Here is a 72,089-nt window from a genome sequence, read left to right on the forward strand (position 1 = left end):
GGCGTACTGCAGCGAGAGATGCGCGTCAAGCCACGGGTACCGGCGCTCGATCCACCGTGCCGCTGTGCTACAACTGTATATACGTGCAGAAACACTCGCGGTGCGCATTCTCACTGGTATATTATAGTTTGCCCACTTACAAGAATATTGCGATGAAAGTTTATGGGAGCGTTTTTACTACGCCGCAGAGCACAGGCATCGAACGAAAGCACACGTCCCAGTGAATCCGTGATGTTACTTCGTCTCCGCAAGCACGCCGTTGGTAATTTCCACTGCCGCTACACCGCTGCCGTAGAGGAAATATTCCTTTGGCCCTGACTATGAGGCACACTCTTAAATGTTTGAGAGAAAACAGGTTACGTTCGTGTTTACTAAGCTTGAGTGCGCAAAACACGGAGTCCGCTGCGCACGTCCCGGTTGCGCGACACCTGCCGCCTTCGCTTGCATGGAGGTTGCCAGCAAGCGACGGAACGAGCGTCGCCGTTCATCCTTGTCGCGTCGCTCGCTCTTTCGCGCATATGGAGCCCATGCTTAAGAGCTTCAGCGGGCAGGCTGTTCCAGTCTCTAGCGGTCTGGGTGAAGAAAGATTTCAGATGCATAGGAGCGGATACTCGACGCGTATGAACAGCTTTCGGATGACTGATGCGATGTGATAGGCGGTGTGCAGGGGTGATAAGGCAATGACTCAAAGGGGATTGATAAAAATATTCGTTGGAGGCACTTATATATCTCTTTACTGCGGGAAGGTGAAAACCATTTGCGACTCAATGCACTGATTTGAATTTAAGCGGGTACGTCACACTGCGCTTGCGCAGTTTCTGCTTGGCGGCGGTTCACACTCTGCGCCACAGTAGGCAGTTTGCTCACAGTTCAGTTCGCACGTCGTGTTTACGTGACAAGGTCACCTGACGTAGGATGCAACAGGCAAGGTCACGTGGCCTTAAAATGACACGGACGAAGGTGAGTATCAGCCATTAAAGGCTATGGCCTTAAAACCTGTGGAAAAGGCACTGGATTTGAGGCTGAGCAGGTTAGCTTTTGTTTTCAATGCTGTTACGCACTTATACCATGAATAATCGGAATATACAAATCTTACCTCGTGACTCTGGACGGACTCAAGAGCTTTGGTAAGGTTGATTTGAAGGGGGTCCCAGATTGAGCATGAATACTCAACTTTAGGCGGACAAGAGTTAAATGTGCGGACAGTTTTACGGAAGAAGGTGGTAAACGAATTTTACGCTTCATATAACCAAGAACATAGCTTCGTTGGTGATGTTCATTTTGTAGGTGGTCCAAGAGAAATCCTGTGTTAGGGTCAATCGTATCCATTTATATGAAGATGTGTGGGATATCGTGGAACCACGAAGGGTGTAGTTAGGAAGAGAATACGATTGACGACGATAAAAAGATATTATATTTGTTTTATTAACGTTTAAGAACATTACCCAATTGGCGCACCACTTACAAGCTCTATGTCGCATTGCAGATGGTAAGCGCATCTCTTACTAGTTATTACTGATGGTACGGTAAATGACGCAGTCATAGGCGAAGAAACGAACGGTGATGAGACAGATTGCTTGGGAGGTCGTTAATGTAAAATAAGAATACTTGAAGCCCTAAAACCGTGCCTTGCGCCACGCCTGAGGTAACAAGGGAGAGGAAAGATGTATGATTGTTAGCCCATACAAACAGTGGCACTTAGTCAAAATATTTCGGAGCCATTCACTTACAACTGGGTTCAGGTTTAGGTTTGAAAGTTTAATTAGGAAACGTTGACGGGAAAATTTGTCGAATGCTTTTTCAAAGTCTAAAGAAGAACGCCCGCGGTTGTGTTTATGCTTATACTCGAACTGATGTCATGAGTAAAGACAGCCAGTTGGGTAGAGCAGGGTGGGGATTTTAGAAAACCGTGTTGAGAAGGGTGAAAGAAGTTGACAGCCAGTAAGAAGGTCATTATGTGTGAGTAGATTCCGTGCTGCATTAATATAGAGAGATTGCTAGTGAGGGAGATGGTCCAATAGCTCTTTATAGACGATGGAGGGCCTTTCTTGTGCACAGGAATATTATTCTCCAATTTCCATAAAGGAAAAAAGTGAATGCAAAATGCTCCTTTCTTCACTTCACAAAATTATTTGATTCAGCACCTTATTGTCCCCTAATATATAAGCCCCTAATTATATGCTCAAATTCCACTCTAACTTTGTCATAGCTACTTCATTTTCTTTCGAATGGGCTGCACTTCACAGTTGTTAATAATCCGAATCTTTCCGAATCTACGCCAGGTGTGCCGCAAGGCAGCGTCCTCGGGTTCTTACACTTTTTAATTTACATTAATGATTTTCCAAGTAACATTTCATCCTGCATGCGAATATTTGCTGATGATTGCATCATCTAGAGGCCAATGAAGAGTACTATATAGCGACTAAATTTCACTGCCAAATGACCTGGACAATATTAATGAATGGTGCAAAACATGGTTGATAACCCACAATGCTTACAAGAGGAAAATAACGTCTTTTAATCAAAAATATTCAAACTCGTTCTTCCGTTACCACTTTAATAGCAACTTATTGGGCCGGGCCACTCAATATCAGTGCTTAGGCGTTTACCTAACTCCAAATCTCTCATGGTCTGATTACAATACCATTTCTCATAATTATTCAAGGTCATTTCTTTACTGTGCCGTATTTTACAAAGTTCTACAGCAAACATGTGTAAAAAAGAGTATTTAACTTTTGTTGGATCCACGCTTGACTACGCTTCTTCCATTTAGCCTCCTCATGAGAAACATTACAGCTTATCCAAGGCAATGCTAGGAGCTTTATTTTACCGAATTGCAGTTATCACTAGAGTGTAGATCAAATGAAGCTGGGCCTTTCTTTCCGTTCGCTAAGTATTTGTCAATACTTTTATCTCTGTTCCGCAAAGTAGTCACCGCCGCCTGGTTGCCATTATCGAACCTACAACGTCCCTAATCAACCAGACTGCGAAATAATTTGGCCTACACACGCATTTACGGCGGCACTGATGCCTTCAACTTTTCGCAGCTCCCTCGTGTTATAAACTTGTGGAATGATCTTCAAAACTGCATTGCCTCGCATCGCAACCACGATTCATTTCTCTTTGAGCTAGTCAAATGCTTTATAAAAAAAAATTGGCATGTTTAAGTCTGTGCCTATGGATCATGGTTTTTTCCTCTTGTATCTCCCATTTTTTTTTATCAGCTTCTTTGCCAGTCTTTCGAGCCGGGTTACTTAATCTTGTTTTCGTTCCGGTTAGCTTTGTGTTTGATTTTTTTAATGATTTTCTTTCATTAACTTTTTTTTTCTCCCTACCATTTGAGTAAATCGTGATGATCATATTCTGGTATTGATTTTAAGAAGTGCTATATAAAAGTTTTTTTTACCCTCTTGCTCAATGCCTTCCCAGAGGCATGCAAGAAATTTCTAGAGAAACAAATTGGCCGCTGCTTGCATACACAGTTGAGTGCACTGGATAGTAGCCTAAAAGAAATCACGTATCCAGCGAGAAAGTTTGTCGCCAAACTTTTGAAAAAGCAGCCAATTTGTGCGCTGTCAAGCCACCAACGGCAATCTTCGCCGAAACATGAGCAGTGACACGATACAGAGGCAGAAATATGAGTGAAACAAAAATGAAAGGAAGAAGAGGAAGGGACAGGCAAAATAAGGGCCAGACCATTATCAACCGGAGTGGGGCATAGCTAACATATCCTACGTAATTAAACACGGAGGTAAAACGCCAGTAAGCAGCTTGAAATCAAGGTGTGCAAAATGTAAAATAATGTGCGCTTTCAGAGACATGTGCGTCATTGTCCTTAAATAAAGGCCGCTCACTCAGGGGTATAGTTCAGATGGGGGCATACGATGATCTCGAGGCCTAGATCATGTAGGCGTGGGCTCGCCGATTAAGAATTGTTGAAGAACTGAGGATTGGGCAAGTAGGTGGTGATCCATCGTATTAAAAACCAACGCTAAAAAACACAGAGGACGAGACGAGACAGACGGAAGGCGCTTCCGTGTGTCTCGTCTCGTCTTCTGTCTGTGTTTTTTAGCGCTGGTTTTTATACGATCGATTAAGAATGGAGGTTTTCGGCAGAGCGAAACATTTACAGGTAAAATGATTTTTTTTTCAAAGTGCTATTACGAGTAGCGTACTTAAGAAAGAACAAAGCTAGAAATGCTCAGCTTTTTTATGGCCGCCAGACACTATTTGGTTCCTCGAAGAATGCATGGTGCCTGCTAGAAACATGCAGACTCTCAGTTTCTTCCTAAAGTAAGCCTTCTATACGTGGCAGCCGTGGCGGACGATGCCGTGACCTAGCCGGCACAAAATGCGGACTTCCGGAAAAATATTTCGTCATGACCATGTGGTGGTGGCGAGACATAAAAAGTTGTCTTAAAATAGCGCAGAGGTAACCTCCCTAACGGTAAAGGTGAATCTTGAGGAATGTTATCTTGGCCGGTTGGGCTATCATTGCAAGCAGCAAACGTTGGGGCGAATATACATCAGGGAGAAGATGCGACAGCTCGCCTTCTCCCTCTCCTATCGTCCTGACGTCCTCCTCTTTCCTGAAAAGGGGTACGGTTTTTTCCATGCGGTGCCTAACGGCAGGAGGACGCTTCAATTTCCTCAAGCGTCACTCAAATGGTGAGCATTGTAAAATAAAGCAAAAAGTGCTTCTCATGCAGTGCATGTGCTGTGCCTCTCTATAGCGCTTTGCAACTGTAGTCGCGGTTTGACAGTAAGTAGAACAACATGAGAAGAAAAAAGCAAAGCGAACAAATTCTTAGAAATCTGTTCTAGGCATGGAAAGCAGTCTCCGCGGCGAACGTTCCTCAGCACGGTCTCAGTGGTTTATGAAAGATTACAGATACATTTCTCAACAATGTGAAAGAAAAGTGAAATTCATAAACATTAATTTCAGATAGACACAATAGATGCTACAAAGCAGAGGAATATTTAAAGTAAAAAAATTTTTCTCTTGAAATAGAGCAGTGAAACCAGAAGACTAGGATAATATAACCGAAGAGCTGTTTCTATGAATCCGATTGCAGCCTGTACGCGGGAAAATGTCGAAAAGACATCCGTAACATTAACGGCGCAGATATATTTTGAAATGTGCTGCTTAACTTTAAATTAAGAAAAGAAAGACGTCGCAACTGCTTTTTAAGGAGCCTGGAGCCATCTGGTCGTTCCTTTTAAAGTGGCGTGCAAAAATTCCAGCTTTCATTTCACTGTCGCAGGTCACTGCAGTGCAGCTTGGAGCTGGGCAAGCAGGAAGAACGACGAATAAATTCTAGAAGTAATTTTGAGGCGTTGCGCACTGAAGGTGAGTCGCATTTTGGTCTAAGTTTGTGGCAACGTGGTCAGAGGATTTTGTTTATAAGCTTGCGATAGCTCACGCTACACCCAGTTTAAGAAAACTTTTGCAGCCACTTTTTTACACCCTAATGTCTTAATGGGAGGAAACTGTTACAGAGCTTACGGCTAAACTTTATAGAGTTTTACATATTTTATTTACCCTTCTGTGATTTTATGCGGCGTTTTTGTCACCTACCGAGAAACTGTTTATATCTCACTGATATAAAAGAAAATGCGGTGGTATCTACGATTTCTAAGCTAAAAGCGTAAGGACGGATTAGTTGCCAGCAGCCTGAGGTTCGCGGGGCTAATCTGAATACGCTGGATCTGTAACTGCTCCAACAATATATATCGTTGATCTCTGTGAGACAGAACGCATAAAAACAAGGCTTTTCCCTAAAGACGATCTCGTCTCTGTTACCAGCTTCTTGAACTGGGCACCATTACGGAAGTTAATGAAGCCCGCAACCTGTAGGGTATTTAGCTGTAATTTATTCTATTTCTGCTTATACCTAGGTGCTAGTATTCTTCCGTAGACATTTTGAAGCAGCGGGTAGTAGCTTGCGAAAGCGGTGGAAAATTTTAAAGAAGTGAGCCGTATTCAAAACGTACTAAACTTCATTCACATGATAAGTATCAAACTTCGAGTCATGCATAAATTAACTGAAAATTGCAGGTTTGACCGTGTCTCTCAGCAACAGAGCCTTCACTAGGGTTTCACAAGAGACTGTAGCTGGCAGAACTTGCTTACAACTTAAGATCCTGGCTTCACTGGCTTAAAACGCAGTGATCTTTGGTGGGAACCGAACGCAACGACTGATTAAACATTTAAATTGTGCGCTCCTGCAGCGCGTGCCTACGTACGGCCGCGCCAACATGCTGAGGTTGCAGGAGCATAAGTTGTCTGAGCTTCACATATGCTGCGTTTCCGCCGTCCATCCGGTTCTAAGGTTTGGAATCAAATTTATATACAGGCAATGGGGTTCCTGTATATCTTCTGATTTTAAAGCGTCAAAAATGATACTGCAAATAAATGGCTGATAAACTTCGCTTTAGACTCAACTGTCTTGTGTTTTTAAGGCATACAATTAAGAAGTAAAAAGAAGTCACCTTGCTAAAAAGTTGTGGCGGATAATGAAATTGGCTAGGATGGGTGCTTATGAAATTAAACCACCTGAAGAGTGCACCAATAAATAAACTCGGAGATTATTGTTTGTTTGCCTCCCTGGTGTCGCATATGTTGTGATGACCCCCATAATGCGCAGGTCCACACGGGACGGAGAGGCAAAGAGACACCGTATGGCTCAGCTTAAACAAACAGGTATATTCAATAATTACACATGATTAAGATTATACATCAGAGGCTGGGGCGTCCGAGCTTACGTGCCGACGACTTCATGGGGGCGATGGAGTGGCTCCGGAGTTGGGCTCGAGCGGTTGCTGGCAGAAGCTGCACGCCGTCGGGCTTCGGCGCTGAAGGCCCTCTGGGCGAACGATGTCGTCCTGAGCGTGTATGCAGTAGAATTTCAATAGTCGTCCGTTTCTTCGAGGATGGTTCACAAACCCTTCCTCTAGTGTCGTTCGGCTCGGAAGATGAACAGGAGGCGAGCTTGTAGATGATGACAGCAGAGCATAATTTTACAACATACATATACAGAGAGTTAAACTGGAAAAAAGCAGAACTGAATTTGCAAAAGAACAAACATTGCACTACTTTACTCATCGACCGGGCAGGTTAGTGCCTAAGTAGCATCACATTACATGCTAAGCATGGAGCCCCAGCTCAGACTGGACTGCATCCGTTTACATGTGCTTTTAAGCACTTGATTAACAAAGGACTAAGGGCGGTCATTTCCAGTGGCCCGCCCAAAGCATCAATTCTCCAATCCAAAATAACATGCGAGATGGGGACCACCCCTTGGGTTGGGCTTAGCCTCGAACCCAGAGTCTGTTAACAATACAAACTAAATAAACAACAAAAACGCCACCACTCTCTCTCAAGTGAGAGTATACACAGGCTCTCTCTTCGGAGCTAATTCACTAGCGCCTGTCTTTCCACATTCTTGGCGAGTACTGCCTGTCCGCCATGACAGGTGTCCGTCACGGCCCTTCTGGGAAGCTGTGGGTGCCTTCCCGGCGATAGCCCACGACAAAGGGGGGGGAGGGAAATAATGTTGTCTTCGCGGTAGCGCATAGCGTCGGCTGTGGTACGGCGCGCTCTGGCCCGCTGACAGCTCCCTTGTCCTGGAATGTGCCCGGAAATTGGGGAGGATAAAGCCTGTTTCCCCGGGGCGGCGGCGGGTCCGGTTGTTCTGGTCGTCACTCAAAGAGCATGGCTGGGTAATTGATGATGCCGCTGTCACGGGTCTCCGTCTACGCCGCGCCGTCGAACGTGGATCCTCGTAGCACACACGGAATGTCACACTCGCTCACCCTCCAGAAGAATGTTCTCCGAACATTTGAGTCCACGCAGCTCCCCTTGTCTTTCTGAATCGCCTCGCACAGTGCGTCCGAAAAAACACTTTTCGCTGCACTCAACACCACTGCACAACACCATATGCCTCCGCTGTCAATACTGGCGTCTCCAGGGGCAGCACTGATCTTCTTTTACAGATAAACATGAAACTCAGCACCCAAGCCTCTCCTTTCTAGTCCAAACTGGACGAAATAAATTTACCACAGTTACAAAGGAGCTCCCACTTCTAGCACGATCACGGCACAGACAAAAATATAGATAACGAAAGGAAGTAGGGCAGGTTCTGCATGCGCTCCGCATGCTCTCCTGTGAAGGTGTTACTTAATGACAGAAAGGTTTAACTACCAACTCCGATAACTTAACACATAAGCACATAGCAATGTTATGAGCTGTGGCATTACACAATTCTAACCAGTTCAAAACTCCGCTCTGTTTACGCCATTAGTCCGACTTAGCTTTCCGATTTCGCAGCGGATATCGGCCTTCATGAGTCATACTAAGTAAGTCTGTGCCCCTTTGTCTGCTTTGGGACTCGCGAGGGCTCGTGGCAGGAGCCTCTCCTGGCGTTATCTGCGCGGCAACCTCGCGCGCTTCTTCTTCTAGCAATGCATGAAGTAAATCCGGTGGCATTCCGGCCGTCACCTCGGGCGCCTGCCGAACAAATGCAGGAGAGGGCGTTTCTTGCGAACTATCTGCGCGCTCCGCTTCACTTCTGTCCCCATCAAAATCCGCGCTTTCCCTTTCCTCATTTCTTGAATACTGAACCGGTGCCGACTTGAGGCGATTTGCGTGTATCCTTATCAAACGCCGGTTCACGTCTCGGACTCTGAAGTTTACCGGAGAAAGCTTCTCGACAACCTCGCACGGTCCTCTCCACTTCGTCTGGAACTTACGAGCTAGCCCAATCTGCCTTTGGCAGTTTTCAATGTACACGCTGTCCCCCACATTAAACGGCGCGTCTCTAGCACTGCGATCGTGCACCTCCTTCCTGCGCTTCGCCGCTTTCTTTAAGGACTCCTTTGCGATGTCCCTCGCCACTTGCAAGCGCGATTCTAGCTCAACCTTATAGTCGTCCAGTGAAGCGTATGGGACACGACGGGGGCCCTCTGGCACTTCACTAGGCTGGTCCGGGTCTCGGCCGTAGAGAAGAAAGAATGGCGATTCGCCCGTGCTATCGTGTGCTGCGGAGTTGTAGGCAAACATTGCATACGGGAGCCACAAATCCCAGTCCCGCTGGTCGCGCGAAACAAAATGCGACAGGAACCCGGCCACGGTTTGGTTCAGTCGCTCCACCGCGCCGTTGCAAGCCGGATGGTACGGTGTTGTCTGCTTCTTAGCGATCTTAAGCAGCTCGCAAACTCTCCTCATTAGCTGCGACACGAAGTTCGTTCCCCGATCTGTCAAGAGTTGCCTCGGGGGTCCATGTCGGAGCACGATCTGTTCGACAAATGCTCTTGCAACCGTGTCTGCCTTCTGATCTGGGAGTGCTACCGCTTCCGCGTATTTTGAAAGGTGGTCGACAAATACTAAAATGTACTTGTTTCCGGAAGTGGTCGTGGCCAATGGGCCCATTATGTCCATACCTGTCCGCTCGAAGGGAGCCGAAACCTCAGGGAACGGCTGAATTGGAGCTGGTCGTCGTCCCTTGGGTGTTTTTCTTTCGAGACAGGAATGACACTTCGCACAGTAGTCTCTAACATCCCGTCGCGTGCCATTCCAAAAGTACAAACGCTCCACACGCCTGCGTGTCTTCGCTACGCCAAAATGACCGGCGCATGGCGCATCGTGAAACGCGCGAAGAACCCTTTCTGTCCACGAACGAGGTATGACAACTCTCTCCCAAGCGGTTTTCTCTAATCTCCCTTTCCTGGTTGGCCTCGTGCGCCGACACAGGGTGCCGTCTTTGTCAATGAAATAACCTAGCTGTTCGGGGTGAGACGGTGCGCCCTCTAAGCTTTCGATTATTCGCTTCAGGTCAGGATCTTTGCACTGCTCTGTGCGTAATTCGACGGGGTCGACTACGGGGACAAACTCATCTATAGCTGCCACGGCAGCTGTGCGGCTGAGTGCATCAGCATTCAGATGTGTCTTTCCTGACTTGTGCTCAACTTCAAAGCAGTATTCCTGCAGGTGTAGATTCCATCTAGCGAGTCGCGAGCTAGGGTCCCTGACACTCATCACCCATTTCAGAGGATGGCAGTCTGTGACTAGCTTGAATTTGCGGCCGTAAAGGTAGCATCTGAAGTGCTTTACTGCCCAGACAACGGCGAGGCACTCCCTTTCCGTAGCTCCGTACTTTTGCTCTGTGGGGCTCAGCTGTCGGCTAGCAAAAGCAACGGGATGTTCTTTGCCCTCGATAACCTGAGATAGCACGGCACCAACTGCGAACTTTGACGGATCTGTGGCCATAACGAAGGGCAAACTAAAATCTGGGTGGCGCAACAGCGGTGCACTCATTAGCTTTCTTTTCAGGGCCCCAAAAGCATTCTCCGCGTTTTCCTCCCAGCGAAAGGCGACATTTTTGGCTGTTATGGCGGTGAGCGGCTTAGCGAGCTTGGCGAACTCCTCTATGTGCCTTCGGTAGTAACCGATCAGGCCGAGAAACTGCCGGACCTGGCGGACGCTAGTCGGGGATGGAAAATCCGAGACACACCTTAGTTTCTCAGGGTCCGGTCGCACGCCGTCAGCTGAAACAACGTGCCCGAGGTATTTCACCTCGTTTTTGAGGAATTGGCACTTAGAGGGCTTCAGCTTGAGACCCGCTGCTCTTAGTCGCACCAAAACCTGCTCAATATCGCGCAAATGGTTATCAAAACTGTCACTGTATATGATAATGTCATCCATATACACGAAGCACGGCCTCCCCAGAAGACCTGCCAGGATAACATCAGCGGTTCTCTGCCAGACAGCAGGGCTGTTGGCCAGACCCATCGGCATTCTTTTCCATTCATAGTGCCCTGAGGGCGTGTTGAATGCCGTTTTCTCGGCATCTGCCGGATCCATTGCTATCTGCCAGAATCCCGCCGCCATGTCCACTACCGTGAAGTACCTGGCAGAGCCCAGCTGAGAAAGCGTCTCCTGTATATTGGGGATGGGGTATGGATCGATGCGAGTTACGGCATTTAGTTTGCGGTAGTCCACTACCAATCGATACGAGCCATCTGGCTTTTCCACCAATAGTGCTGGTGCTCCCCAGGGTGACTTTGAGTGTTCGACAATGCCGCGATCAATCAGGTCCTGCACCTGCCGCTCCATCTCCTCACGTTGGGAGTAAGGAATCCTGTACGCACGCTGGTAAACGGGCGATGAAGTGCCGGTTTCTATCCTGTGCTTTATAACGCCACAGCAGCCCAAATCCAGGTTGGACGCGGCGAATATCTCCGAGTAGTCGTTCAGCAAACCAGCCAGAGCCTCCCTCTCCCTGGATTTTACGTGAGAAAGATCGAACGACACCTTTGGAGCAGCCGAAGGACTAGCATGCTCTGCAGTTGCGAGTACCGTATCGGTGGGCTCACGTTGCTCTATCGCAGAGGTGAAGAAAGCCAATGTTTTGTTCTTGGGAAGGCTCAGTGGCTGCTGGCTACAGTTAACCACCCGTAGGGGCAATCTGTGGGCGTCATTAACTGTCACGAGGCACGCGGCTGCCTTCAGGCCATTGCTGAGAGAGTCGACCGGCTCAAGCACTCCCACGGCGCCGCTCTCTACATCTGAAGGCACAAACGCGTACAAAATGTGCTCCGACCAAGGAAGGACGACCGCCTCCTCGACTAGCCGGACGGCAACCCGCGAATATACCTTCTCCAATGATCCCACTGTTTGACGGGTGTCAATATCGGTAATGCGAATCTCAGCCCCTCTCCTGTTCAAAAATGGAACTTTTGAGCCGCCCGCATTAACCTCTTCCTCAGAGAATGAGACTACTACCTTCCCTTTTCTCAAAAAATCCTGCCCTAATATACCTGACACTCCGTTTGGCAGAGACACCGTGTCCGGGCATACGTAGCAGGGGTGCTCCAATGCAATTCCGCCGAGAGAGAAGTGTAACCGGTAGAGTCCACTTATGCCAAGAGGATCCCCCGTTATGCCTACAAATTTGGTTGCCATACCACCAGACGCTTCCAACACCTCGCGGTCCCCCTTCCTTCGAAGCGTGTTAAAACTGCTCTCCTTAAGCAATGTCACCTTTGACCCCGTGTCTATCAACAATTCCATGCAACAACCATTTAACTTGCAACGCACAACAGGGCATGCCTCGTCGGCCACACAAACTACCACCACCTCATCATCCACTGCTCCCTCCCCACGCTCCTCAGGCTGGGGAGGACTAACTAGTTTTTTGTCTCGGTATCTGGAGCCCCGCTGTAGGTTTGCTTAGGGCGTGTCTCGCCTGCTTCTCTTTGTGGCTCCCCACGGCGCACGTTTTGGCAGAACCTGGCGATGTGTCCGCGACCCTGGCAAGCGAAGCATACGATTTCTTCAAAATCTCGCATACCGCGCCTGTAGCTTTGTGGCGGTCTCCGGTTTCCCGCGAATGGGCGCTGTTGAGCGCGCGCTTCAACCTGGCATTCTACCTGCTGAGATAGCAGCTGTTCTAAGCGATCTAACCGCTCTGTCAAGAGAGCAACCTCAGGGTTGAGCACCGCTCTCTCTATGACGCGTACTCTCGCTGCGGCTGTCGTTAACGCCTCATTTTGTTCCTCATCCAATGCGGCCTCCACGGCTTGGTCGAAATTGCTCGGCTTGCGCGAGAGCACGAACCGGCGCACGGGGTCTTGCAGACCAGCCACGAACAAAGCGGTCATTTCCTCTTTAAGTATATCCTCCGCGTATTTCTTCCTTAGCTGGTCTCCTTCCTCCTCCCTGCTTAACGTATCGCGCGCTAAGCGCTGAAGCCGCGACGCAAACGTTCGCACGTCCTCCCCTACCATCTGTCCGGCGTCACGGAACCTCTGTACTCGCACGTGACGTGGTTCAGTGTCAAAATGCTCAAACGCGAGCTTCTTAAATTCCGCAAATGATTTTGTGGATTTTACTTTTTCGTCTCGCCATGCAAAATCATGAGCAGCTCCTGCCATCTTACACCTCGCCATTCCCAGCATTTGAGCATCGGACCATCCCCCCATTTTCCCAATCTCTTCTAGCATGGAAAAGAAATCGCAGATTAGAACCCCTGTCTTATCTCCCGTAAACTTCGGAATGACGCTTCCTAATGCCAGCATGCTTGCTCCGAGCGACGGCTGTGGAGTGGGAGCTCCCTCAGATAGTCATTTTTTTTTTCAAGCCCTCCAGTGCCTCAAGCCTCTCAAATGGGGGTAAAAGTCCCACAATCAGTCCCGTGATTCCCTTTTGATTACAATTTTGAAGTCATGAATGTCACCGCATTCAGAGGACATTTCCTTTTGAGACCCCACTTCTGACACCAGTGTGATGACCCCCATAATGCGCAGGTCCACACGGGACGGAGAGGCAAAGAGACACCGTATGGCTCAGTTTAAACAAACAGGTATATTCAATAATTACACATGATTAAGATTATACATCAGAGGCTGGGGCGTCCGAGCTTACGTGCCGACGACTTCATGGGGGCGATGGAGTGGCTCCGGAGTTGGGCTCGAGCGGTTGCTGGCAGAAGCTGCACGCCGTCGGGCTTCGGCGCTGAAGGCCCTCTTGGCGAACGATGTCGTCCTGAGCGTGTATGCAGTAGAATTTCAATAGTCGTCCGTTTCTTCGAGGATGGTTCACAAACCCTTCCTCTAGTGTCGTTCGGCTCGGAAGATGAACAGGAGGCGAGCTTGTAGATGATGACAGCAGAGCATAATTTTACAACATACATATACAGAGAGTTAAACTGGAAAAAAGCAGAACTGAATTTACAAAAGAACAAACTTTGCACTACTTTACTCATCGACCGGGCAGGTTAGTGCCTAAGTAGCATCACATTACATGCTAAGCATGGAGCCCCAGCTCAGACTGGACTGCATCCGTTTACATGTGCTTTTAAGCACTTGATTAACAAAGGACTAAGGGCGGTCATTTCCAGTGGCCCGCCCAAAGCATCAATTCTCCAATCCAAAATAACATGCGAGATGGGGACCACCCCTTGGGTTGGGCTTAGCCTCGAACCCAGAGTCTGTTAACAATACAAACTAAATAAACAACAAAAACGCCACCACTCTCTCTCAAGTGAGAGTATACACAGGCTCTCTCTTCGGAGCTAATTCACTAGCGCCTGTCTTTCCACATTCTTGGCGAGTACTGCCTGTCCGCCATGATAGGTGTCCGTCACGGCCCTTCTGGGAAGCTGTGGGTGCCTTCCCGGCGATAGCCCACGACAAAGGGGGGGGGGGGGGGAGGGAAAGAATGTTGTCTTCGCGGTAGCGCATAGCGTCGGCTGTGGTACGGCGCGCTCTGGCCCGCTGACAGCTCCCTTGTCCTGGAATGTGCCCGGAAATTGGGGAGGATAAAGCCTGTTTCCCCGGGGCGGCGGCGGGTCCGGTTGTTCTGGTCGTCACTCAAAGAGCATGGCTGGGTAATTGATGATGCCGCTGTCACGGGTCTCCGTCTACGCCGCGCCGTCGAACGTGGATCCTCGTAGCACACACGGAATGTCACAATGTTTTTATACATACTTCGCAGATGTCTATACGAGTGATACGTAGAAGAGTTATATACAAATATGACTGTTCGAAATAAATCACAGCTAACATAATTGGCATAATCTAATTGATGTAATTTGTTATAAAGCGCTGGAAAGCATATATGTCTAAAATTCCTTTTATAGGACGGCCGCAAACAGTGGAAGTTAACAGCTTATAAAATACTACTCAGACGTCGACCTGTTTGCTCGTATAATACACTGAGCAGAGTTTGAAAACAAGCAGGAACTTATCTCTTCGTCCTAAGACGTCTCCAATCTTGGTTCTAGAAGAAAAACCTTAGGATCATCTAGGCAGAACATGTTCCGGAATATTACGTCGGCCTTTCAAGCGAGAGCACCTCAGTAAAGAGAAAATTCAGCGTAGCTTCCGCGTTACCTTGTGCTTTTGCTGGTTTGCACGGTCGGACATGTAAAGTATGCAATAAAATGTGCTCCTAAGACCTGAAGAATACTCGTTTATAAAACATATCTCAATTTCTCGATGTGATTAAGTGGATAATCTGTATCTATTATTCAAAACAAAGGCTTGGAAGGCGCACGTGCGCTCTGTGATGTCAGTGCACGCAAAGCAACTCCAGCCGATCTTTCAACTTTATAAATCACGGCGTTCTTTTCTGCGCAGTTTTGTTGTGCAAAAATGCATGTGACTTGGAAGCCATTTTATTGCGATGCCCATCGCAAACGTACAAATGCTCGACGCAGATTCTAACTTGAAGAGTGCAGTTTTGTACATTTTGGGTGTTCCCATGATAATAAAAATGCGCATCTCGCTAAGCTGAGGAATGGCTAAATCACTAAACGACCGCAGGACGGGTAAATAGCTACCGGTCATTCATCGTGATCTAAGCAATATTAGACAAACGAAAGTGGAATGCACCACACACCAGCAATGAACACATCAGACATATCAGAAAACGCAGAAACCACGACTAGTTTGCTCGAAAGCCAACGATGCGCTTGGACTGGCAGCGCCATATTATAGAACGAGATGTACCAGACGATCGCTCCTGGTTTGCTTGATTCATGCGAAATTGCCGTAGTGCAGAAAAGAGAACTTAAGTTCGCGAACTTATTTCTGAATCTGCAACTCGAAAGGCGCACTCTTCTTGTGCTTCGTCGGTGCTCTTTTGTTGGGAGAGGAGCTGTCGTGCCAACCTTTGGTGCGCTTTTTAGTGCTGTAAATCTTTGCTGCGCGGCGTATACGATTGCGGATGTGACTTTACAAATTTTTTTTTGAAACATCTAGCGCTGTCCTAGCGAAGTCAGTAATGCCAGCTACATTCGAAATCTCTATTGGACAGAATGGCAGAATCATTTCGTGTCTAGAAAAAGTATTCATTTTTCCATCACCTGATCGATCCCTTGTTTCCTCCCTGACGTGGTGGAAGTTATGAAATGACCCTATAGCTGTGGGTTTCTTGTCCAGACAGCTTTATATTATAAGAAAATAAGTAATTGGGCTTTAATATATTGTATGGAGGTATAAAGCTGCGGTTGAGCGCATGTGAAAGCGTGCGGCGTTCCTGCATTTTTATATCCTTGGAGCCACTTCATGTTTTCGCGAAATGAGGGGTTCCGACTACGCACAAAGGTTTTGAAGTTTTTCTAGATGATAAAACGTAAAGGGCGTCTGAAAATAGTAATATTCTTATAATGTATAGTACAATACACTTCGGATCTAGAATAAAACATGGGCGTTCGTTTTCTCAACCCCATAAAAAGTTTTAAGGCAGTTAACTTGTGTCTTGTTCATTGATTTTAGACGATATATAGACCGCAAAGCGTAAACGGTTCCATATTCTTGCGAGTAAAGGTCTTTCAGTGATGAAGAAAGCCTGATTTCATAAATTGTTAGCAGACGGGATTAACTTTTCACATTATTTAGTTGTTATATAATGTGTCATTTTTTCTTTTTTGTTGCGGAGAGAAGCGTCTACTACTAGAGTTATACTGTTAGCGTTCTACTGTTAGCGGTCGTCGTTCGTGCTCACGATTGGTTCGGTGCAGATGTGGCGTTGTATGAGTCCAGTAGCCGGCGTCGGGATGGCGTTCGACGTGCTGCGGCTGGAGTCGCTGGCTGCGTCGTACAAGCTCCCGGCCCACGCGCCTGTGCAGGTGATGCCGGTGTTCTTGGCGTTGGGGGAGCCACCCGTATGGGTGGCAACAGCGCTAGAGACACCCCTGGCAGTAGCAGGTAGTAGCGTCCATTGTTCACTCTCCCGGGAACGGGCTAAGGAACGGCAGGAAGCCCGCGGTGCGAAGCCGTAGAACGAGAGCTCACCGGAGCAGTAGCCGGCATGGCTCTTCCAGCCGAAGCGTCCCTGAACCGCTGGAGCCTCCGCTTCTCTTTTCTTCCCCCCATGTCTCCCTCTCCCTCGCGCTTTTAAAGCCTTGTCGTTATTGTTGTTGTTGTACTCATACTATGGCACATGCCCACATAGGGAGATTGGCCAAGAGTTGGTGGGCACAGAGAGTTTTTCAGGTAAATATTTCCTGGCCGAAAATAAAATGAATTGTAAGGAAGGAAGAAGTAAACAAAAAGTAGCGAAGAAATGAAACGGAAATTTTGAGAAACAGACAGTGAGCGTATCACGGATCTCCCCGGCTAACACTGGGACCGAAAGAATGGACTAGGCTGGTCGCAGCCTCTGGAAGACGAGGAATTGGCTAAGTATTTGGCGGCTGGTCCTGTTTTTCTATTCCCCTTGTGCCTTTGCACCTTTTTTCTTGTGTGGATAATGCACGCATTGAGGTTCTAAATCTCAGGTAATGTCTACGCAGTCACCTCCCCCTAGTCGGCCTCGCTGCCGCCTCATTAGATGCCTCTGGAAGCTTTTCTACGCTAAGGAGTCCGCAGCATACCTGTGGCGCTGGTTCCATAGGTTGGCGGATCTATCCAAATTAACAATTCAGTGCCTGTTTGAGCTGCTCTCCAGGCGGCCACTTTCGTTTATGAGGCAATCACTGAGGTAAGGCAATTGGACGTGGCGGGATTCTGTGCCGTTCACCAGACGTGTCATGCGTAAATGATCTTCTAAACTGCTATTCTTTTGGGTCTCTTTCGGTAAACAGCTTGATTCCTTCTGATTTGATCTGTACAAATGGTCTGGTTCGCGGTGTGGACTCTTGATTTTCTCCAGTTGAGACCCTCGACCCCTTCTCTCTGCAGCTGGTGTTGTTGGTGTGTATTGCTGTAGCCGGGAGTTGAACAATGAGCGGGTACCAACGGAAACGGTTATTACCACTTTTGCGGGCACTGCCTGCCCCTCAGAAATAAAAGCATGGCCTCTAATCTTCTGTGTACATCCCCTTTCGTCTAAGCCACTGCAGTGCAGCAATTGCTGGCGATATGGCTATAGTGTCCGTGGCTGCAAGTCCGCCTTGCGCAGTTGAAAATGCGGCAATGACCATCCAGCAAATTTATGCTCTGATCAAAACGAGAAGTGTTGCCTTTGTGGTGTATCTTGCAAATTCCATGGATTGTCCTTCTCGGGATCGTGAATTGGAAATTCTAGACATAACCGACAGCAAACGCTGTTCGCGGCACGAGGGAATATCAGAAATTAAAGAGAGAGCTCACGGCTATGCAGGTGTGTCAGCCCGTTAAGGAGTGACTCAAGATTCGTCTATCTCTCAGGCAATAGCGACTGCTGTGGAAACCTCTAAGCCGAAGATGGTTGACAAGATAGTGTCCACTGTCACAGAGTGGATATCTAATGCTCTGGCAACGCAGATTGCCCAGGCAATTTAAGTTGGAATGACTTCTGCTATGTCAGCCATGCCTTCGATACTGACCCAACATTGCTTGCCTGAGCATTCTCTGCCCCAAGAACATGTTGCTGCTGTTTCTCCACTTCCTCAGTCCACTAATTTAGATAATGCTTCAATTATTCATGATGCAGAGATGGTGGATTCGCATACGAGAATCTTCAAACGCAGTGGATCGCCCACGTCTAACTCTTCTTCTCAACATCCTCAGCCGAAACCAAAGAAGCAACAGATTGGCTCTAAGCCAAAAGAAACTATTTTAGGGCAGGCAGTTGCTGCTGCCCGAATTTCTCAACCATAGGTGACACGAGTTCTCCAGTAGAACTGTCGGTCACTTCTTTCAGCTTGAACAGACTTAATGTACCTTATATCTCAACATAATCCAGACATAATTATTTTACATGAAATTTGGCTTACATCTGTAAAACACTTCCATTTCCAAAATTATTCTTCATTTCGACAAGATCGTCAGTCAATAGGAGGAGGCTTACTCATAGTAGTTTCTTTTAAATTTTGTCACAGGGCAAATATTACATTTCAGTCCTCTACTATAGACTGTGAGTTATTGCCTTTAGACTTTGAAATTCTAGGGTGCTATCCGTTTTCATTAGTAAATGTTTATTTTCCTTGCGGTGTGCAGGATGCCAAGCTGCTAGATCTCCTGCTCCTTATTTGTGAGAAGTCAGTTCTCTTGGCCGGTGACTAATTCTTATCATGTGTCATGGCGCTTTAAGACAGATTTCTGTGGTAAGCGCCTTTGGGATTGGGTTACTGATAACAACCTTTCGTGTATGAATTCAGGTTCGGCCACATTTCTCTGCGCACAAATTTGATCTGAGTTAGATTTAACTTCCACCAGCCGTAGTGTTTCTCTACTCAATTGGTCGACTGCGGATTGTGGAACATCTACCGATCACGTGCCTTTCGTTTATGATGTTAATTGCGGCTTGACTCCGGCGTGCTCTCAGTAGAGGTCATATATAAACTATGATCAGTTTCAGTCCTCTTAGCGCTCCACTTTTGCTTAAGCGGTTAATGCTGATAAAGAGCATACAGCAAAAGGAATATGCTTGGCTATTGAGGAATGCCCAAGGAAGTCCGAATTTTTGGTACATACATCAAGTTGAACACTTTAACTAGATGGTGGAATGCAAATTGCTCGCGGGATTACAGACGCAGAAAGGCCGCATGGAAAAAGCTCCTACACAATCAGTGCCCAAAAAGTGGCATGATTATAAGTTCATTGCGGCTACTCTTAAACGCAGAATCTCACTAGTAAAGAAAATTATGAATCCCAGCATTCTGATTTTCTATTAAAATAAGGAAATCGTCGCGCACTTTTCGGATTCTAAAGATTGCGGAAAAAAGATTCCGGTTCCAGAAAATTCACCGTCATGTGTTTTCACCCCGACAGAAGCAATAGAAACAGTTGAGACAATTGCCAAAGGATTAAATCAGCGTTTTGCCTCTGTACTTCCATTGCGCTCCGCGTTTGTGTCGTCAGTGAACCAGTTTCAGCTTTTCCCCCTCTTACCTTTCCCGAGCTTTCCCCGATAGTGTTGAGGTTACCGACTGCTGCTCCTGGCCCTGAAACGGTAACATCAAAAATGTTAAGGATCCTCTTTTAGCAGTCCCCTAGATCGTTGTTGCAGCTGGTTAATTTTTGAATCAAACATTCATGGTTTCCTCCTGAGTGGAAACTTGCACAACTGATCCCTTTACCTAGAAACAATGGTGGTGGCTATTTTCTCGATAATATTAGACCAATTTCTTTGTCATCAAACGTGGTTAAGTTATCTGAAAGGGTCATATTCTAACGTGTTTCGGAGTTTGTGGACCGCAATATTATCGTTAGTCCCTGTCAAATTGGTTTCCGTCAAAAATGTTCTATATGGAATGGTCACAACGATCTTGAGAGTCGCATTCTTCTTGCGCGGCACCAAGAAATGCATGCCGCGATGACATTAGATGTAGCCAGAGCTTTTGACAGCGTAGAACACTGCATATTATTGCAAAAAATATAAACTCTGCAGTTTCTGAATTACTTGTTTGCGTGGATATCTGCGTTCCTTGAAAACAGTTTTTTGTATACTAAATGGTGTGAATTCTGGAAGATATAAACAATCCATAGGTGTTCTAAAAGATAATGAGCTCTATTCACAGCCATCAAAACATTCGCACGTATGTCTATGCACGTCCGTATTGCTGCAGCTGACATTGAATATCTCTATGTGCGCCTGCAATCGTACCTGAATTTGCTTGAAAGTTGGTTGTGTGACCTACGTCTTACCTTAAATATAAACAAGTGCGCTGTACTTATTTTTCAAATGAAAGATCCTGTTCATCAGTCTCTCAGGTACCAACGACCAAATATTCCTCAAGTAAAGTCATTAAAATATCTTGGTGTCATTTATGATGACAGCCTCACATGGCGCTCACATTGACCATGTAGCAGCGAAAGGGGCTCGTGCTGTGGGCATGTTGCTTAGATTAAGTTATCCCCGGTCTGAAATGCGAAGAGATGCACTTCTGCTGATTTATTTTTGTATGTCCGTCCAATATTGAATTTGGATCTGTGCTGTTTTCTGATGCGGCTGCTTAAGAAATTCGCCCGCTCGTTCATTTGGAGCGGGAAGCGCTTCGGTTGTGCCTTGGCCTCCCCAAATTTGTGGCCAACAACGTGCTTTATCTTGAATCCGTAATCGTCCTTTCTTATTTAAATTTCAATTCTTTACGGTTGGGACATACTTAAGGATATATGAATCAAATTTACACCGGTCATTATCTGTTTTTTGTTGCCAGCCGACTTCCTTTTTTGAAGTCCACTGGCCTAGATTTCATACCCCTCAGGTTGTTATGGTACAAAATTTGCTTGAACCTTAAAATGTTCTTTTGTATAACATCCTCTCGACAATAAACAGTGGGCACGCTGTAGAAATTGTCTGTGTTGATATTTTCCCGAAAAACGCTAAGCATTTACACCTCATTTTAAATGGATTATTAGAGTACCATTTACAAAGCCTACCTATTAGCTTAACGATAGCTACTGACGCCTCTTAATGTGATGAAAAGGCAGGGGCGGGAATATATTGCCCGCTTCTAGATCCGCCTCTTTCTGCGCGGCTTCCCGACTACTCCCCAATTTTCCAAGCGGAGATTCTGGCGGTGGTGATTGCTCTCCGCAAACTAGAGCCAGCTTTCTCTTCAGTGGCTGTCATTGCAGACTCTCTTTATTTGGGTTCGTCCCTTTCTTCGGCTCCTCCTATTCGCCAATCCTAAACACCTTCCGTTCATTACTCTATCCGCATTTGAGCCTTGTTCCCATGATATGGGTGCCAGGTCATATAGGTGTGACAGCCAATGAAGTTGCGGACTGCCTGGAAAAGGCGTCCCTCAATGGCAGCGTGCTACCTATCGTTCCGACTACAGCATACATTACATCAGCGAGGTTTCGGAGACAGAATTTGTTAAGAATGACAACAGTACCTCTTTTAAGATCTGATGATTACCTGCACCTGGCAATCCTGCCATTCACGGCAGGTTGAGGTATCTCCATTAAGGCTGCGCTGCCGGATCCCACCCTTAAATCTTTATTTGCAGAGGTCTATGTTGGCGTTTAATCCCGTCTGTGTATCGTGTGGTGAGCACGAAACCATAGACCATTTTTTTTTGTTCTGTCGCCGATACACCATGATGAGAAGACGGCTTTTAAAGAAACCAATACAAAAGCTTGGCCTTTGAGCAGCCCAGTCAAATTGTCGATTGGAGCCACCATATTTGGGTACAGCGACAAGGCTGTTGTTACCACCGTCGAAAAGGTTTTAATGGAATCAAGTCGGCTACCTTGTTAATTTTTTTATTTTTCAATGTTATTTTTATTCTTACAGTTATTATTATCATTTGACTACTCGGCTATAAACAGCAGGCTCGATCTCCTGCGTGCGTTATGCAGTTCCTTGGCGTTAGTCCACGTAAGCCTTGTCGTCGTCTTCTCTTTTCCACCAATCATCTCTTTCCACCTCACCGAATGCTTCTTCTTCATCTTTTTTAGTCTTCGGTTGATTCATGTCATCCTTATCGCCAACCTTGCTGTCTTCTTCAAACCTCTTTCCTTAATAATTTTATTTTACACTCCCTATTATATCCGACAAAGCGAATAACAGAAAAGGAGGCTCCATGACAGGTGCGGGATTTGAAACCACCGGCGCCTTTCCCAAGCCGTGCACCCTAGAAGGCGAGCAAAGCCCAAGCCATAGCTTGGCGAAAAAAAAATCTGTGCTAAAAATGCATTTCGACAGATTGTATTATCTCATATTCACTTTGAATTTTTTGTCCCTTTGCTTAAATTGCAATACGAATGCTTTCCAAGTAATCTATGAGTAATATTTTGAACATTCTTAGAAATGCATCAAAAATACAATTTCTGTCCGCTTAGTATATTTACTATACATTAACCATATTCCATAAATATATATTACATACATTATATTACATTAAAAATAATCTATAAATATACAATACATTAAAGTATACAACAAAACACATTCAATACATTACATTAAAGATACACTTGCGATATACAAGTAATAAATTAAAAATGCATTCACTTCTGATTAAAAAAAGTGTGCTAGTCGGATTCACCGGATGGAACAGATCAATTTTGTCAACAGCAGAAGTAAGTAATGAACTGGCTGTAAGGATCAGAAGACAAAGCCACGGAGAAAACACGTTGTCAACAATAAGTCTTTGAAAATGCAAGTTCACGTAACGGGACTGAACAGGAAAGTTGTCGCCACTTTTGACGCCCACTGCTTTCGCCCACATTTGACGGTTATTTTGAGGCGCAGGCTATCCTTCCCACGCGGTGCACCCCTGGAGAGCTGAGCACTAGACCGGGGGACCGCCTGTTCCTGTTGGATTCAGCGGCTGCGTAGACCGGCGGCAGCGGGAATCGAACCCATTACCTCACCGTAGCCGAGGCGAGCACTCAAGCACGAGGCCACAGCTGCGGTCTACGCCTATGAGGACTTCGTTTGCCTTTTTTCACGCTTGCGGAAGGCTCCAGGTATCCCATACCTTGTTCATGCATTCTGTTAATGCGAGAATGATGCGCGATCGAAGTTTCTGAGGGTCATTGTGATCTCACCGGGTCCCAGAGCCAGTTTCGTTTCTAGGCTCATTATCTCTGCTCGAACATTGGTTTCCGCAATGGGCATCTAGAGCTATGCTGAGATTACCCGTTTAATTTGGCGGTGTTTCGACTTCTGCTTCACCAACTTATGCCTTAATTTTCGATTAGCTGGTATCCGTCCCTTCGAAATATTGTCTAGCTTTGATTTGATCGGTGTTTGTGCTTGCGTTTTCAATTTTTACGGATCTAGCAGGCATCTGAGGATCTTCCACGTCTTGGATAGGCTATTACCTTTTTCCATATCGTCATATCTACTGCACCAATGTTGTTCATTTAACTTCATTGCTTACGTTTTTATTTCTTTGTTATGTCTAGCTAGTTCTCTTCTGATGTTACGATTCCATCGTTGGGCTTTGAGCCTCTTTTCCAGGTCACCGTTTCTTTTTCACATATTTAATAGAGCACTTTGCGCCTTTCCTTTGCTTTCGAAAAAATTGGATTGGATTTTAAAATTGCTTTTGAAGAGAGGAAATGGCGCAGTAACTATCTCACATATATCGATGGACACCTGAAGCGGTTTCGAAAGAAAAGGCAGTTAGATCAAGCTTGTTAGATTGGTTCATGGGGGTTTAACGTTCCAAAGCGACTCAGGCTATGAGAGACGCACCCCAAGCGTGTTATAGGGGCACCAAATGAACGCGTTGTTGCGGGTCTGGCAGTACAGTGCTTTCGGGTATATCAATATTAATCAATATCAATATCAATATCAAGCGTCCTCCTAACTTTGCTTGGACTTCCACCGCTCTTGAGGCCGACTCTTGCTGAAGTATACACAGCGTACTGCCTCCGCGGCTAGAAAAAGCGGATTTTCAGCCTCGCGATGGCGCCTGACATCTCCCTCAGCGGCAGGTACGGTGGTATTCTATTGGCGTCGCCGCAGCGCCTCTGCTTGAGCAGCTCGCCTCCTGATTCCTCTCTTGTTCCGCAGGCGTAAGAACACACTTCTCTTTATACCCTTCATTCACGGCTCAGTTGAAGTGAGCTGAGGAAGGTGCTGTGCCTTTCATTTCCTTATAAGGATTTTTTTTAATGCAAAATACATTGAAAATTTAAAATTCGTTTTTGAGGACCCGTCGCGGTGACTCAGTGGTTAGGGCGCTGGGATATTGATCCAGAGTTCCCGGGTTCGAACCCGACCGCGGCGGCTGCGTTTTTGCGGAGGCAAAATGCTAAATCCCCCGTGAGCTGTGCGCTATCAGTGCACGTTAAAGATCCCCAGGTGTTCGGAATTTTTCCGGAGCCCTCCACTACGGCACCTCTTTCTTCCTCTCTTCCTTCACTCCCTCCTTTATCCCTTCCCTTACGGCGCGGTTCAGGTGTCCAACGATGTATGAGACAGATACTGCGCCATTTCCTTTCCCCAAAAGCCAATTATTATTATTATTATTGGTTTTGTGGAATAGAAATGGTGCGGAATCTGTCCCACATTTCGTTGGACACCTGAACCGCGCCGTACGGGAATGGATGAAGGAGGACTGAAAGAAGAAAGGAAAACAGAGGTGCCATAGTGGAGGTCTCCGGTATAATTTTCACCATCTTTCACCGTCGCGGCGTGTAAATTCTGGGAAGTTCTCCCATCTCTCGCTCATCGCACGCCTCTTGTGAGTACCGGGTCCTGAATCCCACAGCGAGTTCGTTGTGACTTGTTTGCATCGATGCCAGCGCAACGTTTAAATTCTGTTGTGAAATAACTCTTCCACGCCTGCTATAATTATAAGATGCTTTCATGCCTTATATATGATAAAATGCTGCTTCGCGCAAATGGATACTATGCTGCTTGCCCAGCGCTCTTGGACAAAAATTCTCAACATTGGAATATTGTAAGCTACTGGTATAGAAATATTGAAGGTTATGGCTTGTTCTTCCGTTGCGCAACAAAATCCTTCTGTTAACTTTTTTTTCATCGCTCGCATCGGGCAGTTAAGTCTGCCATAGAAAACCAATGTGGACCTTTATTGACGATAGGAAAAATGTTAACATCAAAATTGAAAGCGTGCCGACGAGATTTCAGGGACTGTAATTATTTATTTCAAGACACTGCCAGTCCTTAATTCGGACTGTTAAAGGACTGGGTTGATGTACAAATTGAATACATTAGGTGTAAAACCAGAACACAAAAGAAGAAAAAGAGTCTTGTACAAAATCAAAGACACAATAACGAAGAAGAGTCAATTTCGGCTAGCATATAGCACAGCTATCGCTTAAAACCCAAATAACTTTCCCAGAGAAGGTTGTGAAGTGACCAACGTATCTCCAGAGTTCTATTCGCGTATTGCTTGCGGGAAAAAAAGAAAAGCAGCGTACATTGCTGGCACGAGTGTACTCTTGTAGTGTATATTCGTGCTTATGGTGTGTTTCACTCGAAAGTTTGAAAGTGTCATACGTAGAAGTATTAATGTTAAATGCTCTATGAATTACCAAGGACAAGAACTTCTGCCTGTGCAAGGTTGCGCGATTTGCTATCGTACCTGGGTGTGCGCGATAAGCAGTTATTGATAGATATCCAGGAGAAGGCGAGCGTAGCAGGCCGCAGTAGAAAGTTAGGTGGGCGGATGAGATTAAAAAGTTTTAGGGTCTATGGAGTTCGCAGCCGGCAAAGGAGAGGAATAATTGGAGTAACATGGTAGAAGCTTCTCCTGTACAGTGGGCGCAGTCAGGCTGATGATGATGATGACAGTGAAATCTAACAATAAATGAAACATTGCGTTCATGAGCAGTTTGCTGTTAAAATGCTTTTGCCTAGAATATCTGGGTACAATATCTTGAGCCAGTGACCCTTAAGACCTCAAAACTCACCAAAAGTTTTACTGTCGATTTTCACAGGTTTCGAAGGTAACGTAATGCCTAACAATTGACCCATTTGTTAGTGATACGGGGTGGCAATCCGTACACCTCCCAGCAAATGATACGGGGTCGCAAGCCAATAAACAGGACGACATGGTGACAGATGAAATATGAGTTTCAATGGCTGTGTGCTTAGCGCCAGCGCTCCTTCTCGCGCAATTGTCCGCTTCGTCGTAGTCTTCGTAACGGTAGGTTGCCAGTATGTTCTAAACAAACAAGATACCTCAATTCATTGATTTTGATAACACATATTATATTACTAGTGCAGAATGTATTTTAGGTCTTCGCTTTTCACATTGTGACCGAAAAAAAGTGCTGAATATTGTATTCCGTGCCGCCGACTTTGTCATCGTATGTGACGGGCCTTCGTAATACTCTGCGAAGCGCTCCGAAATAATTCTCGGACGTTCTGTGCTCGTATGTAGGTGGTTTAATTTAAAAGCAGGCGTTTGATGGGACGCACAGTCTCAAGACGCCGCTAGAAGCGTCTAACCGCATTCCGGGCGCTCAGTGATCGTCTGCGCTTAAAAATTTACTTTGAAAAATTTTCTTCTCGTTTAAATTCATGTATACCTGTACAGGCGTATAGACTATGTGGATTGCGCTGCACTTATCGTCTACTGTAATGTTGAGCCGTCGCTGTCTGGCACCGCCCGTCTGGCGTAGTTTATCAGATCCTTCATAACAAACAGTCGATGTCAGCGTTCCTCTTGACTGGCGTTTTCAAATATCCGGGAATGGACCCTCGGACGTGCACACACACTGACGATGGAATGCAGTGCAAATTCATGGAATGCCTTGATCTGCTTTCCTTATTTTCTCAGACTCAAATTGCCTCCCGTGCAAAACCAAGTGTTCTTGCAAACAAATCTCGTCCTGAAAACCAACAAGAATACTTTTATATACACTTATTGCAGTGCATAAGCGTTCAGGATATTTTTCATTGCGAAAGAGTCTAAGAAATTTAAAAGCTAGCGTTACAAAGGAACCTCCTATAGCATTTCGCACAAGGTAATGTTGACCTATTCTCTGGCAAGCTTGTATCCATTCACACGCGGAGATTCTGGGCAAGCGCATTTTTCAATGGGAACCACGTTACGAACATATTTTTTCATATAAGGTTCGATTCCAGAATAACATTTGATATATCCGCTGATCTACCCTCTCAGGATTGCATTATTACAAATAACGTTTTCGGTTTCGTCAAAAACTTCCACTGTTAGTTTTCTATTAAATGTTTTAGCTGCCCAATGCGAGAGATGCACCAACTTCAAAAGAAAGGTTTTTCTACACAACTAAATGGACCATCGCCTTCAGTATTTCAATACTAACCATTTACAATATCCCACTTTTGCCTGACTAATAAATTGATGTCCGAGAACCCTGGACTGTCTTAAGAATTCTTATCTAACATCTCTTACCATACTATAAACATTTCAGGATTCGTTCATGATGGGATATAACTGACACATTAATGCAGTGCATAGAATTTTCGGCACCACTTCGAGGCTATAGATAACATACATGTCCCATGTGCAGCGATAGGTGAATGAAACGAAGCGCGTTACACCCTCCCTGACAGCGTGCCTGACAGCGTTATAGAGATGAACGAGGACAAGCCAAGAAAGAAGCTACGGCAGGTACACAGACATTTTACTAACAATACTTCTGCTCCAATAAATATTATTTGTGAAAAAATTTTGAGTGCAGCAATTCCAATCCCTCCACAACAAATTCCACTTGACTTACAGAGAATGGTGCGTTCTTTTGTGCACCACCGGCCAAAGCCAGAGTTGAAATCATCCTTTAGTTTAGTAATCACGAAATGCGACGTTTGTGATCATATTATCACGCCCATTATTGCCAGTACGAATAAAGTCAGTCTTCCCCAGAAAGAAGTGAAAAAAAAAACCCTAGATCACATAAAATAAAATGGCCACTTGGTTCTCGTTATATGAGCCCAAAACTAGCCACTGCAACGAAACTTTCCATATCTCGTCCTTTAGCTTCCTTTTGAAAGCAGTCTGTTGAAGCGACTACTTACATGACTCCTTGAAGCCCCCTCTTGGTTCACGTGACCCAAAGTTAAGATCTACTAACTGACTAGTCTCCTTAATCAGTGTACCTTGCCCACTGCTTCGACGTATATATATTATAACGTATAACATTCCACCCGCCAGCGAAGGCCGGTGGCGTGTGAAGAGCTGCTCTAGATTTCGCGTTAGCGCCTGTCTCAATCGCGTGGCTGTTTTTTTGAATAAACACTGTCCAGACAAGTAGGAACCAAACTTACCTTTACGGCCTGAGTATTAGCTGGAACTATGTTATGCATGGACAGATTACTAGCCCAAATGACAGTCTCTTTTGCAGCCGGTCGTTGACAGAACCGCCATGTGAAGTGAGTAGCGCCAAATGCAACTTAACTTTTATCAGAAAAGACATGACATTTAGCGCAGACATTAGTTCAGAATCATTATATCATACTGTCATGTCTTTTCTGCATGTTTCTATACTAAATGCCTTAGTAGTGTAGGCTATCTTTGTGTTGGGGCGCGAATTAACGGCAGGATGCCTTATTACTTTTTCAAACTGTTTATTAACAAGGTTACGTTTAGAGCGATTACATGGGTGCGTACGGTCCAGCGTCCATCTTGCGTCTCCTGTCTTCCTCCCCGGGGTTGCTAGTCGCCTGCTCGCCCAGGGTTGCCGGACAACTGCTCTTTTCCCGCTGCGCGCGCTCGCCGCGCATCGGAAGGTCCGCTAACATTCGGCCATTCTGGCATCAGAAGCGCCCTCGCTTTCGTCCGAAGGCTCCTCAAAGTCTTCAACGTCTTTGTTCGACGTGGACCATGTTTTTAGCGAACTGATGTGAGCCGTTGTTACGTAGTGCCTGCTTCGTGTCCCCTTCAGTGCTGCGACTCCATTCGTGTCGTTTGGTTTAACTTCGGTGACAACGAGCGGCCCTTTGTAGCGAGGCTGCGTCTTTGTCGGCTCGCCGGTGTGCTCGGGCGCACATCGCATGACGACTACGTCGCCAGCCTTGAGCGTGTCTCCACTGCAGTGACGCATGTCGAACCTTTTCTTGTACTTTGCCTGAGAATCCAGTATACGCGTTCGCACTTCAGCTTGAAGTTGTTCTGGATTCGTCCAGGCGACATTATCTTCTGTCTCTGCAATCTCACCCAACGCTCCGTCATGAAATTTCGGGTTGTAGCCATAAAGCACCTCGAACGGAGCCCTTCCGGTACTCTTGTTGTAGGACGTGTTGAGGAAAGCTTCGACACCCTTTAATCCAATGTCCCATTCTCGCTGGTCGTTTCCGTCCATGGTGGTCATGACGGTCGGAACAAGGGTTCGGTTGACCCTCTCAACTTGACCGTTCGCGCGAGGGTGTCTCGTTGAGTTCAGCACGTGCTGGATACCCCTGGCTTTGCAGAATTCCTCAAATGCCTTTGATGTGAAGCACGTTCCTCGGTCGGTTGTTATCCTTTCCGGCAGACCGTCACTAAAGGTGAAGTCCTCACAAGACTTGATCACACTTTTTGCCGATGTGTCTCGTGAAGGGAAGAGCCTCACGTACTTTGTCTGGTTGTCGATGACGACAAGGATGCACTTGTTTCCCTTTTTGCTTCTCACAAATGGGCCCAGGTGATCTGCATGAATGGTCTCGAACGGTCGCCGCCCAGGAGGGATGGGGTGCAGGAGTCCCTTTTCCTTGCCACTTGGCACCTTGCAGATCAGGCACTCAAAACACCGTCTGATGTGCTCACGGACGTACCTGCGCATCCCTGGGAACCAGTATATTTCGCTGATCTTTGCGATTTTGCGATCAAGCCCGAAGTGACCTTCCAAGTCGTGAAATTTAACACAAAGGCTTTTTCGCATGGAATTAGGCATAACGTATAGCAACTTTTTCTTGCCGTTTGCCTCTGTTTCGCGAAACAGTCGTCCCTCCTTCAGCACGAAGTTCTGTGCCAAGGCGCGTTCTTCTGCAGTTAGATCGCATGACTTTTTCTCTAGAATTGTAGCTATCAGACGAATTTCTTCGTCTGACCTTTGAATTATCAAAGCTTGGTCGTGCAAACTGATTGTCATCCACATGTCCAGTTTGTCGGCGATGACGTTATCCCACGGATCGCTTGGGTCTTCAACTGCAGCGCGACTCATTGCGTCAACGTGCTCCATCTTCGAACCTGGTCGATGGCGTATGTCGAAGGTATACTCTTGAAGCATGTCAAACCATCTGGCTATCTGTGGCTTGAGCGTCTTTGTGGCATTCAGGTAGACGAGAGCCTGACAGTCAGTCACAAGGGTGAACTCGATTCCAATCAAGAACGGTCTCAATCTCTCGATGGTCCACACTATTGCTAGCAGCTCCAACTTACTCGAATGGTAGAACCTCTCAGCTGGGCTGGTCTTTTTGCTGACGTAGAAGACGGGGTGTAGGACGTCATTCTCGTCCGCTTGCAGAAGAATGCCCGCCAACCCGTTAGCACAGGCGTCGGTGTGCACCTCTGTTCTCGCCTTCGGATTGTAGAGCTGCAGCACAGGATGTGATGTCAATGCGCTCTTCAGGGCCTGAAATGCGTCCTCCTGATCCTGGTCCCAGTGAAATGCCTCGCCTTTACGAGTTAACCGACTCAGCGGTTCGCTCAGCGCTGCGTAACGCGGGACAAAGCGTCTGAAAAAGCTGGTGAGCCCGAGAAACCTCTTGACTTCATGAAGGTCTTTCGGCACTGAGAACTCATCGATTGCCCTTACTTTGTCAGTTCCCGGTCTCACGCCACCTTCACCGATGACGAAGCCAAGGTACTCGACTCGGTGATCTGCGAATCTACACTTTGAAAGTCGGAGTGTCAGTCCTGCGTCGCGGAGAGCTCAGAACACTTTCGTCAGCCTTTCTAGCATCTCTTCAAAATTTTTCGCAGGTACAAGGATGTCATCCAAGTAGCATACTGCTATAGTATTGCGGAGATTTCCCAGAGCTGTGTTCATAAGGCGCTGGAACTCTGTTGGTCCATTCGAAAGTCCAAAAATGAGTCTTTCAAACTTCCATGTTCCGTCTGAGGTAACAAAGGTGGTCTTCTCTTTCGCAGATTCCTTCAAAGGGATCTGAAGAAAGCCGTGCGCAAGGTCAAGCGTTGTGAAGAGCTTGCTTCCTGCGAGCTGCTCGACAGCGTCGTCAATTAGTGGCAAGGGGTACTTGTCCTTGACTGCCTGTGCATTCAGCTTCCGATAATCGACTACAAGTCTCGGTTCGCCGTTTTTCTTGCGCACGAGAAGTACAGGGCTTGCGTAAGGTGACCGTGACTCCGTCACAATTCCTGCGTCCTTCCACTCGCTGACAATTTTCTGTATAGTTTCACGCTCTTCTTTGCTTGTTCGGTAGGGTCTAGAAGAAACCGGCATACTTCCTTCGTTCAGGACAATGTCCATTTCAATGAGGTTGGTGCAGCCTAGCTCCTCAATATTCGTTGCTAAGCACTCGCGGTGTTGGTTGAGGAGCTTGAGTAGGTCTTGTCGTTCCTTCGTCGTCACGTCGTTGCCTGTTGCAACATCCTTCTCATGAATCGGATCCGCAGTTGCCGTTTTAACTTCCGTTGTTTCGCTTGTTGTACTGAGCTTAGCCGTGTCTATATTTACTTCTTCTACTCGACCAAGGCTCATCCCTTTCTTCAGAACCTTCTCGCAGTTGGAAGTGTTCGCCACAGGTACACTGAGCTGCTTGCTGGCAACATGAAACACGCTTCCAGTCCTCGTACCCTTTCGCTGGTACAGGACGTCAGTCTCGCCTTCAAGGTCTACACTTGCCATGATGAAATTCACTGAACGTGGCTCGAGGGCTACGTTGTTCTTTGTAGTGATTTTTAAGGCTTGGTTTTGGGTGAAGGGTTCGAGATGTCCGAATGCATCGTCTCTCTTGTCCATGATCTTGAAGGTGTCGTCTACCTTGACATAAGCGATGTTAGGCAACTCCGTCCACGTGCGACTAATGATTACAGAGAAGTGCTGTGCTGTGTCCGGCACGACATGAAGCATGACGTTTTCGCCTTTTACGCCATCTATCTCTATTGTTGTTCTGAATCTTGAAAGGCATTTGACAGGGCTTTGGCCAAATCCATACAACTCCAGGTTGTCTTCTTCGAAGCAAGAGCAACAACCCATGGCGTCGGATGCCTTAATCGTGCAGACTGAACTTCCGGTGTCGACGAGCGCATCATAGCTCTTCTGGTTGACCACCGCAGTCTTCACGTACTTAATTTTGGGTAGCTCGCTACTCGATGACGCAGACACGTATTGTGATGGCTGTCCAGCCCCCGGCTTTGTGGTTTCATTGTTGGTGCGGTGAACAGGCATCGGACAGTCTTTAACAACGTGACCGTATTTCCGGCATCTGTAACATTTCGGTTCTGCGGCCCTTTCAGCGCTACCGTGCGCGATCTGCTTCGGCTTCGTTTCCACGCCTTCTGGTGTGGTCGACACACGCTTGCTTCCGCCCTGGCTGGGTGGCCGGTGGCTTCCATGGGAGCTGAGGTAGGCTGCCTCCCCTGCTTCGAGGCTTTTTGCCGCCTCAAGCAGCTCCAAGGATGTAGTGAAGCTTGCTGCTTTAAGCCGCAGTATCGCAGCGTGGTTTGCATTCTGCAGGCCCGCAATGATAAAATTCTTCCATTGCGAAGTGTCCTCCTTGACATCGCACTTTGTGCAGAGGTAACTCTTGTCGAAAAAATAGTCGACAACGGACTCGCGTGGACCATGCGTACGGCGGAGCATTCTTTCGTAGAGGGCAAGTGGGTTGCTCTCGTCGTCGGGAAAGACCTTCTGCAGCTCCTCCGCCCATTTCTCCCAGGTCTCCAGCTGCTTCCCCCTTGCTCTGTGCCACTTCAAGGCAGTGCCGCTGAGCTTCGACGCTGCAACAGCGAAAACGACACCGTCCCTCCAGCCTGCCTGCCCCGCCACCATCTTGACATTCGATATCCACTCCCTTGCGCTCTCTCTCGCTCCGGTCCCCGCAATGGCGGTTCCCGAGTAGGCGGGAATGGATGCCGACAAGTCCGGCATTGCTGTAACTTAAGCGTTGCCTTGGTTTTGGGCTGCCAACAGCTGTACGTGGGCTAGTTGTTCGGTGAGCGTCGTCAGCGACTTGATTATTTCCCTGTCTTGGGACATGGCGATGCTGTAGGGGTTGCTGCTAGCTGACCGCTTCAGTTCGAGGAATCAGAGTATTGGAAGGAGGCTCACCGGTGCCGTCTTCACGCAGTCGGCGTCGTTGCGGTTGCCTTTTTCCCGTTGCTACAGACTTTCGGAGGCGGTAGTAATCCGCTCCAGGCTTTCGGTGGCGGTAATCCCACTTCTGGTTTGTAGGCTATCTTTGTGTTGGGGCGCGAATTAACGGCAGGATGCCTTATTACTTTTTCAAACTTTTTATTAACAAGGTTGCGTTTAGAGCGATTACATGGGTGCGTACGGTTCAGCGTCCATCTTGCGTCTCCTGTCTTCCTCCCCGGGGTTACTAGCCGCCTGCTCGCCCAGGGTTGCCGGACAACTGCGCTTTTTCCGCTGCGCGCGCTCGCCGCGCATCGGAAGGTCCGCTAAGAGTAGTTAATTTGCTCCAATTTAATATGACACAAACATGTTGAAGAAGTTCTTTCTTAAGCTTCTGAGAAATGGTTTCATCACTCGTTACTACCAATAACTTAGCTTTAGCAAACATCACCGTAGAACGATCTCAAATGCAATTGTCATCATACATTTTGAATCAGCATCAGGTCAATTTATACAGAAGAATAGCACTCGCTGCAGAATAACAGAGTGAAATTGATAAGTAAACATTACCCAGGTCAATCCGGTATAATTGGTTTCAAAGCATCGCTAAAGATATCGACACTTAAGAAGCCAAAGTTACTAGAATCATTATACTATTTTTACAAATTTTATCACAGCCGTATCCATTCTCTAAATGCAACATGAACCCCGCAGGGTATGTTTTTTCATACACAGGTCATCTCTTTAAACTCGAACACATGCATGCCCGTGCTAACGTCATTTGCCTTTATTTCTCGCCATCCATCATTGGAGGAAGCTACCAGTAGTTACGGTTTTCAGAAAAGGCGATGATGCATATTTTCAAAATACGATCTTTTCTGAACAATATTTTTAGCAGATATTAACACTCCTGTGAGCGCTTGCTTTTCGATGATCAGTTTCCTGATCACTTAAAAATCTTTTTCGTCCGATTTGTTTTACCTTTTACATAAACGGATAATGTCCCGTTTAAATTTAAATTGTTCCTTACTTTGTAACCGTGTATCGCCATCAGCCTCACTACGACCACTGCAGAGCAAAGGCCTCTCCCATATCTCTCCAATTAACCCTGTCATTTCCCAGCAGCGGCCAGCTTATCCCTGCAAACTTCTTAATCTCATCCACCCACCCAACTTTATGCTGGTCCTTATTACGCTCGCCTTCTCTTGGAATCTACTCCGTTACCCTTAAGGACCAACGCTAATCTTGCCTTCGAATTACATGCCCTGCCCAAGCCGATTTCTTCCTCTTGAGTTCGACTAGGATATCACTAACCCAGGTTTCTTCCATCACCCACTCTTCCCTCTTCGGTATAATAACGTTACACCAATCATTTTTCTTTCCCCTGTCCTTACGTAAGCTGAACGTTTTTAGTTAGCCTCCTAGTTTTTGCCTCATAGGTGAGTACCGGTATGGTAAAGTTGTTGTATACTTTACTGCTGAGGGTTCTTGGCAAACTGGCATTCATGATCGGAGGCAACCTACCATAAGCGCTCAACCTCGTTCTTATACTTCTTGTTATTTTCCTTTCATGATCCTAATCGGCGGTCACAACCTGCCCTAAGTCGACATATTCCCTTACAGCTTCGAGCATCTCGATACCAAGTCCAGCATTCACGGGTAAAAATTTGCAGATTGGAAAATTGTAATGCACTCTTAAGGAAGTATTCAATGAAATGGTCCATTATTTATATATAGCAAAATTTAAACAGAAGAAAGAGCGCGATGGAACAAAATTTTTCTTTTAAAGCGTTTCCAGCGATCGCATTGGCCATTTAAGACTTCCTTTAAAAACCAACGGTGAACTCTTTGAATTTAGCAAAAACGTGAATAGAAAAAATACAAGAATCCTATCGGGTAACCTGCGGATATAATTATATTTATAGTGATATCTTACATTTTATAAAAAAATTACATTTATAAACGGTTTACCACTCAGAAATTCTTTTTTCCGGACTGCTGGGCATGTGAAATGCTGTTTCCTTGCGAGACTTTTTAACATAGGTTTCGCTTTATGAATGTTAACTTATTGACCCACATTTAAGCTGTGCCTGTATAACTCAATCACTATGCTTTGCAGCTTATCTCCAGAGTGACTTAACAAGGCAATGTGATCAGCGAATCGCAAATTTATTAGGTATTCTCTGTTAACTCTTATCGCCCACTTTTCTCAGTCCAGGCCTCGTCACACCGCCTGCTAACAGGGTGTGAATAGCGTTGACGAGATCGTGTCTACTTGCCTGTAGACGCCTTTCCTTACTGGAATTTTCTTGCTGATTTCTGGAAGACTAATGTAAGTATGCAGTCGTTATAGATATCTTTCAGTATATTCAAATAGGACTCTTCAGAACCCTGATTTTAGAATGCCTGCAAGACTGGTGAGATTTCCGCTGACTCAAAAGCTTTGTCATAATCATAGAAGGCTATATAGTGGCTGGTTGCATTCTGCGGATTTCTCTATCACCTCGTTGCTAGTGTTGTGGAAGACGTCTTCCAAGGCACTACGTCGCGAACGGTTACCCATGCAGTTCAGATCCAATCCAGCAGCAGCGATCAGTTCAGAGCACGCACGAGCATTCGACCGTTAACGCTTGCGGTCGTCTTCATCCTTAAGCGCCAGCCGCTGACTGTTCGGGTGCCGGAGGCCTGTCTTACAATAGCGTGAATGTGGCCTATTGCCGAGTTTCCTTTACGAAAGCCTGCCTGATCATTTGGTTACTTGAAAGCTAAGTTGTCCTGATTCTATTGGCGATTACCATTGTAAATATCTTGTAGGCAACGGGTAGTAAGCTGATCGGTCGGTAATTTTTTCAAGTTTTTTGCGTGTCCTTTTTATCATTTAGGATTAAGTTATCGCGATTCTAAGCTTCTGGTGCACTCGAGGTCATAAGGAAATGCGTATGCAGGGTGGCTAATGTCTCTGGTACAATCTTCAACATCTCCTTTCTGATTTCGCTTTCGCCCTTCGCAGAGCTCCTAAGGCTTTACTTCCTCTTTCGTTACTGGCGCGGTGTCCCATCGCTGTCGGCTACTGCCTCGCTCATTAGCGTTCTGAACACTTGCATGTGTAATTCCAGAAATCTGTCTCTTCAATATATTAAAGAAAAGGATCGCGCTTATGACCCTAAAAACACAATTGTCTTTTTATGCCCAGGATAATAATCTCGCACAAATTTCAGAAGTGTCTGCAAAGTGTCAACCGTGGGCTCGGCCACAGTTTTGGCCTGAGTGGAAGTTTCGATTTCGGTGGCAGTACCAGTGCGGTTTAATGATCGTATTTGCCTTTTTTAGCGCTAATGGGGAATAAAAGTTCTTTATTTTTAATTTCCTGTTCCTCCAATAGCAGCACAGATAATCGGCACAATATCAAACGTGTTGGCAAAGTCCGGTCCTATACTGGACCAGAGTTAAACCATCCGGTCTAAATATTAGACCGACTACTGGTGCTGCTGTCGCTAACTCGGTAGCAGTTCCGGCATCCGCTCGCGCACAATGCGTGCAGCTACTTCAGCGAACACAACCGCTTGTATCACAAAGTGCTTTATGACCTCAACCTTGCAGAGGCTAAGGTTATGTTATGATTACATCGTAGCCGCAAACTGACCCTGAACACTGAATAACAGACACGGGAAAAGAAAGGTATATGCGTATTCGGGGTGCGTTTTTAAGAACGAAGACAAAGAAAGATGTGCTAACAGGCGCGGCAAGTTTTGGGTGTGATATAAAAAGCAATTGGTATGGCAGCTGTCAAAAGTTACAATTCTCTTCCGATAACTTCATACACGTTGCACAGGCGAGCGCTACCTTTAAATTGCATTGAAAAATTTTGTGCTATCTTGAGAAGTTGTGTCTTCAGCTGGTTATTTTTCTTGTGGTAGCAGCACTGTTTATGATGAGTATGAACGGCCGAACAATGCCACTTCGCGTAGTTTCAGAACAGATTGGCTCTGGTTTGGGCAGGGCAGCCTTTTGGCGAACTAATTAGAGTGATCCAGTAGGTGTCCGTACAACGTATCCGTCACGAACATTCACACTCCAGACGCGGCAGCTGCGGTTGCCAGCGTTCATTTATCTTCCATAAGATAAATTGTTAGACTCCAAATCATATTGGTTCTGAACACTCGGCTGCAGTTTGAACTTTGTCCTTACGTTTCTAGCTTTTTGTCCATGCCTCATTAATTTATCGATTTAATTTCTGCGCAGCAAGCAGTGTGGTCTGGAAAAATCGCCATTATGCGCGCCTATCTTCACGTTGTTTAGTGTGACCGTCGTTTTTCCTTGCGTCTGGTCTCATAAGTTAGTGCTGTCTTTACATTGAGCGATCAAAAAACTCCGTGCGAGGATTACTGCAGCATCGCAAGTGTTCAGGTTCATGGCGGGAACAAGGTGGGGTAGCAACTGCCGATCAATGCTTCTGCTTGAAAAAGCCTCCGTTGAAGGAACCTTGCGCTACTGCCTACCAGTGCTTCAAAGATTATCTACATCAAGCAAAAAGACTCTCAATGCCGCACGGAACAACTGCCTGCGAATATGTCTTGGCCTCTCAAAGGGTTCCTCTGCATCAGGAACAGTAGCGGAGGTAGGATGTCTCCCACTAGAGGTAATTGCCGCCCAGGAAACTATGCGTACCCATCTCCGCCATGTCCTGCAAGGAAAGAAGCACTTCCTACACCGTGTCCGCCTAACTCACAGCAACTCTAGCTTTGGCCAGGCAGTGCAGCTCCTGCCCCTTCCTACTATTAATCAACCTCAGAAACTACTACCTCTGGCCTTTCCTCCATGGACACTCTCTCCTCTAAAGGTGAAGAAGTCTGTTCCAGGTGTGCATGCAAAGAGCCGCATGCCACAGGCAGCACTTCTGCAAGCTACTCTCGCCTACTTAATCGAAGAATATACGCAGCACACCCATATCTTCACCGATGGTTCAACTACTAAAGAAACTTCTTCTTGTGGCCTATATGTGCCCTCAACAGGCCATGCCCTTTCTTACCGGCTGCAGCGGAGGACCTCCTCTACAACAGCTGAGCTTCACGGCATTAAGGAAGCTGTTTCTTACATCCTGCGCCGAACCGCCGGCCGTTGGATTATCTTCACCGATTCAAAAGCATCTCTGCAGATCCTGGCCAACCTGCTGAAGAAAACGAATCACCAGCCAGTTTCCCTGGACATTGGGTATATCCATCATTTAGCTATTGCCGCAGGCCACTGCATAACATTTCAGTGGCACCTGCTCACTGTGGCATTATGGCTAAGGAAAAAGCAGATGAAGCGGCCCGTAAGGGCCATCAACATCAGAGATACATTCGAAGTTTTCTCACGAAATCTGATGCGTCCCAAATGGCTAAAAGTTTTGCGTACGAAGAAACGTATCGGCTTTGGAGTTTGCCGACACATAGTACCAATTTCTACACTCAATCGACCCATATCTTAGATCAAGACTCTCACCCAGAATTCCTCGACAACTCGAAACACTTTATCACCGACTTCGTCTGAATGCTGCAGATACAAATGGCCTGCGATACCGTTTTGGACAAATGAACAGTCCGCATTGTGACAACTGTGCTTCGATAGAAACTGTGGAACATATCCTGCTTGAGTGCCCTGTGTATGCTAACGAGCGTGCGTACTATGAACATTGCATGCAGAAGCTCTGCCCAGTGCCCCTAACAATGGACAAAGTTTTAGGCCCCTTAGCCTGCTTCAGGCAACAGAGACTTGCAATGAACTTTCTTTTTACATATTTAAAAGACATTGGACATATCGATAAGCTCTAAATTCACTTGCAGGTTACCTTCATGCATTCTTCTTGCAGTGAACTTCGTCAGCCCATTCGTCGGACTATGCACTCCATCATTCCATAGGTTACATCAATACTCGCCACTGCATCCTTAGTACCCATTTCATGGCTGCATTTTATCTTCGTTTTTTTTTCCACCTCTTCCACGCTGCTCTCCTTCAGTCTTTATCTCCCAAATTCCTCTCCCTACGCAGAGTAGCATGCCAGCGATATTGAAACGCCGGCTAAATTCTCTGTTTCTTCATTAAAGAGTCTCTCTCTCTACATTGAGCGTGGCTAATAAAGGGCAGTTATTCTGATCTTTAGCTAGCGTTGTGCGCTTTTGCTGCTTTTGCCACCACAGAATTCTGTTATAGTATGCTGGACTTCACGTTGAGGAAACCAAACAAGAACTTTCAACAACCTCAGCGAAGAGGGCTCTGACCTAATCCGGATACCTTGGGTTCTCTAACGTCCCCTGATAGCAAATAGTACATTGGTGCCTTGGATTTGTCTCTATAGGAACAGACGCATCCCCCGTGATTGAACCAACTTTTTCGGCCACAGCAACCAATCGCACTAGCCGCTGAACCACTGCGGCGAGAAAATTCATAAAATGTTTTGGAGTCCTATGCAAACGTGCTTGTCACAGTTCTCGTTTTCCTTCCATTTACACTTCGTGCTATCTAGTGCAGGGGTTAGACAAACGGTATGTTAAGCTCCTAAGATGGAGTATATGTCGAACCTCACGAGATTGAGGAAATGTGGTGCATCTCCGCACCACTGTAAGGCCTTGAGCACGAAGGTGCCAAAAATTGCAGAGGGTTTTGACCGAGTACCAACACTGACCTCACCTACCAACGTTGATTGGCTAAGGAACGCCGCCTCGATACAGCTAGACCGAGGAAATGCTATCAGGGTGAAAACCAACTCACCAACTCTAAGTTCAGAACTGTGCGCACTGCATGCTGGCGCCAACTGACGATGATGCATTCTTGCTGACATTGAGACGTTTAGCTAATTAGGACTTTAGTTTACGGAGGACATTGCAGAAGCGGCAGCCTGTTTTGAACGTTTCGTTTATAGCTAACAAGCGCAAAACGGCACTGTCTAAGTCTGTTAGAATTTAAAAAATAAGCGCCCTATAGCAGAATGTGTATCTATGAGAACGGCAACATTATCAAAGACACTTCAGCTCAGCCTTAATGTAGTCAGGTGATTGCATTAATCAGTACCTTTACTTGCCTGTTGTCCTCTTGATATTTATTATTTCGCAGACACGGGTAGTGTTCTCATTTTATTCGTTTTAGTTTTCTTTTCATTAATTTTTATTTGCCACAAGACTCAAGAACACCTTTTGTCCAGGCCGAACAAACGTTCCTCACTGTTCGAGGAGCATCGCGCCTCCCTAACGACCCACAAGCAGCTTTTAAAGTCCCGGCTGGATGATTTTCGTTTTGTGCGTAATTGCCTTTTTCTTCAGAGGCACTATGTAACGGTGGTGGAACGACGTCACTGCCTTGCAGGCCCATGAGAAGTTTGCAAAGACGTTACAACTGTTGTACTGTGTGGTCTTGTGGGGCATTTGAATTTCTAGCTCGAGGTCATGTGGTTGAGGCATCATGACAGTGACGAGGAGTCACCCAACGGGTGGAGTTTCAGCTAGTCGCGTGGCGACGTTGCTTTCGATTTTATTTAGTTTTTAGGCTTCCCTGAATAAATAGCTTTAGTCGCAGACTACATAGTCGCAAATAAGGCTAACGCAAATAGAAATACGCCTTGATTCTTAGCTTTCGCCGGTCACTACGTATCACTTCGCCAATGGCAGACCGGCAGGTCACCACACGGCTGGCTGAAAGGCACTACACGTGTTGGCGTACTCCCCCTGTTATTGGAGGTGAGTTAAAAAAGGCGGGAGCCTGGACGTTTAATGCGATTTAATATGGAATCGGCCGCTGCGGCCAATAATTCGAAACTTATAAGAATGCTCGGAGAGTGCAGATCGAGCCCCCGAGGTAAAAACACGATCTCAGAACCCTCTTTAGTGCACCTTTAACGCTGACGCGTTATTATATCGAAAATCTGGCCAGAGCATGAGCAGAGCGTGCCCCGTTTCAGCTAAAGAGCAACGCCTTTTGACCTTTGCTCGCGGGAACTTGTCTGATGAGTATTTACGTGCCGAGTGTGACCATGATGCGGTTCTGTTACCCCTGCGTCCCTTTTACGATGGAGTCGAAATTCACGTGTCGAGGAGTTGCAACTATAAATGATTAGTTTCGCGCAATATAGAACGTTGGACATTTTTTTTTCTTTTCAGGTGCAAATAATACGGAGCGATGAAAGCACCAAGAATTTGTCTTGTGTTTTTTATAATATGCGATTTACATACCTTGTCTTGGGTAAGAATTCTTTTATTTCGCTTAGAAATTGTCATTCTGCAGAGTTATTACGGCACGGCTGATGTCTAAATTTAGTATCTTAATGATTGCTTTAGAGTTCTGTTATATGTGGCGGTGAAATGCACATATACCTATTTCGCTGCGGCCAGTTGGCAATTATTGGTGTTTTTCAACTGATATATATATATATATATATATATATATATATATATATATATATATATATATATATATATATATATATATATATATATATATATATATATATATATATATAAGGCGCTGAATTCGTATAATCGTAATGCTCCTCAAGAGTTTTGGGAAGCAAAGTATCTACTACAAAAACATAACTCTCATATAGGGTATTGCATAGGCTTTCTCATATATGAAATTCGACATAAGGTAAATCTCGCTATAGCAGTTTTTAGCGCCACGCTTTGTAACTTTTATGCTTACAGCCACCGGCACGCGCCTCTATTAATTTGGTTACGGCGCAAAGTGCCACCAGATCAGACTGCGGTGACTGGCATCCACGTCCAGCTGGTTCTACCTTATTTGGGATTGAAGTAGTTGGTTTTAGCGCCTTATTCATAAGTGTTGTCGTAGGCCTTAAATTGAGCGCGGCAGAGAGATACGGTTATACTGTTATTCGGCGTCCATTGGACACATTTGTTGCTGTCACTGCTGCCGAGTTGTTTTGTTTTAGTTGTTTTTTCTGCTCTCAGTTCAGTCCGGTAAGTAGTTTCGTTTGGACGCCTTTCACTTTCTTCTCCCCCTTCCCGGACTACCACCTTCCCGAAGTGTCATAATAACTGAAGCCTTCATAGCAGTTATATTTACTAAACCACATTGAAAGCCCAAAGTATCACTTATGCCTTTCTTATTCGGGAAGATATACCTTAAAGGAGTAACATGGCATAAAAGATATAAATTTCTGCCGCAAGTTTAAACAGTTTTAAACATGAAAATTGGTTTTTCGGAAAAGGAAATGAAACAGTAACAGGCCCACATATCTCGGTGGACACCCAAGACGCAACCATAAGAGAAGTAATAAAGGAGGGAGAAAAAAAATAAAGAATGAAAGAGGTCCTGTCGTGGAGGCCTCCGAAATAATTTCGACCACCTGAAGATATTTTATGTGCACTGACATCGCCAGCCCACGGGCGCCTTTTGAGTTTCACCTCCACCGACACTCGGCCGCCGTGGTCGAGTTCAAACCCGGGTATTCCGTCTCAGTAGACGAGCGCTTTAACCACTGAGCCACCGCGGCGGTTCATTTGACGAGCCAGTAGTGTTTTTTTTTTTTGGAGAGATGCAGCGAATAATCTCTAAATTTATTAACTTCGGAAAGCTGCTTCACCTAGTAATTAGCACTTCAAATGTTTAAGACAGTGATTTTTCTATAAAAGCTTACATTTTTTTCAAAAGCGTTATAGATATTCATTACATATTAGCCGTCTTCACGTTGAGACGGTGGTTAACTCTGCGACCCCTAATATAATCAGATAAAGACACAGGCAGAAAATGATGCCAGGATGACTTAGACTTCTTTGCTTAAACACCCCTAAGGCGAGAGTCTGGAAGGAATATAAATTCGCTTCATTGGCTCTTTCTGTACCTGTCTTGTATTAGTACTGCAAGGGCCGACCGAGCAGACATTCCCACACACAGTCTGAAACGGTTTGCCGTTCCCTTCATTCAGTCATCATCATCGGACTAATTACGTCCACTGCAGCGCAAATGCATCTTCCATATCCCTCCGGTTAGCCCTGTCCTCAGCAACAGAAGTACAACTTATGGCCACAGACTTCCTAATCTTATCCACCAACCTGACTTTCTAGCGCCCTGCTACGCTTGCCGTCTCTTAAAATCCACGCCGTTGTCCGTAACGCCAAACGGTTATCTGGGCATGGAATCACATGTGCCACCCATGCTATTTCTTTTTCTTCACTTTGAACAGGATGTAGCAAACCATCGCCTTCATTACAGCAGGCATAAAGATATGTGTGGTAAATGATGAAAAAAACCTAGGAAAGCGGAAATAAGAGTAGCACACAAAACAGGAGCTAGTGCTGCATCGGCCGAAGCGGCGCTGGAAAGCGTTCCCTTGCCAGATACTAAAGAGCAGATGGAAATTAAATGAAACTCTATGCAGATAAAAACGCCAGCACGCCTAGATGCCGCTGTTAGTGAAAAACAGTTCGCTTCTCCTATGACGTATGTTAGTCCTCAGCCCTCGCAGTTATCCAGTTCAGGGCAGATTTCAAAGAGCAGGAGATTCAATAATTGCGCCTTCATTTGTGTTTTAAGAAGCCCAGCTGTCCTAATAGAATGCCAAATCAATGTGTATTAGACTACTTTGAGTTGGCTGTCGAATACCTCTCTGAAGGTGTTCGGAAACCTGTTCAGCAGGTTCGTTCCAAGGTACGAGCGAACAAGCAGAAATAACTACAGTCCGTAAGGCCTGTTCTGCTCCTGTTGTCAGTAATTCTCAAACAGTTTCTCTTATGTGTACTTGCTTTAAGATGCTCGATCATAATGTGTTTAAGCACCTTTTGGTACACATTTGTTCTAATAACACGCTTCATCCTTCTAAACCGAATTCTGTAAGGATCCGTCTAGAGTTAATCACTTTACAGAACAGGTAAACATTCTGTGTCAAGCAAAAAACGGTTGTGTTCAAATTCATAAAACATTCCTGGTTTTGCAAAGGCTTTTCATAAGGTATGCTACCAAGAGTTCCTATAACATAAAATGTGAATGCAGAAACTGCAAAAAACAACTTGATTTTCTTTGCACTTCACCTCTCGCCAACAGTTTGTCGATCTTGGAGCTCAAATCGATCTTTCGTTGGTGGTTTCAGCTGTGCAGCAAGAAAGCGTTTCGCGTGCTCTTTTTGTTTTCATATATCATCCGCTGAAACATACCACAGCTCCAGTCAGGTTGTTGCCAGACGCTTATGTCGTGCATGGAAGAATTAAGACCGCAAGTGACAAAGAAAAGGTAATAATTATTCTTTAATGAACACAAATGTGCGCCAGGAGGATCCTGATGCCAAATTGGGAATAATCGTTCGTTAGATGTGTTACGAGAGAGGAAAATGCTTTATATGTTTTCACGTATTCGTACTTAATTGAAGGTAGGAAAACTAATAGAGCTCAAGCACACAAGTTTCTGTGCTTAACAATAATTTCTGACTACGCCGTAATACCGAGATAGATATGTGCTCAAAGATACTCCGTGCTATGGGGACTAAGACATAACATCCGTTTTTCAACTCCATACCTACAAAAATCCGGTGAGACATCACATTCAAAGAGTTTGGTTTGGTTTGGTTTATGGGGGTTTAACGTCCCAAAGCGACTCAGGCTATGAGAGACGCCGTAGTGAAGGGCTCCGGAAATTTCGACCACCTGTGGTTCTTTAACGTGCACTGACATCGCACAGCACAGGGGGCTCTAGCATTTCCCCTCCATCTAAATTCGACCGCCGCGGCCGGGACCGAACCCGCGTCTTTCGGGCCAGCAGCCGAGCGCCATTACCGCTCAGCCACCGCGGCGGCTAAGAGTAAAGAATGCATGGAATGCCTACACCACATCTAACAACCAAGACTGACGTTCAATAGGCACGCGTCCAGTTTTGTTTGCAACAAATACTGTCGCACTCATTCACCGACTAAATTTTGTAAACTTGTGAAATTTAAGTCCCTCAATGCACATTGAGTTTAGAGAGGACAAATACTCTTTTGCTACTAATTTGTGGCATCTTCAAGGTTAATACACCAAAATAATTTAGATATCGCAACGAAATGTAGCGATGTCACCATTCCAAGTACGTCTCTGCCACTTTTTTAGGATTAAAGGTTTACAGAAAGTTCTTCGTTATTTGCAGTGGAGCCAGGTTCCTAGCTTAATCGTAAGAGCTTAATCCCTTGAAGCTCTCTCAGAAAAGGCTCTTACCGTATCTTATCGTAAAGTAAGACACCGGTAAGATACCCTAAAGAGTATCTTGCCGCACCTAATCATTTTTACAAGTTGTGCCTATACTTATGCATCGTTTTTTCTAGCCGGCACATTTTTTTTTGTTCATTGCGTTTCTTGGTATCTTTGTGAGATTCTTCCAGTTTTTCTGTTTCTATTAAAGAATGTGCATTGATACTCAATCTTCCAGTCCACTAGAAAGCAGAGAAGGAGTACAATATCAATAAGTGAAAAAAACTGAAGCACTATATATAAAAATATCCACGATTTTGGCAAGGACAGTGATTGTAATTCCCTAAAAAACTAAAGCAGAGGCATGGATTCTATTGCCACTCTATAGGGGTGCAATAGAGTATGTCTAACTTGCCCACGTTCATCATATTTCTCAAAGATTATGCATCGCGCTTGAAGAGCCTTTTATGGCAGCAACGCGCGCAGCCCATAATTCCCATATTTTCGACACGCCGAAACTACAGGCAATTTGTTTTGGCCACTGCGATTATCAGGTAAAAATGCGACCAAATTAATAAAAGAAAATATCGGCTGCATGCACTAGTTTGCTAATATCCCTTTAATTCATATAATCATGCAAACGCACTCTTTTGTTGAGTTCCGCTGCTACCGAGCTAGGACGTAATGCCACATTGCATTTCTTGGCCGCATTACGGTATTTGGACACCCCACTTTTCTCTAGATATCTCGACAGCACATAACCTTAAGCCCTTGTTCTTCCAACATGTGCAAGTAGGAGTGGGACCCGCCCTGGAACATTTCGTCTTCATTAAACATACTACGCAAGCTGTAGGACAAAGGCGTTTCCCATGCCCTCCAATTACTCCTATCCTGTGCCAGACAAAGCAACCTTATCCCCGCAGACTTCTTTTCACATCTGCCCACCTAACAAACCGCAGCATCGTGCTACGCTTGCCTCCTCTTGGAATATAGTCCCGTACCGTTAATGATCATCGGTTGCCATGTTTTTTCATTACATGCCATGCCTATGTAAATTCCTGCTTCTTGCTTTCAACTAGGATTTCATTAACACGTGTTTGCTTTCTAATCCACTCTGCTTCCTTCCTGTTTGTTAGCGTAGCATCCATCATTTTTCTTTCCATAGTTGCACGTGGCGCTCAATTTAAATCTAACCTTTTTCATAAGCCTCAACGTTTCTGCTCCTATGCTGAGCATCGGTGTCAAGCTGTTATATACTTTTTTTCAGAGGTTTTTGTAGACTGTCAATTATGATCTTAGAAAACCTTCCAAATGCACTCAACACCATTCTTTGCAAGCTGATCACCATTGTTGTCCCGATATGCGGTCAGTTTCTGCGCTATGTAGCACCATTTCCTTAGCACTTCTAGCCCCTTGGTGACAATTCTAAACTGCACTCGTCTTCCAGTATTTCCAGTGGTTGCTTTAGATTTATGCAGAATAATTTTAGATGCACCGTTCTGCGCTCAGCTTTCTATGTGTAAGTCAGTGATCGTACATTGCAGTTCATCGTCTCAGTGACTTAGCAATGCCGTGTCAGCAGTGAATCGCTGATTACTGAGGTATTCTCCATTCACTTTATCCCCAACTGTTGTTCAGGCAAGTTTCTAAATCCCTCCTGTGAACAGGCGGTGAATGACATTGGAGAGATCATGTCTGCTTGCCGGACACCCTTCATTACAGAAATCTTGTTGTTCTCTTTAAGCAGGAGTATGGCGGCAGCGCATGAGTTATATGTATCTTCCAGCAGTTTTAAATAAGAGTTATCTGCGCTCTAATTCTGTAAAGCCTTCATGTTTGCTGATGTTTATAATAAGTCAGACAATTTCTCGTAACCTATGAAGCCTCTATATAGGTGTCGGTTATAGTGTCCGCATTGCTTTATCACCTGACGCATTGTTCTGAATATCGTCTATTCTCGAGTAGCTGAACGAAGGTTGGCCTGGCCATCTCCTTGATCGAAGTATTATCTTGACCTGATTCTTTTAACGATCACCTTAGCAAGCACGTTGTAGGCAACGGACAGAAATCTGATCTGTCTGTAATTTTCCATGCCCTTGACGCCCCTTTCTTATTGGATTAAGATGTTAGCGTGCTTGCAGGATTTCGGTACGTTCGAGCTCGTAAGGCCTTCAGTATACAAGGTGGTCAGATATCTAGCACAATCTTCCCATGGTGCTTGAAACAAAGGTCATTTTATTGTTTGAAATGAATAAACCGTCTTTAAAAAAAAAGGTGGCACTGCTACCGGTTCTAGCGAAGAGCACGGGCGGCGAGTGAGAGGAGACACCAGTGGTGCCATTCAAGAAGGATGGACGCTTCATTCCATGTGGAGGAAAGCTGAGGAAAGCGAGAAGACAGACTAATTGACGAAGAAGGCTTCCTTCAAATCGCTCCAGGGCTGCCCAGTTAGTGGAGCATTTCTCGCACACAGCGTACAATGCCTAACGTCGTATGAGGATTGTGATGCGGCCCAGGTACCGCGGCAGATTCGAGATACAGTTGGAGGCTTCATAGAAAATATGCGGGTAGTTTTCCCTATAGATGCGATAAGGCAAAATGGGCCAGCTGGTGCAGACGTGATGTGTAAGAACACTGGTGCGTAAACCCAATGTGGCGAAGCTTGGTATACAGGCAGTTGAGGGAACCCTCGAGGAAACCTCTCAAGCTCAACTGTTGAGGGTGAGAGATCATGCTTGAAGGTGCGGGGTCCACTAAGGAGGCTGAGGTATAGGCCCTAAACAAACCTCTTGGATGTCGCAAGCACAGTGAGTGCGGCCTTGAGAATAAGGTGGATGCGTTCCAAAATACCAATTGTGTAACGGTGGAACGCGGTGGTTTGCAGCCGGGTTGTGCCATGAACATAAAGAACCTGGGCGAACAGAGACAACTCGGAGTGTTGGAGCGCGAGTAATGACGGTGGACGGTCATCCACAGCTAGCAGCCTAGCGGCCTCAAGATGTACAGGCTTAAGCTTATTGATGGCAATAACGCGACTAAGAAAATCAGCTTCAACGGAAAGCGCGCCACTGGCATGACGAATGTCCCTGGAGAATTCACCCACGTATGTGAGCTTACGAACCTCGTATGGTTTGTAGAGGCTGTCGGCTTAGTCCATCACGGCTGTTATGGCCTTGCGTTCTGGGAAGATCCTGAAAGCACGGTCCTTATGAAGGGGTCTGAATGCCAGGTACATGGCTTGAAACTATTGACAGAAAGACTAACAGGGCTGGATACTGGCTTAGAAGCTGAAAGGTGAGGCTGACAGCCTTCATCGTGTGCTATTAGAGGATGGCTCCAACGGCAGTACTCGAACTGTCTGTCAACAGGGCGACAAAACTGTCTGGTTTGGCGTTTACATGGAGAGTTGCATCGGCCAAGGGCTTCTTCGTTATCGAGAAACGCATATTGTCCATATTGGACACGCGTATGTCCCTAAATGTACATATGCCCATACGCCTATATATTCCGCTCTACGGTTTATAATAATTTGTTGCACGTTAGCGCTGGTGTATCCCGCGTGTCTCTTTGCGCTCCTCGTATGGTTCGCGTGCTTAAACTTTCATGACACCTCAAAGGGGAGAGACCGTATGCCACTTGGCTGGACGTGATTACCTGAGAAGTAGAGTAAGGATAAGCAGAACTCTCTTGGCACCGGTGATTACGGTTCTGTTGGCAGTCTGTCGGTCAAACAGAAAGCAGATGCTGGAAGTGCTTATCGATAGACGTGCTGGTCACAAGATTGTCGACGTGAGTATACCCAAATGACACCGCACGGACGACGGTACAATGATTACGAAATCATTGCATTGTCACCAATGACGTAATTAATTTTTTGTGTAAATTAAAACGCCCTGCCACGCCATATGACTTGGTCCATGCTCGATGGGCCAAGCCAACAAGTCAAAAAGGTGTTGTGATGACTATTTCCCGAATGTCTTCTTCCGTTACGGGGACTCAGTGGTAGGCTCGCATTGATCAATCCTCAAGAATATGGTCTTGCCAACCAGAGCTGCGGTAAAGTATTGAATATAGAGTGGGCGTTGCGAGGTTTGTTTTAATTTAGAAATCCACTTAACGAAAGCATTCGCCCCTGTGTTCGGAAGTTGATAATTTTGTTAATATTACAGCTGTTACGCGAATGAAAAAACCCTGTTGTGGCCGTCTGTCGGTGACTAGCCTCCGAAGACAGAAGAAAATGCCTAATTGTTGCCCTCATCGAAATTCGAACCCGCGGCAGCACGAACAGATGAGCTTAACTGGCCACTGCTTCAGATAACTAGGCGTCAGGCGCATCCTTTCGCCGCGCATGGTATACAGCCAGCATGTGGCGCTGTGCTTTCGATATTGTTGTCATCAACAACTTTCTGCTGTACTTCTCGAGCTGCGCTTTGTCAAATGCCATCTCCATCAAAATCTGCTTCCCAAAACGACGGACCAAGTCACGAGCTTGGACCTAGTCATATAGTGCGGCAGACAGTCTTAATTAACAAAAAAAATTAAAAACCTGATTGGTGCCAATGCAATCATTTCGTAGTCATACAGCACTCACAAAATCTAAGCGACCATGCTGGAGGAATTTCTACGCAAAATTCGCATTCATCGGCCTTGTACTTTTCCTTCCTGTGTTCCTTCAGGCATTATCCTAGGACCTGCACAACTGCACAAGGTGCTCCTGAAATGCTGTTCAATCGCGATTCCTCTTCCATCATCATCATCATACTCATCATCATCACCTTCTAACTCTTCTCAGCCACGGCCTCAGTGATCACACAAAGAGCTGTACATCGATAATAGGCTCGGACACAACCTGTACCAGTAGACTTATAAAACCCAACCTCATGGCCAAATCTGAGAGACCGTTCACTCTGGCACCTCTTCGCTTCAAATGGGGACGTCGCGCGCGATTGTGCGGTTAGAAGCGAGCCGGTTTAAATGAAAACCGTCTCGTGGATTCAGCTCCAAATAATATTCTATACCGAACCTAGAACCTATGAGCCTGCGCACTGTGTCACGTGAATCATGTGCACTTCAACCTGTTCTTGGTGCGAACATGCAAGGTTGGGGAAGAAAAGATGGCTCTGCGAAGAAACGACGCATGTAAAACCCAAAATAAGAAATCTGATGCGTTCGTTCGTTCATCACTATTTAATTTCAATTTATTCCTTCCGAGTCGGTCAAAATAGGCAGCTGTGCGCTGTGCTTTCTTAGAAAAAAGGAAGTTTAAACGACCCATAGGGGCACTGTGACCATTTATTCTGTTTCGCTTCAACGGCTAAAAGAATGTGCAGGGCTCTTTTTGTGCGTGATTATTTTTTGATATTGCTTGCTGCAGTGCTGTTTCAAAATCAGTACCAACATGCTTTATTGTTCAACAGGCATCGGGATGCTCCTCGGATGAGACCGAAGCTCACTGCCCACCAAATAAAATGTACCCCGAAAAGATATGCCCGGATATTCAGAGACGTCGGCCGTGCGCTCCAGGAAGTGTTGTTTGCGTGTGTCCGGAAGATAAATGGAGACAGCCTGGAACGCACAACTGCGTTAATTACGGCAGGTGTTGTGGAGGTAGAATTTGTGAAGCCAAGGGGAAATGCCCGAAAGCGTGCGTGTATACGAAATAAATCAAAACATCACACACTATTTCTTCAATGTTCACTCAATCGGTTGGTTTAAATAAGGAATATTGATGCTAACATTGCTCCCAAGTTTTCTTTCAACCGCATTGCTTTCTGTGCACGCGTGTAATGCGTTTCTGTTACGGAACTCAGTACCTTGATGTTATATATTCTGTCAGATCACGAATGTAGCTAAAATTACTAATAGAATAAAGAGAAAGATAATTCCATGTGTTAGGAAGATTTCAATGGCAACATATTGAAGCACCACGGCGACTGTCGAAAGTACTGGTGAGAACATCACCTCACATTCATTCTACTGCCATTTTGGCCCTACTTTATTTGGACTTCTACCATTGCAATGCATGTTTCAAATGCAGTTTTGTTCTATATATCACAAAAAAATCAGCCTCTAATGTTTGTGTAAAACGACCGCCGCAAAAGCTGCAGTTTCTGTCGCCGTCTAGAGCACGTACATGCAAGAAAAGCTTTGCAGTGCCGGGACAGACCATTCTAAGGTGGGATTTGTGAAAGTCATCCACGCTACAATCCACCAGATCACACTTCGTGCTGGTCTGTATCGACAGAGCGGTAGTCGCCATTACTGCTAGTGTGTCTCCGCTTATGTTCAGCCTCGTGAGCTGTCTTCGCCATACAGACTGGCAATTTTCTTCCTCCCTAGGTTGGTTCAGAGCGGGTTGCGCAGCAGCGCTCGCCAGCTTTTATGCAGCCTTGTCGAAACCATCTTCTTACCCGACTGCCTCGCCATCTGCGTAAGCTGCCCCATGCAACTGTCGCTTTCGACAGGATTGACTGATTTTCATGTGATGCGTAATCTCGCTTGGTGTCCCTATCTAGAAGGCGGTCCCTAACGATCCCGTCGTCGTCTGTACTGTTCAGCTATATTTTTTTCGACATCGGACCCTCCAAGGAGCAAAACAATGAACATACCCATGCACTCCCAAATAAACACAACAGGCCTTTAAAGCTAAACCTCATTTCAGTATCTGCTCTTTGCGAAACCCAATATTAACGTCCGCAGCGGCGCTCAGGCAACCCAACGCAATCCCCTCACTACCATGCACCCTTTTCGCCACAGCAAGTGATTCTTTTTTTTACATGTGCGAACCTTGTGTTCATTGTTTAGCAGGTATCCCGGCTTGCGAGTAATGACGATCGAATCGCTATAACATACACAGCGGTACCTGGTACCGACGGCAACGCGATCTTCCCCTCTTTATACAGAAGACAGCACGGCGTGTTTGTGCTCCCTGCTCGGCGATTCCTTTAGGGGACAGCAGAGGACTAGAATTTAACTTCATTTAAAGTGTCTTTAAGGCCACAAACGCATTACATAAGGGGAGGCAGGCTAACATGTTTAACGTTTCTTGAGCATGCTGGGAAAAAAAACGAAGAAAGCAAATTACAAGGCACTGAAGCAAAAATAATTTTCAAGCATTTCGTGTTTAAAAACCAACAGTCACCAAGTATTACTCAAGACGTATCTTGTGTTCTTAGGTGCACTCAAACGCCGTAAAAATGATTGAGAAGACGAAGACTGGCAGACATCAATCTCAACGCTGAAAGAAGGTGGATAACATCCAGTTTGAGAGTGTCAAAAGAAAAATACTATACCTAGAATTAGTAGATATTGTAGACATAGTGAACAACTGAGCCCATTACAGCGGTAGACTAGAAATTGCGCTCACACCTGCGACCATACGCATATTATAGGATTTTTGGTGCCATGAGCAGAGCCACAAAAATACCCTCCTCGCTTTCTGCATTTTACAAAGGCAGTTACGATTGTTTTCCAGAATGTCAAATTAGCGATGAATATTTTGTGGACTATGACATGCTTGATTATTTACGTTCTCTCTTTCTTAACATAGACAAGCGCTATACATCAATAACCTCCGTAATGTGATCACTGCTATAAAATATTCTATGTACGAGCGCTAGCTCTTACTCGTCCCGTTTGGAGAATTCGTGGGGTGTGCTACAATCCTGAGATCGCAGCGCCATTTGTGACAGCAAGTCCTCATTACGTTTCAAGATTTCGTGGGATCTCCTACCACCCTGAGGTGACAGCGCTATCTGTGGCAGCAACTAGAAAACAGCACATCTCGTAATGAGACTTTTAGCGCCGTCTACACTGCATACATTTTTTCTTCTTCTAGCTTCTTCAGTGGATGTTGGATGGATGGAAAGATGGAGAACGCGGGCTTGTTTACTGGAAGGATAGCCCCTGCGCCCAAGGCCAGCATGTCATAGGAGGAAGTCGGGGAGCGGTGGAATATTGATAGGAGAGGGTAGGCGCGCAGCCGCACTGTCTATGGCCGTTGGAATATGCTGCCCCCTTAGGCCTAGAGATTGCCAGAGAGGCCGGTGGCCTCCAGGAAGGAGAGGAGGTGCCGGAAGGCCTTGGCAGGATGGTGGCCACCGGGGAACAGCAGGTGTTCCGCTGAACAGCTGGGGAGGAAAAAGGTGCGGCAACCAGCCTCCATGATAGTCCTCGCGGGCAAGAACGCAGGGCACTCACATAAGAGATGCTGGCCTGTCTGCGATTGGTAGTTGCAGAAAGTGAGCCCAGGGGAGGCGGTGAGGCCCAGGCGGAATAGGCGAGAGCCGGTTTTGCCGCAGCCCACTCTGAGTCTCAGGAGGAGGCTGCGCTCCTTGCAATCAAGGCCAACAGATGGGAGTGGGCGTGGTGGCTGGCCATTAGCCACCATGGGATCTGGGTGGTCAAGCAGGAGGTGCCTATCCACTATACACCTGGCAAGGTCCAAGGGGCAGAAGTCCTTGGAAACAAGAGTTCCTAGGGAGTGTGCCGCTAGGCCAGAGAGTGCACCCTGGTTGCCCTAGACTCCGACCTGGGCTGGCATCCAGGTCAGCCGGATGCGGGTTCCCCTCGAGCAGATTGTGTCCAGCCGGCAAGACAGCCTGCGGGCGATGTGGGGGGGGGGTGGCCTTGAAGGACTTCTGGAGGAGCTGGAGGGCTGCCCTGGAGTCAGTATAGATGGCTGCCTCGATGACCCCGAGGCGCTCGGTGAGGATTCGTTCCGCTATACATACTCTGACAACAAGAAGCACCCATCCGGGTACAGCTTAGTACAGAATTTGGTAGACTTATAATAAACTGCACACCTCCCATCAAAATTTTAACTTTAACCCAACGTTTCGAAGCCCACTCGGCTCCTTCATCAGGGGTGACTGAGGGCAGTAGCTAGCGTCTTTTAAGTATGGAGAGGAGGGGGGGGGGTGGGTGAAAAGAACCACAGCTGTGTCGCGAAAGGCGCGGGGGAGGAAGAGGGGGGTTTAGGCTATTAGTCACGCTGGCGCACTGCAGGGAGGTGCTGCATGGCGACTTTTCGCAAGAGAGCGCAATCCAGTAGCCGAACATTCCGAGGACTCCGACCGTAGAATCAACTTTGAAGAAACCCTCATCCTTCGAACCGAAACAAATTACCACAAGAGGCTCTTTCTGGAATCCTGGCATATCCAAACCACCCCGAAGAATATCAACCGCACAAAAAGAAACCTGCCCCCAGTATATGCCCAGAGACTTCGCTCTTCAACGCAACGAAAAAAAGTCGCTATGCAGCACCTCCCTGCAGTGCGACAGCGTGACTAACAGCCTAAACCCCCCTCGCCCTCCCCCGCGCCTTTCGCGGCACAGCTGTTGTTCTTTTCACCCCCCTCCCCACTCTCCTCCATACTTAAAAGACGCTAGCTACTGCCCTCAGTCACCCTGATGAAGGAGCCGAGTGGGCTTTGAAACGTTGGGTTAAAGTTAAAATTTTGGTTGGAGATGTGCAGTTTATTATGAGTCTTCAAACCCAACCGGACAGGCAAATCTGTCAAAATGTTCAGATTTCAAGAATTTGGTAGGCAAATAAAGCTCTACGGGTTGTGCGATAGAAATAAAGCCACATATAAATAATAGACAAATATTGCACACATGCAATAATTATTTGAAGCGTTAACATATCGCACCGCAAGCCGAAATCTAGCTCCACATTGGCCCCCCAAACGAAGCAAATTCCGTTTGGGACGTATCCTGAGGGGGCGCAACTCAGCAACGTGCATCATATTTTCTCTCATAGATGGCGCCAGGCGTCGATTGCTCCGCTGGGTGCAAAGGTTGGTTTTCTTTTCCGAATCGCTCAGGGGTTTCTTCACTGGCCCCGCTGGATGCGGAAAGACTCGTTTTACGCAAGGCCAATAAAGTAACGCTCGTTACTTCAACGTCTTCTAGATGGTGGCGGCCGGTTTTTGGAAGTTTTTTGAACACCACTAACATCTGACGAGCCCCTTGTAGCAGGTGGCCGTGCACGCGCCACACGAATTCATTATTATGATTTCAAAGCGGCTCAGTGAGGCTTATTTACTCGGCTGCTGCCTAGCTGGTGAAGGCATAGAGGTAGCGTTGAGGTACAGCATCCGAGTCGCGCTCAAGGGGACAGTGGTTTGAATCCCAGTGTCAGCGGAACGGTGACCAATGCGCAACGCGAAATTCAGCGACAGCTATTGACGTATTCCTCTGCCTCCTGCTTCAACGGCAACCGCTCTGAGAGTTCTCCCCGTGAGCACCACCCAGTAGTTCGAAATTCCCCCGCTTTCGCAATACCCTTCTCCTTTTCTGGGGCAACCTCCCTCTAAACGGCCGATGCAGCAACCATCTTCCGGTTTAACCATTCCGCTCTCGCCGAGCCGCCGCTGTGGCTGAGTAGTTATGGCGCTCGGCTGCTCGCCCGAAAGGCGCGGGTTCGATTCTGGACGCGGCAGTCGAATTTCGATCAAGGCGAAATTCTAGAGGCCCGTGTACTGTGCGATGTCACTGCACGTTAAAGAACCCCAGGTGGTCGAAATTTCCGGAGCGCTGCACTACGGCGTCTCTCATAGCCTGAGTTGCTTTGGGACGTTAATCCTTCATAAACTAAACTAAACATTCCGCTCTCGCCAGGCATCGTCCCACAGCAAATCTCCTCCTTGCAAAGCTACCATCTTTCGATTGGTAAGCCTGGTAACTCTCTTGAGCTGCGCATTCTTGCTATTTCGCGGAATTCCCCTCCTGGAGAAGAGAACTCAATCGCCAAAATGCCAGAAACTAAGCACTCAATATGTATGAGCTTAAAAACGTGCGTCCTGTTGCTAGAAAAGGTGTTCAAGCTTTGCGTGATGTTCTTGCTAGTGTCCAATCGATTTATGTTGCATGCTTGTAGTGTTATCGCATAGATTCCGTATCAGAGAGGGGGAATAGTAGGCGTGCTGGGACTACCTGCATGTGATTAGCATTGTATGATGATTGCCGCTGTGCTCCCTCAAGCGGGTCATCAGTGCTTAAGTATACAACGGTTTATTGAAGCGAAAGAGCGAATATTTCGTCAATGCTGCCAATCTTCCGAACGTATATTATTTGCGCCACGGGCGGTAAACGTATACTCGAGGAGTCACTGAAAGAGGATTGCTTTAAGTTTTGCTTCGTCACAGTTATGTTGCACAGCAATGAAAAGAAGACAATGGAGGCTGCGAATTTTTTTTCTATTGCAACGATACCTTGTTCACCCAACGGTGCTAACTTCACCCCTCTCTTCTGTCTGTTCCGGACAGTGTTACCACAGATCTCGGCCGCTACGGTGAACGTCTAAAATGTTCATTTCGAAGTGCCTTTTATTTTTACCAAGATGGCGACATATACTTTTTTAACCAGGATCAGCGAAACATATCAAATTGAACGTTGCGTCAGCAGTCATTTCCTTTGACTTCCCGGTTCTAGGTAGCGAAGCTGTCTTTTCGGCAAGAAAATATTTCTGCTCTCTACGTCATTTTAAGGTCGTTACTGCGCAACGCAAGAGATCTGTTGTCCATTTACTACGGATGCGTCAGACCGGGTCCAGAGGGGCGAAATGATTCGCTCCTTATTCGCTCCATGTAGCGAACGGTGCGTGAAAGGCTTGAACGCCGAGAGGCAGGGAGTCACAGAACACTAACAATTTCTACACCTGCGACTAAGAATCCATGTGGGCGTCACATGACAAGTCAATACAGAAATCGAAGCAACAGCTGCAAGAACACCACGCATAGCCTCAAGGCCTCAAGTGGCCATGCGACGCGTGTCATGAAACTCATACATGTAAGCTTCTTGTTGTCTGAAATTACTGCTATAGTTCCCTTTCTCAGTCTCTCGAGCACTGAGGACGCAGCGTGAGCGTCGGGAACATGGCTTTGATAGATCGAAGCGTACAGCAAAAATGTGCACGAATCACTTTGCAACAGCGTCCACAACACATGCTAGCTGCTTCAGCACAATAGCGACTTCGCCTTAGTTTCTTGTGCGGAAGCTTGTATCCCGCGCATTAACACAAGGCTCAGGGGATCCCGTTGCAACATCGCAGCAAGAAAGACTTTTCGGCAAAATGATCAAATATTTCGGTCTCTGGAATCTCGCCATGTTCGTATGTAGGGAATTTCCCGAAAATAAAACGAAGATGCAATAATATGGCACGACGGAAGTCAAGCAGATGGCTCAGACAGGATCAACGGAGCTCATTTTATCCAACTACATTGCATCTTACGCCACAAAGCAGAAAAGTATGGTGAGGCACACGGAGGTGTAACTAAACGTCGCCGGCAGCCTGGCGCATCGCTTTCCGGGAAACTGTCGTCAGCAAATAAACAAGGCGGCATGTAGGAAAAAAACTCCAATTAATTATTAGGATAAAATGTTCTGAGAATGCACAACTCACAAGGTAACAAAAAAGCACTTGCGAGATACAAAGGAGAGATAATAAATAAAGAAACTAAAGGCGCACTCAAGTCTTAGTGTTCCATTGATGAGAATGGTTGGTGGTGCGTCGGGCGAGGAGGTGTGGCGGAGCGTCGTCGCCGTCTTTGTTCTCCGGTCGCTGCACTAAGTGAGACGTAGGGTAAACGGTGGTGTCCACAAAAGGCGTCAGTGCCACAGCATTTGCGCGACGGCATCAACCCTACCACAGGAACCCGTCACACCTGGGCGAACCGGGCGTGGCCCCTAGGTCAGGTAGCCTGGGGAAGTAGCGGTGGAGATGAATGCGGCTCGTGTTTTTTCCATCGGAAAGAATTCCGACATGTGGCAGCGGCACACAAGATAGAAGCCCAAGAAGTGACGAAGGCTCACTGGATGCCGTTGTGCGCTGGCCATATCACAGCACACGCGCACGATCAACGGGACTACGGTTCTCGCAGGCCCAGTTCACACCAGTAAAGCACTGAACACACGACAGTCAATCACACAGCAGGGGGAAACACAGGAATACACTAACAGACAACAAATCCATAAACAACTATGCACAATGTTTACAACATGCATGCACATCAGAAACACACGCCCAGCTGAAATAATTGTCGCCGACGTTCCAGGACCCTTTGGTATTTTCACGGAACTAAGGGCTACACACCGTTCACCGCCAGCGTTCCGAGGAATCCCTCAAGGCGCTCGTGCAAAACCTCATCTCCTTTCTCCTTGTATTTTATGTGGTCCCTTGGGCAACCTGGTGGCATTGTTCCCCCCTACCGAAAAAGAAACTGAAAACCATTAGTGCGCCACGAGCTAACTAGAGGGGTAGCGGAAAAACAATCGAAGGGGAAAAGAGAAAGTGAAAGACCATCGAAAAGGCAGGGAGGTTAACTAGGCAGCGCCCGGTATGCTACCCTACACGTGGGAAGGGGAACGGAGAGAGAGATAGAAAAGGGAGAGAACAAAGGGAGATGATCACTTTTCCACACGTCCGTTGGCCATTACTTGCAGGGTACACAGGGCACACACTGATAGTTCACAATCTTGCACTCAATCCGGAGTCCTTAACGAACTTGAGAAGTGCCTTCAAAGTTGTCCTCTGCGATGAAGGCTTACTCCAAGGACCCAGAATCTTGGCTTCAGTAAGGGGCTGAGGATCTAAACGGTGGAGTGTTGCAACCAGGAGTGCAGGCTCACGCTGAAACCGAGGGCAGTTACAAAGAAGGTGTTCAATAGTTTCCTCGCACCCACAGATCTCACACGCAAAAGAGTCTGCGATTAAGTTAAGTGGGAGTAGGCATTTGTGAGCGCCACTCCCAGCCACAGGCGACACAACAGCGTAGCTTCGCAGCGGGAAAGGCCGGACGGAGGACTGATTGGAAGAAACGGGTCTAGGCGTTGCAGACGGTATATGGAGTTGCCAGTGAAGATCATAACGCTAAAAGCTCTCTTCAGCCAAACATTCGCAGATGTGTTGCTGCGTCGGTTCTTGTCAACGGTATCTGGACAACGTTGGCACTTCCGTGAGCCGCTCTAGCTGCAGCATCAGCTGCATCGTTTCCGACAATGCCAGAGTGTCCCGGTATCCACTGGAAGACGATTTCATGACCCTCTTCCTTCGCCTGGTGTTGGAGATGTCCTAATTAAGCTACGAGTTCATCGTGATAGCCATGGCGTAAAGAAGAATTAGGACACCGTAGGGCTGGTTTTGAGTCGCAGAACACAGCGCATTTGTGGGGTGTTTGTGCACCGAAGTAGTGCACAGCCGCATGAAGAGCGGCCAATTCTGACCCGGTGGAGATTGCCCGATGCGAAGTTTGCTGGATAATACTGGTATATCTCACAGGAATGACCACGACGCAGGTTTAACTTGTACCTGAGACCGAACCATCTGTATACACATGAGCGCGGTCACTATATGTTGCGTGGAGTAGGCAGGGTGTCAACTGTTTCATGGTTGGTGTCGATAAGTTTGACTTTATCATTATAACGATGGGGAAACATGACAGAAGGCAAACAGGCTTCGTGCGACAAAGAAAAAAAAACAAACTGCACAAATGCTATCAGTGCGTGAAATAGGGCTTAATACGGAGTGCGGAGTGCGTGCATTACTTTAGACTGGGATTGACAGTGCGCACTCAGCACAAAACCGTCCGAGAAAACTTCATAAGACCGATCCACGATGCGACGCAACACTCTGTACGGCCAAAGCAGTGGCATAGGAGTTTCACCAACAAGCCTGGGCGTCAGACAGGGGTCCACGCCCACACCTGGCCCCCAGGATTTTACTCAACGTGTCGATGTCACTGGATGTTGCGGCGTACATCTCTTCCCTGCTGCCGCCTGATATGCATGCGGGCGAGTTAGCTGGACTGCTGCGCAGGAGACCCTGTTGGCATCTTCGTGTTTGCATGAAGATTTATACAGAGTTTTGTAAGAAGATTACTGGAGGCGGAGGCTCCACCTTGCTACACGGCCTGATGGGTCTGGAAAATTGCCTAGGCAGCACAAAGAATGCTGTTCTGTCACTACTTTGAAAAGGCGGCCGTAGAGATAAGTTCGAAATTTCACCGTGGCCCCCCACCGCGGGGCGCTCTTTTTTCCAAGTATAGTTGATTTTGGAGCGAGACAGAACGCGATTCGCATAGGCAATCACTCGTTCCACGCAATCAATTGGTGTTGGACCAGGACAGCACTCAGGGGAATGTTGCTTGCGTCGCTGTGGATCTCGGTGCCAGACTCATCAAAGTGAGCAACAACATGGCTTGTATGCAGGCGTCGGCGTAGCTCTGTGAAAGCCTCCTGTTGCTCGGTAGTCCAGACGAACGGGGTATCGTCAAGCTTTTATTGTGTCAGGGGTTCAGCAACCTGGCAGAAGTAGGCGATAAAACACGGTAGTAGTCGCATAGACAGCGGAAGCATTTTGGGGTTTTTTTATAGTAGGAACCAGAAATTCGGCAACGGCAGCAGGTTTGTCGGGATCGGGATGGATACCGTCGGCACGCACGACGTGATCGAGAAATTGGCGTTGTTCGTATCCGAAGCGGCATTTTTCAAGCTCTAGCGTTAAATAGGAAGACCGCGGAGCATCTAATAGAGCCCACAGGCGTTCACGATGTTCATCAAACTTTTCAGAGAACACCGCAACGTTATCTAGGCAAACTAAACAGGTTTGTCATTGGACGCCAGCGAGGGCAGTATCCATCAATCGCTAAAACGTCGCCGGCGCAGAAGAGAGAGTGAAGGCAAAACTCTAAATTCATATAGCCCAGCGGAAGTAATGAAAGCATTTTTCCCGGTCCCGCTGATCAATCTCAATCTGCCTGTTATCGCTGTTTTAATCAATTGAGGAAAAATATTTTGCACGGCGAAATCTTTCGAGCCAGTTTCCAATGCAGGGCAGTGAAAATCCATCCTTTTTACTCATGGTGTTCAACTTTCGGTAAACTACGCAAAACTGCTGTGTTGCATCCTTCTTAACCACAACGACAGGCGACGACCATGGGCTCTGGATGGATTAATCATGCCGTCATTAAGCATCTCCTTCGCGTTTAATTGGATGGCCTCGCGTTCGTTACGTGAAATACAGTACGGCTGTTGTCGTATGGGGTACGCATCGTCGAACATGCTGATGCGTTCTTTCATAGTGGGCGTCTGTTGAGTTGACATTTAGAAATGACGCGAATCAGGTTGTGTATTCATGTAGTAAGACACGCAGAGCGCGGTGTTGAACCTGTGATAGCCGTGAGCTGATGTCAATGCGATCGATAGACATGTTCTGAGGCCCCATGGCTTCGCACATAAAGCATTCAGAAATATCGGATAATTGGTCGGTGAAAGCGATCGCTCTGACGCAGAAGAAGTGACAAGGTTTGTTTTCAAACCTTTTAACCAGGAGTCGAGTCCTACTAATATGTAGGTGCTGAAGACTTCGTGTCGTACAAATGCAGTGCGTCAGCAACAGTGAAAGATTAGGCTCGGTGACTGCTGTCCCCTCACGCAGTCCATCGCAGCCGACACTGACAATACACTCGCGCATGCTGAAATCGAAACACTCCCGGAGGAAACTCGAGTGGTTAAGCTGCGTGGGCGAGCGTCAGGAATGTCATTGGCGTTATTTATACGAAAAGTAGCTGTGCGCTGCCAGAGATCGATAGTGGTCCCAATATCACGGAGGAAGTCGGATCTGAGAATCAGGTCAAGAGAACAATCAGGAGAACCAGGCAGCTGACAACGAACGTAGGGTTGCAGACCTGGACCCGAGCTGTTCCCTGGCAAAACAGAGCGACGATGTGGCCGCAGGCTGAGCCGTTCTGAGTGCCAGACTATGAAGTCGTAACTTTTTTGTATCGAGAGCTACACTACGCTTATCAGTGAACCATTTCGCCGTGAGGCTGGGAGGCCGATACTATGCAAGCGCGAAACCACAGAGGAGCAGCCGGTGAGCGGCGTATGACGTCACAGTTTGCAGCCGCCGCCACGCGAGGAGCCGCGCCAGCCCGACTACGCCCGCCGGCGCCGCGCGTGAATGCGCATGCACGGCAACCGGAGAAGGTGCGCGGCGCATGACGTAAGAGCTCGACCGCCGCCGCGTGTGGGTCGTGTGGATCAACTGCGTATCTGCGGCTTTTGTATTAAAGCTTAGGTGATATGACTCGGCGTATCAAAATTGCCTCGTATGGAGCTAGCGATCCTCGCATTCAGACTACACAGTGAGTAACTAACATTGACCTTGTGTATGTGAAAGAAACTGATAAAGAAATACTCTGTAGGCAGCATTGAGACAACTGCGTGTTACTTTACCGATCATCGGGCAGTGTTTTTCTCTGTCAAAACAGCTGAATAAATTGTATTGGGACACGACCGGCAGGAGTTGCAGCAGCGCAGCAAACAGGTAGACGACGTAGACGAAGTGCAGGTGGGATTTCAAGTGACGCCTGTGCCTGTGTTCGTCGTGTCGCCGTTCGACCAACGCCAACCGACCTGCGCTTCCAACAAACACCTTCACGCTTAGTGTAGGTGCTCGGTTAAGTAGAAAGATTTGTGGAAGCGATGGACAAGTTCCAAGAGCTGGTCACGGTAAGCGGACGAAAGATCGGGAGCGATGGTACGATTAAACACATCGGAGGGAAGCGGATCGGGTGCTGTCGCACAGCAGGCTGAGGCAGTAACTGGGAGACAGGTACGGGTATCGGACAACTAGGAAGCAAAAGCAGGACCCACTTCTTCAATAGAGACAAGGCATTCGCCGCGAAGAACAGACGACGGGTAAGAATATGGGTTGGTACAATACATGGCGCAGTGGCCGTCGGAAATCGTGAGAACGCCTAAAGGGAGCAGAAGGCGGTGATGGCGGGTGGCGGCTACGGGTTGTGTGAAAAGAACGGGGCTGTTGAGGGAAGTGTCAGGACGGAGCGGAACGAAGGCAGAAGAGAAAGGAGGTACCTCGGTGTCGGCAGCTACAAGAAGCTTAGCGGAGCGCATTTATTGGAACCGCTGTCTCAACAAGGTAACTCGCAAAGATGTTTATCCTCTACCCCGAATCCATGACACACTGGATTGCATGCAGGAAGCGGAGTATTTTTCATCTCTTGATTTATGCTCCGGCTCCTTGCAAGTGCCAATGGCTGCCGCTGACCGGCCGAAAACCGCTTTCGTCACCCCAGACGGATTCTATGAATTCAATGTGATGCCATTCGGCCTCTGCAATGCTCCAGCTACATTCGAGAGAATGATGGGTAATATTCTCAGCATCCTCAAATGGGAAACTAGACTATGTTACCTGCATGACATTTATTTTTTATAAAAATTTTTCTTCTCATCTGCAGCGCCTTCAGTGCGTACTCACGTGCCTTACCGACGCGGGCTAAAACTCAACTTGACAAATATGTTACTTCGGTGCTACGCAGCTCACAATATTAGGCAATGCCATCTCTAAGGACGGCATTCTTCCTGACCCTGCCAAACTTAGCGCCGTCGCTGACTTCCCCAAGCCGACCACCTTAAAGAACTTCGCAGTTTTATAGGCTTGTGGTCATATTTTCGCCGCTTCATTCGCAATTTCGCCTGTGTCATCGCCCCTTTAACGCAGCTTCTTCCCGGCAGCCCAAACCTCCCGTCTTGGTCTCCAGCATGCGATACCGCGTTCAGCACCTTACGTCGTCTGCTGGTCTCCACCCAATCCTTCGCCATTTTAATCCCGCCTGTCCGACAAAAATTCACACTGACGACAGCGGTGTGGGCTTGGGCGCTGTTCTTGCGCAGCGAAATTCTGAGTATCCGGAATATGTGGTTATGGGGCCGCTAACGCCAGCCGCACCCTCACCAAGGCGGAGTCGAAATATTCTGTCACAAGAAAATAATGTCTCGCCATCATTTGGGCGATTGCCAAGTTCTGACCTTGCATTTACGGACGACCCTTCTATGTCATCACAGATTATCACGCCCTCTCCTGGCTATCCTCCCTAAAAGATTCTTCTGGCCGACTCGCCCGCTAGGCTTGACGTCTCCAGGAGTTTTATATTCACGTCGTTTATCGCTCTGGCCGGAAGCAGTCGGACGCCGACGCCCTTTCTCGTTCACCGCTCCCGTGCGATCCACCCTCTGGCCTCGTCTGTGCCTACAATTTCTCGTCGTTCGGCGTCCCTGATATGCTCTCCGAACAACTGAAGAATGCTTGGATCACCTCGCTGCTCACCTTCCTGAACAATGCCTCGCCGCATTCTTCGTCCTGGTCCCTTCGCCACCAAGCCCACCATTTCGTCGTTCGTGATGGCCACTTATACTACTGTAACTACCTCTCTGACGGGCGGAAGTTGCTGTTGGTGATCCGCCGACACGTCCGTCCTGCCATCTGCGCCTATTTCCACGCCTATCCACAATGTGGCCATGCCGGTGTACTGAAAACATATGCTCGCCTTCGTCTGCGATATTACAGGCGAGGTATGTACCGCTACATACGTCAGACATTCGGTCATGCACCACCTGCCAACGTCGCAAGGAACCCCCCCCCCCTCGCCGTTACCTTGCCCTGGCCGACCCTTTGACCGCGTTGGCAGTGATCTTTATGCCCGCTTCCAACTACTTCTGCTAACAATCGCTGGGTCATCGTAGCCGTTGACCACCTCACATGTAATGTCGAAACGTCGGCTCTCAAATCTGCTACCGCAAACGATGTCCCTCGCTTCATTTTACACAGTCTTGTTCGTCGTCGCGGCGCCCCGAAAGAACTGCTAAGTTACCGCGGCCGTGTTTTTCTCTCAGATGCCGTCGAGGCACTGTTAAAACAATGACAAATCACTCATCGCTGCACCAGCACCTATTATCGCCAGATCAATGGCATGACTGAGAGGTTCAATCGCACACTCAGTGACATGCTCGCCATGTACGTTTGACACAGCCCAATCCAACTGAGACCAAGTGCTCCCTTTCGTCACGTGTGCGTACTATACGACTACGCAGACAACAACGGGTTTTTCTCCTTTCTTTCTCTTACATGGCCCGGAGCCTACATCCACGATGGACACCATCCTTCCCTATCGCCCTGAACCTTCCGAGGCCACATCACTTCCCGAAGCTCACCTGTAGCCGAAGGGTGATGGCAACTTGCCCGCTCTTTCATTACACAGCTAAAATGGCATCAGAAGCACCATCGACATTCCTCGGACCCTCCCGCGTCATGCCCATCTCGCGCCCTCGTTTGGCTCTGGGTGCCTTCCTCCACTCCCGGCCTCATCATGAAACTGCTTTCTGGCTATCAAGGACCTTACCGCGTTGTGCAACAAACTTCTCCCGTGAACTACATCGTTGAGCCGCTCGCTGCCCCTTCGGACCACCGTCGCCGGGGGCGCGAAACCGTGCACGCCGAGCGCCTCTAGCGTTATATGATCCGCCCATGCTTTCCTCCCCGTAAGTCGCCAGGATAACTCCTTTTCCGGCGGGGAAGTAACTGTAATGAGACCGACCGGCAGGAGTTGAAGCAGCGCAGCGAAGTGGTAGACGACGTAGACGAAGTGCAGCTGGGATTTCGAGTGACGCCTGTGCCTGTGTCCGTCGTATCGCCGTTCGACCAACGCCAACCGACCTGCGCTTCCAATAAACACCTTTACAAATAAACAATGTGCTTCACGGAATACTCCTTCAATGCTTAACATTAAAGTCACAACAACAAGCTAGGGAAGCGAAACCAGGAAGAGCTGCAGCTCTCGCTACGTATGTCCTTGCATAGCTGAGCTAAGCCACTCCCACTAGAAGAGCTGCCAATTCAGCTTAAAATTGAAAAATTGGCTCCGCTTTCCACAAACTCGCTAATGCTGTTACCATCGATGAACGCAGGTATGTCGACGGAAAACCAGTCCTCATGTTCAGAAACTGCGGTCGTCGAAGTCGTTAAACTCCTGTCTGCCGATGCCCGCGTACTAGGGGGGCGGGGGATTTTAGTGCGTCGAGTTCGAACGAACCCGCCCCCGCACGACGCTGTCGTTACTTTTCCCGGTGAGGGCTCTGCGACCGTCCTTGCGCCATCGTGAGAAGTGCTGGCTTCCAGGTGATCCCGACGGTCGTCGAGGTGACGGCGACCTTGGCTGCTATCGCTTTGAGATTGGCGAACACTGTACGGACATGTACACTTCAATTTTTCGGGGTCGTTGACAAAATTAGAGCCCGGGCGCGTCGGCGAGAAAGCCCTACATCCCAAGTTCACGATATGGGCATTTGCAGACAAGATTTATTTATTTATATACATACTGCAGTCTCTGCGAGCCCATTGCAGGAGCGGAGTAGAATAGAAAGAAACAACCATACAAAGAAGAAAAGAAGCTATCATACAACACCAAAAACAGGCTTGCAAAAATTCTTCTAATTATATTGAACGAATATTGCCTGCTAAAGGATTTCCAACTTCAATGGCATGAGGGAAATAGAGTACTTAAAGAAGTTATTGTGGACATAAAAGTGCGAATGGTTAGGACCTGATTGCTCCTTGTAGATGAAGGTTTGGAAAATGTCAGAGATATGTTTAGCGAAGAAAAACAAGGTGAATTGACTTAAATGCATATAATTTTGAAGCAGTTAAGACGACGAAGTGTGGCACGAGTAGAGAGGCCTAGTTATGGAAGAAAAGAACAAGGTGAAAAATCTGTGTCAAAATTTTTAAACAAAGTGCACGGCCTTCTTTTGTACAGATGCCATTTCGTTGACTTCACACTGCTTATAGAGATTCCAAACAACACAAGCATATTTGTGGATACGCCGAATAAGTGATTTGTATTTTAGAAGCTTGGTTTCTTGAGGAGCACCGCGCAAGGTGCGATGTAGGTATCCTAGTCTTTTAATGGTCTTATTGCAGATGACATCAATGTGTTTTCACCATGACACGTCATGCGTTAGAAGAAGACCGATACATTTGTACTCGCACACCCTGTGCAAGTTAACTGTATTATATGAATATTTGATGCAGGGAGGGCACGAACGTCGTGAAATGACATAAAGATGGCCTTAGAAAAAGCAAAGTTCATTTTCTACGTCTCTCACCAGTTGCAGAAATCAGCGAATGAATTATTAAAGACAACATGATCAGCTGGTGACTGAATTGTTCTATATATACCACAGTCACCGGCATAAAGGCGTACCTTTACTGAAGCGTGAAATGGCAGATCGAAATTGTACAGGAGGAACAGAAGAGAATCCAGTACAGAACTTTCGGGAACTCCAGATGAAACGTTAACTGAGGATGAGTTAATACTTTTTAAGTGTACATACTGAGACAGCTGGAAAAGAAAGTGCGATGTCCAGTTAACCAGGGACGAGATTTTTACTACAGCATACAGATTGAGCATTAGTGTAGGGTGTGAAACTGTTTGGTAGGCGTTTGCGAAATTTTTTTATTTTTTTTCAAAATGTTTGCAAAACTGCTGGGGCAACAGGCGAAGCTAGTATAGACCCAATGTACACATTTGTCATTACAGCAACAGAAGATACCAAGATGAAACTCGGTTGTAAATGATCAGTGGAACAAAGTAGTAGCGAACGACACTCAACAGTAGGCAATAAAGGATTAAAAGCATAGCCCTCAATCTTCGAAAAGTATAAGCGCGTAATAGAAAATAAGTATTTGTTAGCCATTTTGATATCAAGCGGCAGACTATTCTCTACTTTTGCCCCAAACTATTGAATTAGGCGCTAACCAGAGGCGTTTCGGGTGACAGGGTAATTAAAATGAATATTGCATGATTTCCTAGTATTCCTTTTAGGCAACACAAGAATATTAATTGAAAGCGGGTAAGTAACTATTTTATGAAATGTTATTTACTACCATTGCAATTCTCATTTCATATAACAAACGAAACTGCAAAATCTGTAACCAATTGAACAAAGGAGCCCTTGACTGATACCTGTCCGAATATGTTATTATTCCCAGTGCTTTTTTCTGCAAAGAGATATTTTGATGAATGTAAGATCTGTATGTATTAGCCCATGACTCGTTGCAGTAGGTAAAATGACGGTGAAAAAGAGAAAAATAAATGATCTTCAGCACACTTCTCTCCAGCAACCCCGGTGTTTATTACAGAATGTAACAAGCTGAAGCAACCTTGGAGCACGGGGTATCAAAATGTTTTTGCCAATTAAGGTTCTTATCTAAGGTTTCGCCTAAGTAATGACGTCAACTTGCTCAATTAAACTGTTATCGAGGCGAATATGTAATTGTGTGCATGTGATATGTTTGTTCCTGGACCTAAACAGGGCGTACTTTGTTTTCACAGGATTTATTGTGAGTTTATCAGCATTTCACCATGCCGAGATGTTAGTTAACTCAGGTGTCAGTCTCAATTTCAGTTTAAGTGTTGCCTGTAAAAATCATTGCAGTGTCAACCGCGTAAATCATCGTTTTTGTATTCTGCAAACCGAGAGGAAAACATTCAATATAATTTGAAAAAGGCACAAGGCGTAGGAGGGACCCTGGGGGCACTGCAGCACCGACAGGTTGTAGAGATGATTTAAGTGTAATAGGTGGACAAATTGCTTTATGTTAGTAAGGTAGCTTGCTAAGAAATCAAGAGTAAAATCTCTAAAACCATAGTGCTAATGCTTTTGAATTGAAATGTTATGATTAACAGCATCAAATGCTTTCTTTAAGTATAGGAACATGGCTACATATATTTCATTATTATGCAAAGATGAACATAGGTCTTCAGACAATGCCATTACAGTTATTCCTGAAGTCATGTTGACGGTGATATATGTGTCTTGTTTTCTCCAAGTAGTCATTTAGTTGCTTTGCGACAATTTTTCCGAACACAGCATTAATGATACTCAAAACCTAGATTTTGCGGTAACTGCCTGGATCATTACTATGCCCTTGTTTGTAAACTGGTATAACACTAGCGGTCTTAATATTATTTGAATATTTACCTCTGTAAATACCAGAAATACCATCGTAAAGGAGTGGTGCAAAATGATGAATGTTCTCTATTAGTCCTCTCATCGTAATCACGTGATGTCCGGTTGCCTTGTTTGCGGCGAATTTTCACGTATAATGTGATTTCACAATCGCTAATGGCTTTCAGTAATGTGTTATAAACACGTGGATCTTTAACAGGGCACGGTAGATTAGGGGAATTAGCAAAAAGCTCATGGCCAATATTTGTGCAGTACTTACTAAATTTATCAACTGTGTTTTCTTGAATGGGTTCAGCACCAACGTGCTGCATTAAATGTCTACCGATTGCGTTAATTACCACGTCCCACATATTCGGGTGTTTTCTTATGCGTTCTGTATTAGCATAGAGTTTTATTTTCTTCATAATGTGTATTAATGCCACTGCATGTTTTCTGGAGGATTTGAACTCGTTTTAAAGATAAACATTTTCTTGTTGACGTTTGCACTTGTATCATTTATCTTTCTCTTTTATAGACTCATGTATATTTTATTCATCCACGATCACAAAGGTTAATATAGCAGACTCAAAATCCTTATGAAATATTCAAATTCAGTTTGAACATTTGTATGATATAAGTTGACGAATTCTAAACTGCATATTTTCACCTGCAAGAGTTGATAATTAATTCGCGCAAATGGTGCAGAACTCATTCGAGTGGGAGTACTCGTATTCATGCGCAGCAGAGAGAAAATTGGCGAGTGATCTGCTATATTGGACTTATCCAGCCCCGATAAGACATGGTCCGTACCATTGAATATCAAGTGATAAATTACAGTTGCTGCAGTAGCAGTGATTGTTGTTGGATCAGAAACTGAATAATCGCAGTAATATCATTTGAGCAAAAATGCGCAATCACTTCACATGCTTGAAGATACATCGATGTTTATGTCGACCGTGATTAAAACAGAGCCCATTGGTTTATCCTCTATATAATTCAGTTTACTATCCATAGAGTCTAAAACTGGACCATATTAGAATTTGGCGGTCGATATGTTACACCAACTCGTATTTCAAAAGACAATATTCTAGCTAGAAAAGGTCGAAGCGCGATCCCCGCGCGCCGATGACGACGCTACTGCTGGCGGACCAGCCTGGTTTTGTGCTCCTTCTATCACTTGTGCTCGCCGCCGGCCTCTACGTCAAGCAAGCCTGGACAATTGGTGCAGGTGCTGGGTAAGGCATCTCATGCAGCGCACACCGCATCGCAACTGGAGCCCGGTACTAAGTTCTGGCTGTCGGGCTTTCCTGGGGCCCTCAGAAGAAACAGGGACTTACGTTAGCCGACGTCAGTAAGGCCAAGCGCCGAAATTCGGATTTTTGCACGAGAGGTCGAGGACATCTCAGACCAACGCCAGCGTACCGTCCCAGTCACAACAAACCGACCCCGCGATTGCAGCGAAGATCGTCTTTGCGCCTGTCACCCCAAAATCTCCCTCCCCGTTCCGTGGCGATGGCCTTGATGTTGAAGACTGGGTGGAGCACTATGTACTGGTATCTCGACATAATGCGTTGATAACCGACCAATGTCTCCAGAACATGTACTTCTCCTTAGATGCCACAGCGCAATACTGGTTCGAGAACCACGAGACTTCGCTAACATCGTGGGAGACGTGCAAGAGCAATGTGGTACGCACGTTCGCAAACCAGCACCGTCGACAGCGTGCTGAAGATCTTCTCCACGCTCGTATCCAGGCTCCCACCGAGAGCGTGAGAAGTTTCTTCGAGGACGTACTGCGTCTGAGCGCCCGCGCTGATCCTCGGGCTACTGAAGAGAAGAAGGTACGGGCCTTGATGAGGGTTGTCCGGATTGACATCTTTGGAGGCCTCATCCGCAATCACCCTATAACAGTAGCCGAATTCGTTGCTTAAACGACCAACATCGAGCACGCATTAGCAAATCGAACCAGTTACTTTCAGCGACTGAGCGCCCTTCCTGTCCTCTCAAGTCTTGCTTCGCCTGGCCTGAGCGGTGTTGGCCTCACCGATGTTCACGAAATTATCTGCGACGTCGTCCCAGAGGAGCTGAAAAGGCTGAACGAGGAGCTGAACGAAAGGAAATAGCCGCTCTGACCTGTGACCACCTGCGACATATGATCTCGACTCGTGATAAAGCGTTGGAGGGGTTCTGGAAGCGCTGCTGCTCTGAATACTTAAAGGAGTTGCAGCTGACACATTCCAAAGGCGTTCAACGTGGAAGACAAGTTGACATTGGCGATGTGGTCCTCTTAAAAGAAGCTCTGGAGTCGCGCCAAATGTGGAAGCTTGGAATGATTGAAAGGGCTTTCACTGGAAGAGACAACAAGGCAAGAGCTTTTGAGGTCCGTATGCCAGGGGGGGCAAGACGTCGGCGGCCGATTCAACTTATATACCCTTTGGAACTCTCCGGCTAACAAATGACTTCCATCATTTGGGGGGGAGTGTGTCGGAGACAAAAGAGTTGAGACGGCGCCGTGCGGTGCGCGATGTTATCGGCCAACGAACCCAGGAC

At 46.6% G+C, this 72,089-nt stretch overlaps 1 long non-coding RNA gene across 1 annotated transcript; it reads left to right on the forward strand.

The window, feature by feature from the left end:
• Positions 1–5,167: 5,167 nt before the first annotated feature.
• LOC144105620 (uncharacterized) lies at positions 5,168–51,366 on the forward strand. The gene is made up of 3 exons (XR_013308837.1): positions 5,168–5,350; positions 41,715–41,796; positions 51,146–51,366. It is a non-coding gene; the product is annotated as an uncharacterized LOC144105620 (long non-coding RNA).
• The last annotated feature ends 20,723 nt before the right edge of the window (positions 51,367–72,089 follow it).

Source organism: Amblyomma americanum, chromosome 9, assembly GCF_052857255.1.
Source record: "Amblyomma americanum isolate KBUSLIRL-KWMA chromosome 9, ASM5285725v1, whole genome shotgun sequence".
Taxonomy (NCBI): Eukaryota; Metazoa; Arthropoda; class Arachnida; order Ixodida; family Ixodidae; genus Amblyomma; species Amblyomma americanum.